General features: G+C 40.7%; 1 protein-coding gene across 7 annotated transcripts; it reads left to right on the forward strand.

Moving 5' to 3' along the window:
* Positions 1 to 2,274: 2,274 nt before the first annotated feature.
* fbxo38 (F-box protein 38) lies at positions 2,275 to 58,607 on the forward strand. Of its 7 annotated transcripts, none has more exons than XM_078231070.1 (23): positions 2,292 to 2,392; positions 2,920 to 3,202; positions 5,054 to 5,225; positions 6,180 to 6,313; positions 13,954 to 14,117; positions 15,754 to 15,919; positions 16,043 to 16,180; positions 16,411 to 16,548; positions 17,475 to 17,568; positions 27,702 to 27,832; positions 28,052 to 28,222; positions 30,263 to 30,405; positions 31,095 to 31,281; positions 32,102 to 32,215; positions 36,456 to 36,638; positions 37,688 to 38,452; positions 43,928 to 44,028; positions 44,704 to 44,806; positions 46,894 to 47,060; positions 49,203 to 49,348; positions 54,379 to 54,482; positions 56,407 to 56,520; positions 57,663 to 58,607. In XM_078231070.1, the coding sequence occupies exons 3-23, from the start codon at positions 5,098 to 5,100 to the stop codon at positions 57,839 to 57,841; spliced, it is 3,570 nt and encodes a 1,189-aa protein (XP_078087196.1). In that variant the 5' UTR covers positions 2,292 to 2,392; positions 2,920 to 3,202; positions 5,054 to 5,097; the 3' UTR covers positions 57,842 to 58,607. The 7 variants fall into 7 exon arrangements, with proteins under 7 accessions (XP_078087200.1, XP_078087195.1, XP_078087194.1 ...); XM_078231071.1 differs by having other exon boundaries at positions 5,057 to 5,225; XM_078231073.1 differs by having other exon boundaries at positions 2,295 to 2,388.
* Positions 58,608 to 72,089: the final 13,482 nt, after the last annotated feature.

Raw genomic sequence — 72,089 nt, forward strand, 5'->3', positions numbered from 1 at the left:
ACATAGGTACAGTAAAGGTCCAAGCTAGAAGCTGACTCCATGCTTGCTTCTACACACTGACTAAAACCACACTAGGTGCAGGTCAGGTATTCTCTTGCATCACCGTGTGGGTGGTACTATACCCAGTCCCATCTTAACACTTTATGTAGTATAAGGGTCTGACACTTAACCAAGCTCTTAGGGCCATTAGGCAGATGCATTTTAGTTTGTGGCCCCTTTTCAGTTGGTTCCTTCTGACCGTTGGGAATTTCCACAAGAGGGACATGGTGGCACAGTGTTTAGCACTGCTGCCTCAAACCAACAGGAACTCGGGTTTGATTCTGGGCTTGGGGACTGCCTGTGTGCAGTTTGCACATTCTCCCCGTGTCTGCGTGGGTTTCCTCTGGGTGCTCCAGGTTCCTCCCACAGTCCAAAGCCATGCAAGTTAGGTGGATTGGCCATGTAAAATTGTCCCTTAGTGTCCCAAGATGTGAAGGTCAGATGGATAATGAATGTTGATGTTCGGGAGATTTGGTTATGTTTGTACAAGGAACTCAAAAAGTTAGAACAAAGGTACAGCAAACAATTAGGAAGGCAAATGGCATGTTCATCTTTATTGCAAGGGGATCGGAGTACAGGATATAGAAGTCTTGTTACAATTCTACATAGCTTTGTTGAGACTACAGCTGGAATACTATGTGCAGTTTTGGTCTCCATATTTAAGAAAGCATATACTCACATTGGAGGTAGTACAGCAAAGGTTAACTCAGTTGGCCCTGGGATGGCAGGATTGTCCCTGGGGTGAGAGAGTTATCCTGTGATGAGAAGCTGAGTAAATTAGGCCTAAAGTCTTTGGAGTTTAGAAGAATGAGAGGTGATCGCATTGAAATTTTCAAGGCATCACATAAAAATTTACTGCAGAAGGTATATGGGGCAGAATTTTACAGTCCCTTGCAGGCAGGTGGACCATAGATTTTCCCCAATTTTAGCATGGCTAAAGCAATATGCTCACCCTCGCCACTTAAAGACTGTTGGAGTTCAGGGACAGGGGAAAGACTCTGGTAAATCAATCACACTGTTCAGGTTTCAGGGAAGTGTAGGGAAAGTGCCTGCTATTGGGTGTTTCCTCCTGAGTCTGCTCCTGTTGGTGGTCTCCATCCGGGCCTCCCCCTAGGTCACCAGGGACCTGGGTTCAATTCCCGACTTGGGTCACTGTCAGTGCGGATTCTGCATGTTCCACCTGCGTTTGCCTGGGTTTCCTCCGGATGCTCCAGTTTCCTCCTACACTCCAAAAGATGTGTTGTTTAGGTGCACTGACCATGCTAAATTCTCCCTCAGTGTAGCCAAACAGGCACCAGAGTTTAGAATCATAGAATAGTGCAGAAGGAGGCCATTTGCCCATTAAGTCTGCACCAACCACAATCCCACCCAGGCCCTATCCCAATAACCCCACTATATACCCTATAAATTTGGCAACTAGGGGATTTTCACAGTAACTTTATTGCAGTGTTAATGTAAACCAACTTGTGACTAATAAATAAAAAATAAACAGTGGCAAAGTGGTCAGCACTACTGCCTCATACCGCCAGGGACCCGGGTTTGATTCCCAGCTTGGGTCACTGTCTGTGTGCAGTTAGCACGTTCTCCCCGTGTCTGCATGGGTTTCTTCTGGTTTCCTCCCAAACTCCAAAGATGCGAAGTTAGGTTGATTGGCCATGATATATTGACCCTAGTTTTGGGGGGGGGGGCGGATTAGCAGGGTAAATATGTGGGGTTACAGGGATATGATGTGATTGTTGTCCGTGAAGGCTTTTTGGGCTGAATAGCCTCTGTACTCTCCTGTACATTTACCTGGTCCTGGACTCCAAAACGGAGAATCTAGGAACTGCTTGCAGTCCCAGTCTTGGCCACCGCTGGCGCTGCTGAGACTCCAGCCAATCAGACGGGTATGATTCCACAGGGAAGGCCTGATGTTGCTGGGACACACTGAGGGGGATTTATCCCGATCAGTACACCTGTCCAAAAAGAAAGGGCACCATTAACAACAATAATGATAGACATCACCCACCTACCTTGCATTGAATGAGGCTGATGTATACTTTGATATGAAGTGAATTACGACTGAGTCCTGCGCTGGAAGGCGAGGAATGAATCTGAGGAAAAAATACACGCCACAATCACAGTGCGGCACCGCTTTTGAACCTCGGCGGAAGCTTTCGTGGCCACTGCGCAAGCGCGCGGGAGGCGGCCCGGGGGGATTGTGGGTAAGGTGGCGGCCCGGGGGATTGTGGGTCCGGTGGCGGCCCGGGGGATTGTGGGTAAGGTGGCGGATGTTGATGTTGCCGGGCTCGAGCTCCCCCGGTCCAGCGGCGGTGGCGACGACGACCAACAGGAACACCGACTGTCCGCGTAGGTGAGGGAGGCCCCCAACTGCCCTCAGCCTGGGATGCAGACCGCACGGTGTTCACTGTCTCACTCTCACTTTCTCCTCACCGGCAGCGAAGGCCGGATCCTGGCTCCTGCTGAGAAATTCCAGCCTGATTGTTATCCCTTTCCCGGGGACCGGAGCCGCCGCCGGGGCCTTGTCACCGAGGCCTCTCTCCTTACAGCCCGAGAGCCCTCCAGGAGGAGCCGCCGTCTTTCAAACCGGCCGCTGAAACTGTCCTGGGGGGGTGTTTGGATCTGAATCACCTCTCTCTCTCTCTCTCTCTGGAGAGGGTGAATAGCCACCCCAGGGCCTTTTATTGTGGGTTTTGTTAAGGAGCCTCCTCCATTTCCAAAGAGTTTTACTGAGGTGAAATGTAGAGCAGCAGAAAATATAGGCTCGACAGGCTGGTTTGCAATTTAAAATAGTCTCTCCTCCCATGATTTCCTAAAAATGAATAAATACTCCCTGCAATTTTATTTAAACCGAATTTCTCTCGTGCCATCCCTTTTCAGATCTGCATTTGCAACTGCTTATTCATCTGAAGCTACTCTGCTATGGGCGAGTAATCTGGACATCAGCATTTTAAACTGTCCTGGGTGTGACTAGAGATATGAGATACTGGATTCGTGACTTACTGCCAGAGTCGGTTGGCATCTGATGTGGCTGAAGTTGTTGAGTTCTGGGTTACACTATCCGATTTGGCTCCTAGGCTAACTTGTTGGAATGGTCCCCTGTATAAGAAGAGATGGGTCTCATTGGGGGTGAACTTCAACACTGATTGTTACCTCCTGGAAGGTAGATAATCTTTTTAAATATAATTTTTGACCAGTTTAAAGGGTAACTTGCTGAGCTTGCTTTCATTTCCTCCTGCTAATTTCCAAGTGCCTTAGCGTGTTATTGTTTCCAAGGGATTTCCTGTTACTATTGATCTGCTTGCTATTGTCTGAAGTTGGTGGCTGTTCTGTTGATTGACAATGCGTTATAAACTACTATAGTCTTGGGTTCAGGGATGCTAAACTGGTGGTCAGGATAACTTTACTGAAGTCATGTCTTCCTAGCCATCAGCTTTTATTATGCTATGTTTATTCTGAGCTTTGATCCTGAGCATTCCCTGCTACCTCATCCTCACACCCCATCAATCCAACATAAAAGCAGTAATAGAATTACAAGACCAGCCAGGTAACAATATTAAAATGAATAATGATAAACAATAGAACAAGAATGATGCGTCAATAGTTATATTTGTCAGAATATAGGAAATTAAGATGGAATCAGTTGGACATATGCAGGAATCATGGTGAGAAACTTCAAAATGAGTAATTTGTGAAGTTGTGGAAACAGGTCAAAGGTTAACCTGGTTATGAACAAAATACATTGCAAACACATACTGCAATTACTGGACAGTAATTGTCAATTCCCAATTGTTCTTGGATCCAGCAACAGTTGCGCTTTTCATAATAGGAGGCCATTTGGCCCTTCGAGCCTGCTCTGCCATTCATCACGATCATGGCTGATCGTCCAACTCAGTAGCCTAATCCTGCTCTCTCCCCATAACCTTTGATCCCGTTCACCTCAAATGCTATATCTAGCCGCCTCTTGAATACGTTATGTTTTGGCATCAACTACTTCCTGTGGTAATGAATTCCACAGGCTCAACACATTTTGGGTGAAGAAATGTCTTGTCATCTCCATCCTAAATGGTCTACCCTGTATCCTCAGACTGTGACCCCTGGTTCTGGGCGCCCCCATCATTGCGAACATCTTTCCTGCATTTACCCTGTCTCGTCCTGTTAGAATTTTATAAGTCTCTATGAGATCCCCCTTCATTCGTCTGAACTCCAGCAAAAACAATCCTAACCTATTCGATCTCTCCTCAGACGTCAGTCTTGCCATCCACGGAGTAAACCCTTCCCGAATGGTTGCACATTGTGTTCATCTTTTAAACACACATTGTAATACAGATGAAGAATTATATAGAGAATAATGATATTGCCTACTCAAGAAAGGTGCACATCTCTCTGATGTCCCAAAGCGTACAGTGACCTGTTGGGCATTTGCTATTAGGGAGGTAAAAACAATCCTTATGTGATGACTGAAACTAACCAAATAACCTTTAGTTTACTTTGGGGTTCTTGATTATTGATATAAACACTGTCAATTACTCAACCATTGTGTAAGTTGCTTCATTTATTTTTTCAACACTTTTGGTTGATATTAGCAGAAAATATTCTCAGGTCAACAAATGCATTTGGATACAGAATGAAGCTCCATCCACTTTGCCCAACAACTGGAAACCTCAAAACCTATTGCATCATTGTGAAATATTTCAATTTCTTCAAAGGTTGCACCATGGCCTACTGACAGATTGCTAGTTGGTGCTGAATTGCTGATTGCTCTGTGCTGTCAACTTCTGCCGATAAGAAACGATCTGTCCGACTTTATTTCAAATAGGATACTTGGAGTCGGGCAACAAAAAGTAGTTTTATCAAGCTCAGTAGGATTTGAGTTCACATCCCAAGCACAACAGACCAATGACTAATTCACTGTACTACCTAATTAACTGGGGACAGTTTGACAAAAAAATGGAATTCTTGTGGGAACCAGCTGATCGCTTACTGAAAATGTAATTTGATATGTTTGGACTAGTAGTGACTTCAGAAAGGAGTGCACTTCGGAGACACTTGCTGAAGATGGGACCTCGACGGAAAAGCATCAAAAGGTGCTCAAATGTGAATGAAGGAGGGGAAGCTGCAAAGCAAGATGAGCCGAGGGACTATATGAATCAGTTTTCACATGAAGTGCTCTGTCATATATTCAGGTATGTGCAGATTTGAAGTTTTTTTTAACCTTTCGTTATTGTGGGGGAACCAACTTGTGTGTGTTTGGCTTGGTGTCTCTCTTTCCCAATGGAACACATGAATTAGGGGCACAAGTTCCTCGACCCTGCTGTGCCATTCGATCTGATAGTGGCCACTTTCCTGTCAACCCCCTTATACAATTTGACTTTCTTATCTACCTCTGCCTGAAAAATATTCAATTAAACTGCCTCTGTCCCTTTTTGTGTTTCTTGTCCCTTTTTGTGTTTCTTGTCCCTTTTTGTGTTTCTTGTCCCTTTTTGTGTTTCTTGTCCCTTTTTGTGTTTCTTGTCCCTTTTTGTGTTTCTTGTCCCTTTTTGTGTTTCTTGTCCCTTTTTGTGTTTCTTGTCCCTTTTTGTGTTTCTTGTCCCTTTTTGTGTTTCTTGTCCCTTTTTGTGTTTCTTGTCCCTTTTTGTGTTTCTTGTCCCTTTTTGTGTTTCTTGTCCCTTTTTGTGTTTCTTGTCCCTTTCTACATCTTTTAGCAACTTTCACTGCATCTTTCTTTGCCTTCGAAAATCTAAGATCCTGAGCTTTCATCTCAAGATCCCTTCTTTCATTCCCACCTAGGCTTGGTATTCACGAACCTACCAAGTTTCTCTAAATTCTGAGACTTGTTACTTCTTATCAGTGCTATGGAAAGTTTACCACTGAGATGATCATCTGGTCACTTAATTCATTTTCCACACGAGCTATCTTGCTTGTCTGCCTTAAACCCTTCCACCATCAGGTAATCTTCTACACTTTATTCCCAATATTCCAAGTCATCCATCAATATACTTTATGAACTTTCAGCTACTAGAGGTAGTAATATTACTATTAACGTGTAATGCAAACCATTGTCTAATTTTTCTAGAAATTAGTTCTGTTATTATTAATTATGTATACATTAGCTGAATGTCCCAGTATCCTGTTTGCAGGTATCTTCCCCTGCAGGACATCATGTGTATGGAATGTTTGTCCCGGAAGTTGAAGGAGGCTGTCACTGTATATATGCGAGTAGTGAAGGTTGTTGACCTGTGTGCTGGTTGCTGGTGGGAGTACATGCCATCAGGTGGGTAAAACATGAAAATTATAGCTAAGTTCACACATTGTAGCAATAGTCTTACTAATTGTGCTTTGTTCCACAAAGTGCTGGTGTATTTTTGTAACCAACTAAAATATATATTCAACTTTCAGACTGTCTGTTAAATCTATGGGGCTTTCATGCACAGGTTCTAGAATCATAGAATCCCTACAGTGCAGAAGGAGGCCATTTGGCCCATCGACCCTGAATCAACAACAATCCAACCAAGGCCCTATCCCTGTAACCCCATGTATTTACCCTGCTAATCCCAGAAGCGTCAATTCAGCATGGCCAATCGACCTAACCCGCACATCTTTGGACTGAGAGGAAACCGGAACACACAGACAAGGGGCGAACATACAATCTCCACACACATAGTGACCCAAGGCTGGAATCGAACTCAGGTCCCTGGCATTGTGAGGCAGCTGTGCTAACCACCATGCTGCCCTTCAATCATTGAAATCTGAACTTTAAATTCTAAACTTCATGTAAAATGTACTTGTGCAGGTTAAATGCTGGCTGCTACAGTTGTTGACTATGGCTTACATAGAATCAAGTTTCAATTTCAAGAAAAATTTCCATAAGCTCTTTAACTGTGTCTGTCATACAGCACAAGTAGCTGTGTCTCAGCTCTTTGGTAGATTTATCCAATTAGTCCCATTCCCCTGCTCTTTCCCCATAGTCCTGTAGAGTTTCTCGCTTCAAATATTTTGGGCAGTGCAATATAAGATTCAGATCATCATAACTCACTGCATTAAAAATATCCATATTTTGGCCCTGGTTCTTTTGCCAATCAATGTTAAATCTGTGATCTCTTTATCAGCCTTTGTGTCATTGGAAGAAATTACTCCTTATATGCTCTATCCAAATACTTCAATGAATTTAGAACCCCTACAGTGCAAAAAGAGGCCATTCGGCCCATCGAGTCTGCACTGACTCTCTGAAAGAGCATGTTACCTAGACCATGCCCGCCGCATTCCCGTAACTTGCATTTACCATCCACCCTAACCTACTTGTCTTTGAACTGGAAACCGGTGCACCTGGAGGAAAACCGCAGGCATTGGGAGAATGTGCAAACCCCTCGCAGACAGTCACTCAAGGCTGGAATGGAGCAAAGACTGTGGTCCATATCTGTACGAATAATATAGGTAGAAAGAGGGATAAGGTCCTCCAGGCAGATTTTAGGGAACTAAGAAAGAAAATAACAAATGACAGCAAAAGTGGTGTTTTTAAAATCATTTATGGGATGTAGGCATCACTGGCTAAGCCAGTGTTTATTGCCCATCCTAATTGCCCTCGAGGAGGTAGTGGTGAGCTGTCTCCTTGAACCCGCTGCAGTCCCTCTGGTGTAGGTACACCCACAATGCTGTTAGGGAGGGCGCTCCAGGATTTTGACCCAGCAATAGTGAAGGAGTGGCAATATGTTTCCAATTCAGGATGGGGAATGGCTTGGAGGGAAACCTGCAGGTAGTTCCCATGTATCTGCTGCTCCTGACCTTCTAGATGGTTGTGGTCTTGTATTTGGAAGGTGCTACCTATGGAATCTTGGTGAGTTTCTGCAGTGCATCTTGTAGATGGTACACACAGTTGCCACTGTGTGTCAGTGGTTGAGGGAGTGAATGGTACCACTTCCACAAACAATCATGCAGGCTGCTTTGTCCTGGATGGTGTGCTTCTTGCGTGTTGTTAAAGCTGCACTCATCCAAACAAGTGGAGAGTATGCCATCGTATTCCTGACTTATGCTTGTAAATGGTGGGCAGATTTTGGGGAGTGAGGAGGTGGGTTACTTGCCGCAGGGTTCCTCATCTCTGACCTGCTGTGGTAGCCACAGTATTTATATGGCTAGTCCAGTTCAGTTTCTGGTCAGTGGTAACCCCCAGGATGATGTTAGTGGCAGATTCAGGAACGGTAATGCCATTGAATGTCTGAATCTCTGAATTACTCTTGAGTGCAATGTGCTAGTGAATATGGAAATAGGTAGAGCAGATGAATGTATGGCTGGATAGGTGGTGCAAGAAGGGGAGCTTTATATTCCTGGGATATTGAGACCAGTTCAAAGGCATATGGAACTGATAAAGGCTGGACAGGTTGCATCTGAAAAGAGCCAGTAGCAACATCTGAATGGTTTTCAATTGCAATTAGAGAAGGTTTTAACGAAAGTGGAAGGGGAACCAGGATGTAACATTGGAGAGGAAAACCAAGAATTGAGAGAGATGGATGACCCTAGAACAAGAAATGGTAGGATATTCAGTGGAGTCAGAGTGAGAAGAGAAGCACCAGGTCTAAATTAGATTAGCAGTGCATGTATGTGAACACATGAAGTGTGGTAGATAAAGATGATGATGATCTGCAGGCACAGATAACCAAGTGGGAATATGTAGTGATAATGAGACCTGGCTCAAAAAAGGGCAGGACTGGGTAGTAAATATTCCTGAATACAAGGTGTTCAGGGAAGACGGGAGGAGGATTGACCATATTGATTAAGGAAAATTTTCTGCTGCTAGGAGGAGAGGGTATGACCGAGATGGGTCAAGAAGTTAGTCTATTTGGTTAGACTAAGAAGCAATAGAGACGCCATGACACTACTGGATATATTCTCTGGATTATAGACCTCCGAAAAGTTCCAGAGATGTAGAGGAAAGGATTGCAAAGATGATTCTGGATAGGAGCGAAAGTAACAGGGTAGTTGTTATGGGGGACAATAACTTTACAAATATTGACTGGAAAAGCTATAGTTCGAGTACTTTAGAGGGGTCAGTTTTTGTCCAATGTGTGCAGGAAGGCTTCCTGACACAGTATGCAGATAGACCAACAAGAGGCGAGGCCACATTGGATTTGGTACTGGGTAATGAACCAGGCCAGGTGTTAGATTTGGAGGTAGGTGAGCACTTTGGTGATAGTGACCACAATTCAATTACGTTTACCTTAGCAATGGAAAAGGATAGGTATATACCGAAGGGCAAGAGTTATAGCTGGGGGAAAGGAAATTATGATGCGATTAGGCGAGATTTAGGTGGCATAGGTTGGGGAAGGAAACTGCAGAGGGTGGGCACAATTGTAATGTGGAGCTTGTTCAAGGAACAGCTACTACGCGTCCTCGATAAATATGTACCTGTCAGACAGGGAGGAAGTAGTCGTGTGAGGGAACCGTGGTTTACTAAAGAGGTTGAATCTCTTGTGAAGAGGAAGAAGGAGACTTGTGTTAAGATGAGACGTGAAGGCTCAGTTAGGGCACTTGAGAGTTACAAGTTAGCCAGGAAGGACCTAAAGAAAGAGTTAAGAAGAGTCAGGAGGGGACATGAGAAGTCTTTGGTAGGATCAAGGAAAACCCTAAAGCTTTCTATAGGTATGTCAGGAGTAAAAGAATGACTAGGGTAAGATTAGGGCCAGTCAAGGACAGTAGTGGGAAGTTGTGCGTGGAGTCTGAAGAGATAGGAGAGGCACTAAATGAATATTTTTCGTCGGTATTCACACTGGAGAGGGACAGTGTTGTCGAGGGGAGTAATGAGATGCAGGCTGTTGGACTGTATGGTATTGAGGTTCATAAGGAGGAGGTGTTAGCAATTCTGGAAAGGGTAAAAATAGATAAGTCCCCTGGGCTGGATGGGATTTATCCTAGGATTCTCTGGGAGGCTAGAGAGGAGATTGCAGAGCCTTTGGCTTTGATCTTTGTGTCGTCATTGTCTACAGGAACAGTGCCAGAAGACTGGAGGATAGCAAATGTCCCCTTGTTCAAGAAAGGGAGTAGGGACAACCCTGGTAATTATAGACCAGTGAGCCTTACTTCTGTTGTGGGCAAAGTTTTGGAAAGGATTATAAGAGATAGGATTTATAATCACGTAGAAAGGAATCATTTGATTAGGGATAGTCAGCACAGTTTTGTGAAGGGTAGGTCGTGCCTCACAAACCTTATTGAGTTCTTTGAGAAGGTGACCAAAGAGGTGGATGAGGGTAAAGCGGTTGATGTGGTGTATATGGATTTCAGTAAAGCGTTTGATAAGGTTCCCCATGGGCTAATGGTAAGATACTTGGTAGTGTGGATGAACAGAGGGACCTGGGTGTCCATGTGCATAGATCCCTGAAAGTTGGCACCCAGGTTGATAGGATTGTTAAGAAGGCATACCGTGTGTTAGCTTTTATTGGTGGAGGGATTGAGTTTTGGAGCCATGAGGTCATGCTGCAACTGTACTTGCAGAAGATACGGAGGCATGGGATTGAGGGTGATTTAGTGGTTTGGATCAGGAATTGGCAAGCTGTAAGAAAACAGAGGGTGGTAGTTGATGGGAAATATTCATCCTGGAGTCCAGTTACTAGTGGTGTACCGCAAGGATCTGTTTTGGGGCCACTGCTGTTTGTCAATTTTATAAATGACCTGGATGAGGGCGTAGAAGGATGGATTAGTAAATTTGCGGATGACACTAAAGTTGGTGGAGTTGTAGACAGTGCGGAGGGAAGTGGCAGGTTACAGAAGGACATAGATAAGCTGCAGAGCTGGGCTGAGAGGTGGCAAATGGAGTTTAATGCGGAAAAGTGTGAGGTGATTCACTTTGGAAGGAGTAACAGGAATACAGAGTACTGGGCTAATGGTAAGATACTTGGTAGTGTGGATGAACAGAGGGACCTGGGTGTCCATGTGCATAGATCCCTGAAAGTTGGTTGATAGGGTTGTTAAGAAGGCGTACGGTGTGTTAGCTTTTATTGGTAGAGGGATTGAGTTTTGGAGCCAGGAGGTCATGCTGCAACTGTACAAAACTCTGGTGCTCTTGGAGTATTGCGTACAGCTCTGGTCGTCTCATAGGAAAGATGTGGAAGCGTTGGAAAGGGTGCAGAGGAGATTTACCAGATGTTGCCTGGTATGGTGGGAAGATCGTATGAGGAAAGGCTGAGGGACTTGAGGTTGTTTTCGTTAGAGAGAAGAAGGTTAAGAGGTGACTTAATAGAGGCATACAAGATGATCAGAGGATTAGATAGGGTGGATAGTGAGAGCCTTTTTCCTCGGATGGTGATGGCTAACACGAGGGGACATAGCTTTAAATTGAGGGGTGAGAGATATAGGACAGATGTTAGAGGTAGGTTCTTTACTCCGAGAGTAGTAAGGGCGTGGAATGCCCTGCCTGCAACAGTAGTGGACTCGTCAACATTAAGAGCATTCAAATGGTTATTGGATAAACATATGGATGATATTGGAATAGCGTAGATTAGAGGGGCTTTAGATTGGTTTCACTGGTCGATGCAACATCGAGGGCCGAAGGGCCTGTACTGCGCTGTAATGTTCTATGTTCTATATTCTGTAGACGACCAACTAATGGGAAAGATGCAGAGGAGTACCTTTGCAAGAAGATTAGGTAAAATTACCCTAATGTAGGCTGGGATAGTAATAATGATGGGTGGAGGGAGGACTTTTTTTGAATTGTGTTCAGGAGAATTTTCTAGATTTGTGTGTTTCTGGGTCAAGGAGGAGGGAAGTATTGCTCAATCTCGTTCTGGAGGTGGGTCAAGTCAGTTGGGCAATGTGAGAGCTAAACTGAATATAGGAAGTTCTGAGGGAAAGGGAGAAAAAGCAAAGCGAAGAAACTGGCAGCTAACATAAAAAGGAATCAAAAAGTCTTCTATATGCATATGAATAGTAAAAAGAGGAGTGGGGCTGATTAGGAACCAAAAAGGGAATGCATGCAGGCAGAGGACATGGCTAAGTTATTCAATGAGTATCTTGTCTGATTTTGCAAAGAAAGAAGATGCTACTAAAGTCAGTAAAAGTGATCATGGTTGAGATATTATTTGGGCTAAAAGTTAATAAAGAGGATATGCTGGAAAGACTGGCTGTACTTAAAGTTAAGTTACCAGGGTTGGGTGGGATGCGTTCAGGAAAATTCTGAAAGATGTAAGGTTGGAGAATGTGACACTGGCCATAACATTCCAATTGATGCTGCCAAAGGACTGGAAAATTGCGAATGTTATACCCTTGTTCAAAAACACAGTGTAAAGATAAGACCAGCAACTACAGACTAGTCATTTCAAATGCAGTGGCAGGAAAGGTTTTTCAAATGGTAATCGGAAAAATTTATTTGTCACTTGAACAAATGTGGATTAACTAAGCAACATCAACAAGAATTTGTTGAAGGCAAAACATGGATTTGTTGAAGGCAAAATGTATTTAATTACATTTTTGATGAGGTAAGAAAGGGGGATTGTTGAAGGTAATGCAGTTAATTTGGTGTAGATGGACTTCCAAAAGACAGTTGATGAAGTGCCACATAACAGGGCTGTTGGCAAAGTTATATTGGGATTCCTGAGGGGGAATATTAGTACTACTGGTTTTCTTGATCTACATTAATGACCTTGGCTTGGATGTGCAGGGCATGATTTCAAAATTTGCAGATGACACAAAACATGGAATTATTTTGAACTCTGAGGATGAGAGTGATATAGACTTCCAAGAATAGTAAAAAGAGGAGTGGGGCTGATTAGGAACCAAAAAGGGAATGCATGCAGGCAGAGGACATGGCTAAGTTATTCAATGAGTATTTTGTCTGATTTTGCAAAGAGAGAGGTGGAATGTGCTGACACGTGACAGATGACAATTAATGCAAAGAAGTGTAAAGTGATTTTTTTGGTAGGAAGAATGCAAAAATAGAGGATACAATTCTAGATTGTGTGCAGGAGCAGAGGTACCGGGGAGGAAGGTATATGTTCATAAATTGTTGAAAGACAGATGGAGAAAGTGGTTAAAAGGGCATGCTGAATCCTAGGGCTTTATAACTAGAGGCACAGAATACAAAAACAAAGAAGAAATGGGCAGTTTTTATAAAACACTGGTGTGGCTTCAACTGGAAGATTGTGACCAATTGTCCAACCCTGAGCACCACACTTTACGATGGGTGTGAAGTCTGTAGAAAGGGTGCAAGAAAGATTGACAACAATGGAATCATAGAACAGTTACAGCACAGTACAAGATGATTCTGGGGGCAAGACATTTCTGTTACCAGGATAGATTGGAGATGCTGGGCTTGTTATCCTTGGGGAAGAGTTGGTTGGAGGTGATGTGATAGGAACGTTCAACATCGTGAGAGGTCTGGACAAAATAAATAGGGTGCCACTGCTCCCATTTGCAGAACAATCGATTACCAGAAGGCATCAATTTAAAGTTGACCAGCAAAAGAGCCAAAGATTACCAGAGGAAATATCTTTCTGTGCACCAAGCCATTACGATCTGGGATGCATTGCTGGTGACTGTGTTGGAGGCAGATTTAATCATGGGTTTCAAAAGGGAACTGGATAATTACCTGAAGAAAAAAATGTGTAGGATAGTGAAGTAAAAATGCATGAATGGGACTAACTGAATTGCTCTTGCCGACAGCTGACATAGACACGATTAGCCAAATGGCCACCTCCTGTCCTGTAACCATTCTATGATTCTATATCTTTGTGTCAGTATATTAACATACAAGTGTATTATAACCATAAATTGCAGGCATCTCTTAATTAGATGTATATTGTAGGTTGCAATGTCCTTGAAAAATGTTTGCTGATTAAAATTGTGCTGTAATTAAACTGCGGTATTTTAAGTGTGTATATTGGCTAATTACTCTATAATGAAATATAGCTGTTTTCGTGTATTTAATACCAGGTTTCATCGATGCCAGTTTTTTAATATTATTAAAGAAAATGCCTGATTTGGAACAACTGTATGGGTTGCATCCTCGATACTTAGAACGACGGCGAGTAAGAGGGCATGTTGCATTCAGCATTCCTGGTGTACTTGAAGCTTTGCAAGCCTGCCCAAATCTATTGGCAAGTAAAATAAGCTTTTAACAAGTGGTATAGTTTAGCTAGTTAATGACTAATTGCATATGACACAAGGAAATGACAGAATTTTATTTTAAACTTGGTATGCAGAGTACAAAAATTGGATTTAGTAATAAATTGATATATATTATCTAAGTGAAATACAGACAAATGACACAGAATATTGATGTTTGCAGTTACTAACTATGGGTAATGTGGCCTGTTGAAATATAGTCTTAATTATTGGACTTTTCATAATGCTGCAGTGAATTTTATTCTTGATCAGCTTTCTTTTTTCGAGACTTGGTAAATATCGCAAAATGCTAGAGTCTTGCCCTTCCCTCCAATTTAACTATGCAATGTCTAGGTGTATTTGTGTTGTTGACTGATTTCCATAAAGTACTCTGTATACCTCCTCTGTGCTCTCTCGTTTGGGAGGAAACTAAGGTTGCTGTCACAATTGTGAAGTGCAAAATTACGGGTTGAATTGATATATTTGAGTTGAGCCAAGAGCTGATATAAACTGCATGGTGAAACTAGTGTTTTCTGATAGGTTAATCACATGCACATCTCTTAACAGAATTGACAAGTGAAGACCAATACCTGTAGAAAAGTAATGATTAAACTTAATGCAATGGAACAATCACAACATTGCACCATACAGCTAGTATTTATCTGCCTTTTCTGCACTAGTTAATGGTACTATAGCTAACACTTAATCAGAGTTTCATCTTCTTGAAAATAATGCATTTCTAGCCTTGATTGCAATGGCAGTCATTCTAGCATTGGAAACAATATGACAAGTTCCTGAGCCAAGATTGTATAATATCTGCAGATTTCATTACTCTAGAAATATAAACATAAAATTCTGGAAAGCAAGTCATGCAGCAGCTGATAAAAGGTCACTGACCTAAAACATTATTATCCCTGTTTCTCTTTTCACAGATACTGCTTGATGTGCTAAGTATTTTCAGCATTTTTTGCTTGAGGATTCTACCATTTACTGCATTTTGCTTTTGTTTTATTATTCAAAGATATATTCCAACTGATTTTGATTTTAGGAGACAGCTCCCAATTTATGCTGATAAGCCTTTTTTACACGATAGTAGACTTAAATAAAGTTGTCAGAATTCAGATTAAATAATGGCAATCTAAAATCAGTTTATTATGATTCTTCTCTGTTTTAGTTTGTGCTGCTGTTGTAGTAGCAGCTATTTTGAGAAACCGTGTGAAGGTTAATCTCAAAAATAGATGCTGAAGGTTGTTCTGAGATTTCAATAGTAAATAGGTGAGGGAGTAATTTACCAAACCCAAATAAATTATTCTCTGACATTAGTGAGGGAGTAATTGTTAGGTTCAAAATAATCCCTGGTAGATTAGTTGGAATAAAAAAAGTACTGGAAGGAACTCCGTTTCCCCACTGTAGAAAGTTCTGAATGAATTTTCCAGAAATTTGCTGAAAATTGCATATATAAATTTACTTCAGCTGAATTATATAATTTACCATCAAATATTCTAGATTTGGTATAGTTCAGAACCGCAAATTAAGTGAATTTATTGTGGTGGGTTCTTTGGCTGTTAATTATATTATGAAATTCTTGTTTCCTCAGTACCTTTTATAATTTTTTTTTGACTTTGGTAGGGTGTAGAAACTTCCCATTTAGAATTAGTAGAAGCCATCTGGAATTACATGCCACAGGTCCACATCTTGGGAAAGTTTCGAAATCGTAATGGTGCTTTCCCAATCCCTCCAGAAAACAAATTAACAATTCCAGTAGGAGTCAAGATACAAACACTTCATCTAGTTGGTAAGCAGATTTTTATGCATGTGGTTTGCAGTGAGGAAAAGGGGAATTTTGTTTTTAAAATCTGTTGCCTGAAACATTGTTGTAAATTTGAATTAATTTATTTTAAATTTCTTTCACTTTTAGGAGTAAATGTCCCTGAAATTCCTTGTGTCCCAATGTTGAGACACTTGTATTTGCAATGGGTCCGACTAACCAAACCTCAGCCTTTTAAAGACTTTCTCTGTGTCAGTTTACGCACTTTTGTAATGCGGAATTGTGCAGGTAAGAAGGAAGAATAATTTCAACATACATGTGGTACAGAAAATTATTATTTCTTTAGAATAATTTTCAAGTTGCATAAATGTACTGTTATTGCAAGTTAATTACAACATTGTCAGGTTGTAATTAATTACTAATTGATTAATCATAATTAGCAATTAAGCATAATTTGTGTTTACAATATAAACGTTTTTGAAATTTTAAAACTCCATTTGCTGTGTTGCATTTTGTAGGTCCCACCAATTCCTTAAAGTATGTTCCACTGGTGACTGGATTAGCTTCAGCCAGGAACTTAGAACATCTGGAACTAGTTCGAGTACCTTTTCTTGGAGGACTGATTCAACATGTAGTTGAGGATAGCTCAAGATCAGGTAAGTGACTTGTCATTATGCCTAAGAATAGGTTAATGTGACAAACGTTTTGATTTGGTGGCTGCTTTTACTAAAAAAAATAATAAGTCATTGTGCTTTGGTTGTTTATCAGCTAGTTAAAACTAAAGTTTTGCACAGAATCTTACAGGTTTGTTATAGTTTCCCTGCTAACGGAAAGTGAGGGGAACAGGGCGATTCTGTTCATGTGAATAGTTAGGCAATCTCATGACATTGTCAGGTTGTAATTTGTGAATAAATGGGTTGATATTTCTGAGAAACATGAGAGACTCTGTAGGCCCAAAATTCAGCTTCAGTAGTAATGCAAAATGGGTGGAAGTAAATTAGCTGCCTGTTTTACACCTTGCCATTTTTCTTTCAGTTAAAGTAGAATGTATAATGAATGGTTGACTTGTTACTCAATCCTTTTGCATCTTTGCTGAAGTTGAATTCTACTTTTTTAGTTAAAAAAATCCAAAGGATTTATTTTAGGTTCTTTAAAGTTGCAATCTTGTATTTTTCTTCACTTATAAGTTAGTTAAGACCATTACAAATAGACATCATATTAATGGTAGATTATCTTTCATTTTCTAATAAATTTACTGTGTAGTGTAATTAATTTTAAATGAAGTCTGATGTCTGATAATCTTCAGGAGCTGCAGAGTGAAATGAGATTTTGTGCAAGTATAATATACTCCAGTACCTAAAAGTAATTACTCAGCAGGATTTGCTGTCCATTTACTCAGGTGCATTATCAAAATAACTTGTGTAGATCACAGGTTAAGGATAGGCAATCTTGAAAGGTACGAGCTGAAGAAGTTTCCCCAGACAATGATTTAAGAGCTGGAATGACCTGGGGTAAAATGGTTAGAAAATGCTTATGTTGCTTCAGAAATGTGCTGATTTTTAAAAAACATTTCTTGATCTAGGTGGTTTCAGAAATCTACATACTATTGTATTTGGAGCATGCAAAAATGCACTAGAAGTGGACCTTGGCTACCTCATTATCACTGCTGCACGTAGGTGAGTTTATGCAACATATGCCATGAACACCTTGAGGTGTTTTGAATGACTTAGTGGGAATAAGATGCACCTGTCCTATGAAGAGCGGAGCCATAGCATTCAAGATCATAACAAAATGTAAATTACCTCTGGGATTAAACATGTGGTCTACATCTTGGATTTTAAGAGAAAGGAAAAAAATCCAGTGTTGGTTGTGTAAAATATGGCTCTTTTGAGCTGTGTTCCCAATTTATTTTTATTTCATTGCTATTCTGACGTTTGTTCTATATGTGGTGATTTTTAATAGATGTTATTTACTATAGCATAATGAGTTAATTAGCACATTATTCCACCAAATTGTAGGATTTCTGGAGTTGCATAAAATTTGTTTATTCTGTAATTTGAATACAGTTTCATAAGTTAATTTCCTGTACAATATTGTAAAAATAACCTTTTAAGGTAGGCAACATTGACAGTACAGAACAGAAAGATCCTTGGGTAGTAAATGGGCAAAGGAAAATGAAAGCTGAAATCCTGTCAAGTGATAGATTAGGACAAAGACATTGAAAAGACTTACAGACTTGGTACAAGAGGAGATAAGTTCTTGTAAATTCATTGTTTCTAATGGTAACACTTGGGAAGTAAAGTTTAGATTGAGCCTCCTTTACTGGAAAATTAATTTTTAGTATAACTTAATAAATTTTAGGAATCAGGCAGTGCTAACTCAATGTAGTATCATAAAATGTTTGGTTGCAGAATGAAACTATTTGACTTGTTATTTCAATGCTGGCAGCTCACTTCGTATTATAATAATTCCTTTTCTTTGCCTGTCACTTTTTAATACTATCTTCAATTGTTTATCCAGTTATACTTATCCACTGTCTTACCATTGCTATTTGGAGTAATTCATTTACATTATAATGATCTACGACATTTGAAAAATTGAAACCTTTTCCAGTACCGATTTAGAATTTATGGCCTGATAGTACTGATTCATCGCTGAGTGGAGACATCTTTCATTATTTGCCTGTGATTTGTCACACTGTTTCAGACATCCATTATTGGATGACTAGAGATAACCCCATATAAATGTTGAAAAGACCAAAGTCATTGGCCAGAATGTTGCGGCCATTCATGCCGGTGGGATTTTCCCATCCTGCTGCAGTGAATGGAGATATGTCTAGTGCCAAAATCTACGACCTCGCTGCAGTGGGAGCATGGCATGACCGGCTGGTAAGATTGCGGTCATTGACCCCACCACAAACTTTGATCCCTGGATATAGATCGGTTGGAGACGTGGGCGGAGAGATGGCAGATGGAGTTTAATCCGGACAAATGTGAGATAATTTTGGAAGGTCTAATACAGATAGGAAATATACAGTAAATGGCAGAACCTTTAAGAGTATTGATAATCAAAGGGATCTGGGTGTACAAGTACACAGGTCGCTGAAAGTGGCAATGCAGGTGGAGAAGGTAGTCAAGAAGACATACGACATGCTTGCCTTCATCGGTCGGGGCATTGAGTTTAAAAATTGGCAAGTCATGTTGCAACTTTATAGAACCTTACTTAGGCCGCACTTGGAATATAGTGTTCAATTTTGGTCACCACACTACCAGAAGGATGTGGAGGCTTTGGAGATTTACCAGGATGTTGCTTGGTATGGAGGGCATTAGCTACGAGGAGAGCTTGGAGAAACTTGGTTTGTTCTCACTGGAACGACAGAGGTTGAGGAGCGACCTGATCGAAATCTACAAGATTATAAGGGGCATGGACAGAGTGGATAGTCAGAAGCTTTTTCTCAGGATGGAAGAGTCAATTACTAGGGGGCACAGGCTTAAGGTGCGAGGGGCAAGGTTTAAAGGAGATGTATGAGGCAGATTTTTTTACACAGGGTGGTGGGTGCCTGGAACTCATTGCCGGGGAAGGTAGTGGAAGCGGATATGGTAGTGACTTTTAAGGGGCGTTTTGACAAATACGTGAATTGGTTGGCAATAGAGGGATATGGTCTCCAGAAGGGTAGGGGGTTTTCGTTAAGTCGGGCAGCATGGTCGGTGCAGGCTTGGAGGGCTGAAGGACCTGTTCCTGCGCTGTAATTTTCTTTGTTCTTCTTTGTTCATTAACTATATCAGCCTCCTTGGCCTCTATATGGGCTGAACCAGAGTGTTTGCAACCTTAATGTCCTGTTTGATCCTGAGCTGAGCTTCTGACCCCATATCATCATGACACCAAAGCTACCTACTCCGCCTGTGTAGTATTTCCCATTTGCACATTTGCCTTAGCCAACGTGTTGTTGAGACCTTCATCCATGCTTTTGTTACTTCCAGACTTCTTCATTCTAATGCTGATGTTAATTGTATATTGATTGTAGGCAGGTGGGCATTCTTATGACCGGGTGAGAAAGGGTGAACCGATTCCCCTCTATTCAACTTCCTCGGTTGATCACAGCTAAGGTTCAAGTTTCTTTTTTATGAGGATATGTTTTTTCCCAATCAGCATGTGTTTAACTATTTAAGCTGTGAGCAATAGGAGCCAGTTAAACAAGATTTTCTTGAGTCAAAAAGCAAATTTATTAACCACTATATCAAAGGAAAATAATAAAAATGCAACATCAAGCATTTAGCCCTCGTACAGTCATTCAGGCACACACACACACACCAAAATATCAGAAATAAGGGGAGTTAGGGTCCAATAAATAAAGGAAAAATAATGTACGGTTAAGTGAGGCATAACGAAACACTGCAGCCGATTTGGGTTAGCTGGCTTCTTGGTGTGGTCAGATATAGAAGATGTTGCTATTATTATGAGATCTCGTTCACTGGTGGGTTTCTAGTAAAGTTGGCTTCTCGAAAAGGGCGATGCTCTAAATCCACAAAGTATAAAAACAACAACATTTCCATTCACCCCCTTGGCCTTGGTCTGGATTATCCCATCAGTTTGACTGGGTCTCTAAGTCCTGGGCAGGGCGTCTGGAATTGCATTCGATTTTCCTGAAGTATGGGTGATTTTCAGGTGATAATATTTGTGAAACAAACTCCAGTGGACTAACCTTGTATTCTGAGTTTTAATTTCTCTCACAGTTCTAAGGGTTGAGGCCATACAGACTGGGCTCTCTGTATCTGTTACGGACATGTATCTCAAAGTGTTTGAGAGCCAGTAATAAGGTTTCTTTTTCTACTGTGGAATAGTTTCTGATGTTTGTTTAGTTTCAGTACCTAATTGGTGTGTCTGTTCTACCTGCAGTAGAACCCCACATCCATAAAAATCTCATGATTTCATGTTTTGTTGCTACTACCTGTATCCTTGCAGCTCTGGGCAGTACTTGTCCTTGATCCAGCATGTATCCTAGGTGAGTCAGCTGAGCCTGAACTAACTCGCTCTTTGCAAGGTTGACCACTAAGTCAGCTGAATGTAATTACTGAAAGAGGTCTTCCAGTTGCTTTACACACAAGGTCATCTAGGTACACTGCACAATTGGATAAGCCCACCATCACCTGGTTCATCTGCCTTTGAAAGGTGGCTAGGGCATTCCTGAGTCCAGGTAGCATGTCTCAACACTGATATAACCCATATGGAATCACAAAGATGGAAATATCCTTTTTTCAAGTAGTCAAGGGAACCTGCCAGTATCCTTTGAATAAATCTACCTTGTAATGTAGGCTGCATTAGATACTCTATTTAATAGAACAGTCTTCCAGGCAGGGAATTGAGTAGGAATCAGCTCTGCACATTGCATTAACCTTTTGGTAGTTAGTGCAGGGCCTTGTGGAGCCATCCGACTTGGGCACAAGCACAACTGGGGAGCTCCAGCTACTGCTGCTAGGCTCTATTAGTTGGTACTCTAGAATGTAGGTAATCTCCTGAACCTGGGCTGACTCTACTGGGCCAAGACAGCAGGGGTGCTGATTTAGGCAATGGCCACTCCCACCTTCATATAATTTGGAGCTGAAGTGGTGTAGCATGGTTTGTCTCTACAGATATTTTAAAATGCAGTGAGCAGCCATGTTAGATCCCCTCATTGTTCTGCATTTAGGTGGGTGAATATGTTGGCCAATTTTGCTAGAATTTGTGTTTGCTAGCCAGGCAGGAAGTTTTATTAGTTGGGCCTCACTCAATTCTCCCTCCATGTCTCTTGTATTTGGACAGACCATTAGCCGCTTGTCCCCTTCTCAGCTGTGATTTTGTTTTATCATGTTGACATGACATAACCTTTGCTTTTTCCAAGGCCTGGGATGTTAGTTGGTTGACCTACCCAAGCTTCTTTGCTACTCTAGGCCACTGAACCAGCCTTCAGGGGTTCATCTGTATTGGTAGGAGTGTAAGCACAATCTCCTCGCTGAAAGGTTCAGGCCCTGGCATGTTTGTCTGCTTGTTTTTTTTTCACAAGATGTCTGGGAGATTTGTCAGTGTTCTCAAGCCACGAGTCATTCATAAAACACTGCTGCATAGTCTAACTTGGGAGACTTCCTCCTGTTCTAAAAGTCTCTCCTTGATTTGTTCCATTGGACCTTTCACTGGTGTCTGTAAACCAATTCAGGGTAAAACCGATGGACTCAATGGGTGAGTCTCTGGTAGCGAAGAGAAGAAATCCTAGTCCTTTATCCCAGTAATGGGGGTAATCGTGGCAATGTGCCCTGATCATTGTTTTCAGGGTACGGTGGTACCATTCTAACGCTCCCAGCGACTGTGGGTGATATGCTGAGGACTTCAGCTTGGTCACACCCAGGTTACCCATGACTTGCCGGAATATTTAGGACATGACATATTTGAGCCCTGATCTGACTGGATCTCGGTGGGCAGTCCATACTGAGTAAAGAATTGTTTTCATTCCTCCACTGCTATTTTGGCAGATATGATTCTTAGGACCAGCCTCTGGGAAGCAAGTAGCTACATCCATAAGGGTAAGGATACACTGGTAGCCCCCTTTTGTTGTGGGCAGGGCCCCCACACAGTCCACTAGCACCTTTCTGAATGATTGCCCGAAAGCCTGAATCATAGATTCAGGTTTTATGCAGGCTGAGGTTTTCCCCTAACCTAGTAGGTGTGGCAGGTTCTACAAAACCGTACTATATCCGTGTGGAAGAATGGCCAGTAGAAATGCTGGCTAATGAATACTTGGATTTTTGTATGAGCTAATTTTCAATGGATCAACTTGCTGAGCTGCAGCCAAAAAAGACCTACTAAAGTCCTCTAGACTCCCAAAAAGGTCTCAGCTAACCAGACAGTCAGGTCATTTCTTTCAGTGCCACTTCAGCCTCCCCTCGAGTTTGTCTGGCAATAAACCAGTTGCCACACAATCTGGGAAAATGGCCGGTACTTTCTCCTGAAGTTGTTCTGCCTCCCTAATCTCGGTCGGGTAGTTTCTCTGCGATTACTGAGGATGCTATCACTTCCGATCCTGCCAGGTTATTACCGAGAAGCAGGTCAATCCTGTCTACTGTTCCAACACAAGGTTACACTCCAGGTGCACCCAATATAAGTTGGGCATGTACTCTCTTTCAATACCCTTCGCCAATACCTTGACACTTACTGCACTCTGGTTGAAAGGTCATGCCTTTTCCCAGCAGTAGGGCATGACTAGCCCTGAATCCCTTAGTATCGCTATAGGTTCACTTGCCTCACTCTGAGGAAATATGGCCATTCATCCTTCTGCTAAAAATCCCTTGTAAATCTCAGGGATTTTTAAAAAGCTCACCTGAACTCTCTACATGTATCTACATGTATATGCTGCTATGGTCAGAGCCATATGCTCAGGTGTCTGCCTGACTCCCATTTTCTGTGTGGGTTTTTTGTTTGCCCCCCTCTTCCTAGCAATGTAAGTTATTTAACATTTTTCATCTGCCACTTTTTACCTGTCCTGAAGTTTGTTACTATCTTCCTCATTACTTATTTACATTTCAATTTTGTGTCAACTTCAAACTTTGATATTCGGTCCTGTATACCCAGGTTCACTACATATCAATTTTGGTTACTCTATTACATGGTACTTTGTTGTAGTGGTTCTCAAATTGTGGTCAGCCAGCCTGCTTGAGTGGAGGCCCATGGTGGGTTGAAAATACAAACCATGGCTCAAGCTATATGAGAAAACAGGCCAGAACCCTTATTCCCTGTGTACAGCAAGAGTTGTCATAAGTGTGAGCAACAACAATTGTAGTTTTATAAACAAAATTTATGTTACTGTTCATTGTGTTTGATTAGTATAGATGCAAGATTAGTTTCTCAGATCATTCTGATATGTTTTAAGAATGTTTCAAATAAATGCGTTCTCTTGTATTAATGTTTAGAAAGTGAAAACGTATGTTTTGTTTCTGGCATAATTTAATTTACTTGTATTTCATTAAAAAAACATTACCATTAATTCTGATTAGATTTTTTTCTGGTGGCAAGTGAAGACAAGTAAGATAGGACAGGTAGTAGGTGATTCGCGAGGTCTTTTGTTCTGCCTAAGTGGTTCATGAGAAACAATGTTTGGGAACTCCTGCTTTTTTGAATATTTTTGAAAGTATTATGTACAACTTAAACTTTCTGGAGCAAATGCTGACCTAGTTTTTAATCCTATTCATATCTATCCATTCATCTCTGGTGTTGTTCCAGTGAATCTACATTATACCAATTCCATAGTGTGATGATACTGTGCTATATTGATACATTTTATGTTTAAGATGGGGTTGCTTTAAGAGGCAGTGTCTTGTTACAAGAGTCAGTTTGTCTGGTAAACATACAGCCGATGCTAAGAATGCAGGCTAATAACTGATTTAAGCTAAGGAATGTGAGACTTTATAGAGTTAATGGACTTTTGTTTACTTAAGTGCCCCTGGGGTTTTAGAGTAGAGTTTTGATGAGGTTGATTGACGGGGACAGAATCATGTGCTTAATGGGAGGAGCTAAACTTTCAGGAAAGAAAGGGTCTCAGCTTCATTTTAAAATCCAAGCAGTTGCTGTCAGAAGAAACAGGCATCTTTCTCTCTCTCTCTCTCTCTCTCCAGAGGTGTTCTGAAAGCTCTAGGACTGTTAACCTAAGACAAGCAAGTATGCCTGTGTTTTACTAACTAAGTTTAAAGAGAAGTTTAAGTCTGCAAGAGGAATAGAACATAGAACAGTACAGCACAGAACAGGCCCTTCGGCCCACGATGTTGTGCCGACCTTCATCTGAAACCAAGATCAAGCTATCCCACTCCCTACCATCCTGGTGTGCTCCATGTGCCTATCCAATAACCGCTTAAATGTTCCTAAAGTGTCTGACTCCACTATCACTGCAGGCAGTCCATTCCACACCCCAACCACTCTCTGCGTGAAGAACCTACCTCTGATATCCTTCCTATATCTCCCACCATGAACCCTATAGTTATGCCCCCTCGTAATAGCTCCATCCACCCGAGGAAATAGTCTTTGAACGTTCACTCGATCTATCCCCTTCATCATTTTATAAACCTCTATTAAGTCTCCCCTCAATCTCCTCCGCTCCAGAGAGAACAGCCCCAGCTCCCTCAACCTTTCCTCATAAGACCGACACTCCAAACCAGGCAGCATCCTGGTAAATCTCCTCTGCACTCTTTCCAGCGCTTCCACATCCTTCTTATAGTGAGGTGACCAGAACTGCACGCAATATTCCAAATGCGGTCTCACCAAGGTCCTGTACAGTTGCAGCATAACCCCACGGCTCTTAAACTCCAACCCCCTGTTAATAAAAGCTAACACACTATATGCCTTCTTCACAGCTCTATCCACTTGAGTGGCAACCTTTAGAGATCTGTGGATATGGACCCCAAGATCTCTCTGTTCCTCCACAGTCTTCAGAACCCTACCTTTGACCCTGTAATCCACATTTAAATTAGTCCTACCAAAATGAATCACCTCACATTTATCAGGGTTAAACTCCATTTGCCATTTTTCAGCCCAGCTTTGCATCCTATCTATGTCTCTTTGCAGCCTACAACACCCCTCCACCTCATCCACTACTCCACCAATCTTGGTGTCATCAGCAAATTTACTGATCCACCCTTCAGCCCCCTCCTCTAAGTCATTAATAAAAATCACAAAGAGCAGAGGACCAAGCACCGATCCCTGCGGCACTCCGCTAGCAACCTGCCTCCAGTCCGAAAATTTTCCATCCACCACCACCCTCTGTCTTCGATCAGACAGCCAGTTACCTATCCAATCGGCCAACTTTCCCTCTATCCCACACCTCCTTACTTTCATCATAAGCCGACCATGGGGGACCTTATCAAACGCCTTACTAAAATCCATGTATATGACATCAACCGCCCTACCTTCATCAACACACCTAGTTACCTCCTCAAAAAATTCTATCAAATTTGTGAGGCACGATTTGCCCTTCACAAATCCGTGCTGACTATCCCGGATTAATCCGCATCTTTCTAAATGGTCGTAAATCCCATCCCTAAGGACCTTTTCCATCAATTTACCAACCACCGAAGTCAGACTAACCGGTCTATAATTACCAGGGTCATTTCTATTCCCTTTCTTAAACAGAGGAACAACATTTGCCACTCTCCAGTCCTCTGGCACCATCCCCGTGGACAGCGAGGACCCAAAGATCAAAGCCAAAGGCTCTGCAATCTCATCCCTCGCCTCCCAAAGAATCCTAGGATACATTTCATCAGGCCCAGGGGACTTATCGACCTTCAGTTTATTCAAAACTGCCAATACATCCTCCCTCCGAACATCTATTTCCTCCAGCCTATTAGCCTGTAACACCTTCTCTTCCTGAAAAACATGGCCCCTCTCCTTGGTGAACACTGAAGAAAAGTATTCATTCATCACCTCGCCTATCTCTACTGATTCCATACACAAGTTCCCACCACTGTCCTTGACCGGCCCTAACCTCACCCTGGTCATTATCGCCTGAATTGGAACTCCTATGATAGGTTAGCAGTTAAGAATTGTATCTTGTCATGCTTATGTATTGTTCATTTGTTAAAAATTAATTCATAACTTATAATTAACTGTTGTTAAATTTTGTTTTGATAAAAGCTTCCCAGTGTGTCAGTAGAATTGGGCATGGAGTGAATCATTTTGCCGTCCCACTAATGACAAAATAGAAAAATTGTTGGGGTCCAATCTGGCTCCATAATATACCTTGGGGTTTCTGCTATGGTACCCAGAGTATAGCTTGGATGTTATTTCTATAACGGGAAGTCTAAAACTACACACACCACCTTAGATTATGGCACAGCTGGTGTCTTGCGCAGATTTAGCAGAGAAACAAGGATGCGATAAATCAATGTTCGATTTCCTTAAATATATTTTTGACTTATCTTTGTGGCTGAATTCTTCTTCAATCCTACTTTTAAAGATCTGAATTTCCAGAGTATGCTCTCTGTTGTTACCTCAAAATACAATTCTTAACTGCTAACCTATCATATGAGTTTATCATTTTGAGTATAATTTTATTGCAAAGAAAATTACCTTTACAATTATATCTATTTTATTTGGTATGCACATATTTCATTTCGTTATCATTGTAGAGTTTATTATTTGGGTGTATATTTAACAGTTGGGTTCAAAATTGTGCTGTCAACTTTGATGCCCAGACTCTGAGAGCATATTTACAAATTGCTGTAAGAGCTTTAGTGCTGATCTATTGAGGTTTGTTTACTATGTATAATTGAGTATTGCAGAAAAAAAGAGATATGCTATCTTGCACCCACCAGGATAGCTTGAAAGAAAATACCAATAGTAAAAGGAATAACAATTTATGCTGTATAAGAGAGTGCTGATTGATTGGCAAGTAGACTCTGGTAGAGGTGTTATCATAGGGAATGCAGCAGGACAAAGTTACTGCCAAGTTTTTGTTCAAAATTCAAACCAGCAACTAATGTGTATGTTATACATATATATAAAATATATACCATTGAATGATTAAGGAAATCACAAAGGAAACTGGCATAATCCAGAGTCCCCATGGTGTAATACGAAAAGAAAACAAGTTCAATTACAATAATATATAATTTTATTTCCCAGGAAATGATGAAAGGTAAATCTCAAAATAAGCTGTACAACAAAACAATGTTTGTGACTTTTGTCCTATAAAAATCTGATGGATCATCAGATTAGTAAAAATGGGAGCATGTCAGGGTGTAAGAGGTCAATAACTTTGCAAGAATTTTAAATTGTTTTGTTTTATTTGCTTTAGGTTACACGAAGTTCGTATTCAACCTTCGCTAACCAAAGATGGCGTTTTCTCGGCACTAAAAATGGCAGAACTGGAATTTCCCCAGTTTGAAACCCTGCACCTTGGATATGTGGATGAATTTCTATTACAGTGTAAGGATCTGACATTGTTTCTTCTCCCTTCATTGGTGTGAGTCAGGACATGATTATGTTCCATCAATGGTAAATAATTCAGCTAAGTTTTAGTTGACTTACTAGCAATGGCAATGGTACTTATATGGATTTTTCTTTATAGATTATTGAAATGATATAATGTACTTGAAAGTAAAAATCTGAACTATGTTGACATGATTTACTTTTCCCTATTTTCAGGTAAGATGACGAATGCTGAATTAGTGAAACATGGTTTGGCAGATGTGGTAGAGAATCCCGGTATCATTACAGACATTGGGATGAAAGCAGTAAATGAAGTATTTCCTTGCATCAAATACCTAGTTATTTATAACTGTCCCCATCTACATAATGCACATAATTGGATAACAGGTACAGCACTGATTTTAAAAGGTATTTTAGTTATGTGTCATATATAAATGTTTCTTTTTGAATATGTTACTCAGATTACAACAGTCTGAACTCATTGCAGGCCGTGTATGTAATAAGGCCAGTATTAATCAGTTCAGTCATTTTAATGCATGTTCACGGTTTTATTTAAAATTGTATATCTCCAGACTAATGTGCAAAGATGTGCGGGTTAGGTTGATTCGCCATGCTAAATTGCCCCTTAGTGTCCTGAGATGTTAAGGTTAGGGGGATTATTGGGTAAATATGTAGGGATATGGAGGTAGGGCCTGGGTGGGATTGTGGTTGGTGCAGACTCGATGGGCTAAATGGCCTCTTTCTGCACTGTAGGGTATCTATGATCTAATTGAATAATCATTTGAAACTATTTTCAAAATTATGGTTTTCAAAGTGTAAGTTGATAAGATTCATAACTAAGGAATACTTGCATTCCTGGTGCACTCTAATATCTCGAATGTTACATTAAAAACATATACTGGATTTTTTTTGAAGTGTGGTGACATGCATTGGCAAATATTTCATGATTGTAAATGAAGAAACATGACTTCTTCCTCAGCTGTGTTGTCTTGTAGGAATTCCTGTTTATGTAATTGTACAATCTGCACACACAGATCGAAATTCAAACTACAGTAAGCAGTAATAAAAATGGTGCATAAATTGAAAGGAATGCCAAAAATAACCATTAAACTCTTGTTTCATCTGTCATCTCAGTCCATCTCTCTCCTGATCAATGATCTTTTCTTAATTCTTTCTTCTGGGTTAAATGTGGCCAATCTGGTTGCTCAATTTATTTGGTACTTTAGCTGGGAGATACAAAGCCAAACAATGTGGCATTACATGTGGCCAGATTCGGGGATGTCATTGTGCTTGTGACATTACGGGGCAGGGACAACAGGGAATATATTGACATCACTAAGAGTATAACACAGATTTGTGAATTTGCTCAGAGGAGTAGCAGCCAGAAAATAACCATCAATAACAGTACATAAGAACATTAGAAGTAGTGGGCTAGATGTCCTGCTCCACCATTCAGTACAATCATTACTGATTGACTTTAACTCTATTTCCCCGCTGGCTCGCTATATCCTTTGATTCAGTGGGACCAAAAATCTGTTTATCTCAGCCTTAAATATATTCAACCAAATCACTAGAGTCGTCAAAGATGAGCTTTCTTTTTGTGCATACGCGCACTCTGGTGCATTTATTTAGTTACCCAAAAGAAGCACACTCCAGTGGATACCAGTAATACCAGAATTTGGAGCTCTTTTCAGATCTTGTCCTAAAATAGTTTATCTCGGTTAAAATGTATCTAATTTTCACTTGTCAATTTGAAGAGAATAGTGTCATTGTACGTTTAGGTTTAAATTATCTCTCAGGAGTGAGAAAGAATCCCACAATGCTGGAGATATCTAGAGTTTTTTCTAATTCAACACAAGTAAACACACCAAACACACACATTTAATATATTGATGGTTATTGATGGTTATTTGCTCACTTGTGAGAGATCTTGTTGCATGCCCCACCACTGATGCATTTCCTGAAGATTGTTTCCTGAATTGCCTGCTGTTTGTAGCAATCAGGCCCTAAGGAGAATTGAAATGCACCAAACTGCTAGTCTGAGAAGAGGAACATATCTTAAATACCAGTGTATCCAATGACGCCCATTAAGGAACGCTCTTTTAAGACATCTCTCACCCTGTTGATAGGACACAAAAAAGCTTGTCATTCACTCCTGATATTGAATTTCCATCCTGTCTCAGTACAGTACTCCCTCTTTACGGTGTTGGAGATTGTGATCAATCTTCCTGTCCTCTTTAAAACAAAATTAATTTTTAATTGTATAACTTTGTATACAGAAGAAACTGGTTTTGATATACCAAGTACCATGGGATTTTTATTATTAGGTGGGAGGGATGCTCCAAGACAAAAAGGACGCTTGCTTTAAATTAAGATGAATTGAAATATATTCTGAATATAATGTGATTTTGTTTCTTTACTTTATAGACCATTCACGGTGGAGTCGCTTGGTGGATCTTACACTCGTTCGTTGTCACGCAATCAAACTGGAGTCATTCAGTCAGTTTGTAGAAATGTTGCCAAGCTTGGAGTTCATTTCGTTGGATCAAATGTTCCGGGAACCTCCAAAGGTGTGCTTTGGATTGCGCAAAAAAATGAAATTTATTGATGACATACAAATTACTGTCATAATTGTTGTTAACGTACATTTTCTTTTATTGTAAGTCCTCTTGTGTGCAAAAAGGAGCTGATTTCCAAGCGAGTATATTGTAAATTTGAGAGTTGGATTTGCCACCGTTCTATCTATCTGACCACCAATAGCTTCATGAAGCCCCAGCATTCGTTTTGGTGGAATACCTATGAAACAATGATCCACTTTAGTGCATTTTTTTTTGCAGGGTAGGGAAAAGAGAGTGAGCGAGAGAGAAGAAATAATCACATCCAACTCCAAGATCATGACTGTCAATAGTTTCTCTCCTAGGTCAGGCTATCTGAGTTCACAGGCATTTTTATTGTCAGGAAAAAGAAAGGAATTTGCCTATGGGTTGAAAGATTTGGACTTTGCTAAGATTATGTTTGCTGTTTTTGATATTGTGAGAGTAATGTTCAACTATTTGTTATATTTTGTGCTACGTTATAGCTACAGCGTGTGTTAGGAGAAAGATATTTTATTTTACAATGAATTATAACCAGTGTATTGCAGTTGCTGGCAGATCTAAATTTTATTGATGCTTCTGCCAACTTCCTTACATTTCTCGTGAAACAAAGAAACTTTAGAATGACACTGGTAAAATCACTCTTTGCTTATCTATCACGTCAGGGATGTGCTCGTGTAGGGCTGAGTGCTGGCACAGGAATTGGTGTTTCTTCTGCTCTCGTTAGCAATCAGAATTCCAACAATGATAATGATAACCAAAATAATCACGCCAATATCAATAATAACAATAACGAGGAAAATGATGCTCGACAAGAGAGAGCAGCAGCTGACCTTCCAAACCCAGTGAATGGTAAGTTTTTAATGTCCTTAAAGACATTCAGAACTCCTGTGTGATGAGATCTCAGTGTCACCCTTTAATTGTCCATCCTGTTGCCTGTTAGATTTGCTTGTGAAATTTACTTTAAAAATTGTTACTTATCAGCGGAAAAAAAAATGTCCTCTTTCTATACAATGTCCAAACTGCTGGAGTCTTTATCTGTTGCTAAATGGAGATTCCACTAAAGATTAACTGGTCAAACATAATTATTTAGAAGAAACTAAATGAAGAGCTTTGGGAGTTGTCTTAGACAAGTGAGCACACTCTCGTAATATGTTTGACAATATTCCAGAAGTTGGCAAGAAATAAAACTGTTTCCCTAATACTGGTAAATTCGTACTGCACTGTGTCCACGCTGATACTTCATTGAAAGTTTTGCAAAGTTTTTCTCCTTTTGTCTTCCTTCCCCTTCATGCCTAGTATTGAAAATTATGTGGAGATGCCGCAAATGACTGGCTTCTGCCACTGTTCCTTCACCTGATTTGTAAAATTGATATGCAACTAGTGCAGTTTTACTTTTCCCTTTTGTTAAGAAAATTTAGATTGTATGAAGGAAGTTTTTTTTGAAATATTATGGAATGAGTACATGCCCTATTGTTTCAGGGATGGCATATTGGCACCATCAGACCAGATTTATTGCAAACTGTCATTTAAATAAACTGCATTTGATTTTCACGGATTTTTAAGTATTATAGTGGAGTTTTATTCATGATGCTTGTGGACCAGTGATGCAAGCTATTAAATCTAGTCTTGCTTTTAGATATAATTTTTTGTGGGCATTTTGCTTTTTCAGAACAAGGGCTCCAGGAGGTAGTTCAAGAAAGTAGACCAAATGGTGCTGAATGCAATTCTGACCAGAGCAGTGGACATTCTGTGACACCTATGGATATAGATGAAGAACAAGCAGGTAAAGCGTGTGTGTGAATAAGATGGTTTTATTTGTGAAAGCTTGTCTTATCACTGTGGTGAGTTGCATCACCATGTCCCTGTAACTGCATTGTCTGTCCCAAGATGTTTCTGAATTTTAAAGTATGATCTTAAACAGTGCTGTTAGACGGAAAGGTTTGTATTTGTAAGGAAACATAGTAGTAAAATAACTTTCTGATGACTCCGTGTTCACTTGAAGGCTTTTTTAAACTAGGTTACTGGTAGTTGGGAAGAAATGGCAATCAATGGATTAGTTCCTTTGTTTTGCTTGTTCTTGGGATGTGAGCGTCACTAGCAAGGTCAATGTTTACTGTCCATTAATTGCCCTTGAGAAGGTAGTGATGGAAAATGCAGTCTGTGTGCTGCAGTTGCTCGGAAGGGAATTCTAAAATTTTGACCCATTGATAATAAAGGAATGTATGTCCAAGTTGGGGTAGTGCATGACTTGGTGGGGGTGTCCCCATGCACCTACTGTCTTTGTCCTAAGTGGTGGAGATTATGAGTTTCAGGTTTGCTGCCAAAAAAGCCTTAGTGATTCCTGTAGTGCATCTGCAGACAGTTACTCTACAGAAATCGTGCAGCCATGGTGCAGAGACTGATTGTTTAAATCAGTGGATGGGGTATCTCTCAAACAGGTCTTTTGTCCTGAATAATGTTGCGCTTCTTGTGGTGATGGAATTTACCCATTTATATTTGCTGCCCTCTGATGACTGAAGATGTAAAAGCAATTAAACATAAATATGCAATTTACTTTGATTATGGCTAATTATTAGATATGCTACACTGTCTCTGCAAGCACAAAGCGAAGTTGTAGATTTCAGATAGAATCATTGAATCCAGCAATGCAGAAGGTGGCCAGTCGGCCCATCGAGATTGCACCAACTACAATCCTACCCAGGCTCTATCCCCATAACTCCATGCATTTACCCTAGCTAGTCCCGCTGACACTAAGGCAATTTAGCATGCCAATCCACCTAACCTGCACATCTTTGGACTGTGGGAGAAAACCGGAGCACCCGGAGGAAATCCACGTAGACACGGGGAGAATGTGCAAACTCCACACAGACAGTGACCCAAGCCGGGAATCAAACCCGGGTCCCTGGCGTTGAGGTGGCCGTGCTAACCACTGTGCCATCATGGTAAGATAGCATAGTGAGGATATCTTGGGATTTCTAACAGCCATTACGTAGTGTTGTGCACTACATGGTGTAACTAACTTTAAAAATATAACTGCTGAGGTTAGCGTAGTTTTAAAACAAAATTCACAATAGAAAGACTGGAAGAATAGGGATTAGAGTTTGAATTGTATGCTTGAAACATATGGAGACAATAAAAGATGATTTTGTTTTGATTGCAATTCAGTTGTTGCCGCTGCGACAGCTCTATTTGTTTTAACTCAGCAGATGTTATTGCCACATTTGGCAGGTGAATTCTGCTCGAGTAGTCATTTTGACTCAAAGTTGACATTGAAGGCTGACCTCAGAAAAACAACTACCAGTGTGGAATAACTTAGTGAGTTGATTACTTTGATAGCTTCACTTCCCCTGAGTGGAATAAATGAATTTTGAGTACATATGAATGTTCACCTTGTTTTGTTAAATGTTTGCTTTTTTCGTCTTTGGCAAAATTGTAAAAAGATTTATGAAAAATGAGAATATGTAATTCATATAACAGGTTATTGTGTTTCTGATGTGCTTTTATGCAGATAGGTATAAGGGAACATGAATTAACTTCTGTAAAAGTAATATGGTCTGTTGGTTATAGAAATGATTGTTGCTGAACCCAACCTATCTACAGCAGACCTGAATTTTTAGCAAAGTGACGGTATAGCTTATAAATATTGTTGAGACTTTTGGAAAAAAATAGTATTTAAAAACCAAAATTGTAGCACTGATTTTGTCAGTTTGATTCCCTGTCTTAACAGTGTCCAAAAAATACTGTAAAATGTGACAATGAGAGAATAAATTGAGTGCTTTTTAAAAATATCCTTAAAGTTGACATTCCCAATGAGTACTAAACAAAGGACTGCCAAACCTATACAAGTTAATAGTTAGGTAGCACTTGAAGCATTTTATATACTTTTGACTTCCTACTTTAGAAAGGATATGAAAAAGGTACAGAAGACATTCACAAGGATTATGCCTGCAATGGCATGAAGTGCTTCAGTTACGAAGGGAGAGTATAGAGTCTGGGACATCTTTATCTGAGCAGTGAAGGATAAATGTTAACCAGGACGCCAGGATAATATCCCTGCTCTTGTAAACTGCCATAGCATCATTTGATCCATCAGAAACAGCAGAGAGAAATATAACTCAATTGGCCTGAATTTGCTGTCAGAATAATGAAACTAATGATGTTCACTGTCATGTATGCATAAATGGTGGAGCAATTTCATGTGAGGAACAGATATGCGCCTACCCAAAAGTTGCTGTCCAAGTTGCCCTGCCCTGCTAGCTTTACCAAAATGGTATTTAATTGTCTGCTTCACAATTGCCACGCACTGAACATTAAAGTCATTCTTTTTTATGGTAGCAATGAACTAAAACCACCTTCTAATTACATTTCTCTCTGACTTTCCTTTGTCATTCTCTCTCTGTGTGTACCTGATTTGACAATTTCTCGCTATTTTTGGTCCTTCTGTGTTTAGTTCTTAATCCTGTAATCTTATTTGTAGGAAGATACCCTGGTGTTCACTTGGGTTCCAAGTGCTCCATTTTTCTTCCCCAGCATCATTATAACTTCGTCCTTCTAGCAACTTCGTGGGCAAAATTTCTTTGAGTTGGAGGATTCAAGGGAAAGGCAAATGCTGTTAGATGCCCTGCTACAGAAAATTCCAGCCCATTATTTCATTCAAGTGATAGAACCTCTGAATTCTCTCATTACTGCATTGAAGTGTCTGTGGAATAGAGCTTAAATCCACAACTTTCTGACTCAGATGAGTTTGCTAAGGGTAAATAGATTGAATTGAACTCAATCGTACTCTAGTGCACTGCACCACTCGCACTTGTTTATATTTAATGAGGATTCTGATCTTCCTGAACCATGTGCAAAATGATACAATGCACTAGCGAGCAATCCATTCCCCAGGCCCCCATCCACATTGCTGCAGTGCAAGCCCCCCAAAAAGTGTATCAGTACATACAGAGCCAAATGTTGCTTTCTCAACTGGTGGTCCTTGAGAAGGTTTAAAGCGATCGATCAAAAATAATCAAAGACATGATGTTTTCCATTTACAAATGAGGATCTATCTTTGTCCCAAAATCAATTGCACCAGGCTAGTCCAACCCATGGCCCACAGGCCACTATCCAGCCTTTGGACGCTCTTTGAACTATGGGTAAGTTTGAAGATTCTACAAGGAGCTGCTTCTCCAATCATAGGCTGTTTCTCTCCCACATTTTCTGCTGATAGGCTTGCTAGTGAGTTTTGTCAGCAGCAAGTTTGGGAGAGAAACAGTCTGATTGGAGGAGCAGATGGCAGTGTGAAGGTGAATGGTTTCACAGCACACAATCTCTCTGCCTTTGGGCAGTACTCTCTTTCTTTTGTCCTCCCGCATAAACTCAAGATGGTGCAACAAGTCAGGAGCCATGAGAATCAGCAACGTCTGCCAAGTTCCCTGCCCACCCAGAAACTTGCACCAAGTCCCATTCACCCATGACTCCTTTAAACCTTAACCTACATTTGCTCCTGGCCCAGCAATGCCTAAAATCTAATTCTAATCCTTGTTTTCAAATACCCCCAAGTTTCTCACCCTTCCCTGTCATTGTAACCAGCTCCTTTATTACAAGTCTCCAATCTCTGCACTTCAATTCTAACTACTTGCGCAGCTGAGTTTTAATCCACTGGTACTGGCTCTGCCTTCAGCTCCTTAAATTCTCAACAATGGAATTCACACCATAAACCTCTGTCTCTCTACCTCACTGCTCTTTTAAGACAAACACTTTTACCAAGCTTTTGGTCACTTATTTTAATATGTGGTTCAGTGTCAAATATAATTTGATAATGCTCGAGATGATTTAGACCCTTTAAAGGTATAATATAAATGCGAGTTTTTGCCCTCCAAAGTGAATTTGTCTGTAAAACACTTTGAGAAGTGTGGTTAAGGTGCTTTCTAAGTGATACGTTTTTTTTGTTCTGAATGCTGATATGTTTGCAGATTTGGGTCTAGAATTTTGCATTTGGTTTGTATTACTTCTGTTGAGAGAAATATGTAATATTTTAGGACCAAGTGGACTTCAGCCAACTGTGAAAGTAAAACCAGTGATGGTACATGATTCAGACAGTGAAGACGAGGATGAATATAATATGGATACTTCTGGGAATCAGAATGGAAATGATCCTGGGGATAATTATTCAGATGGTGAGGAAAAAAAGAAAACTACAGCTATACTTTGTGAAAGTTCTGGTGAGTGCTACAATTCTGCACAATGATGCACAGAGCACTACAGATGCCTGTGTTAAATTTTACTTATTTCCAAAGTATTTGATTTTAAACATCAAGCTGTTAGGCAATTGAAAATTGATAGGACTCTTCAACTTGTGTAACTATGCCAAGCAAAAGCAAGTAGTTTCATTTTGTACACATTCTGGGATAAGTGACAAAATATATTAAAAGGTGGAACCCAATTCTAATCAGAATGTGATTCATTAGTAGCAACTGTATATCGATTCATTTTTTTCATGCATCTGAACGGAATAACTTCTTTGTAATAATGAAAATCCACTAACTTGAAGTGAAAATCTGCTCATTTCTATTGGATCAGTAAAATACATCTTGCAACATAATAGAAAATTGACATTTCCACTTGGCCTTTGTACATTAAACTCCCACCCACAAACGTTTTTTCAATACATTAAAATCCAATCTTAAAACCATAAGACATAGCAGAAGTGAGCCATTCGGCCCATTGACTTTGCTCTGCCATTCAATGAGATCATGACTGACCTGATGTGACAATCCTCAAGTCTTCTCTTTTGCCTAATTATCTGAGAGCGGTCACTCACAGAACATTTCTAGAAATACTCTGCCAGCCACAGAAAAATACGTTTTAGCAAGTTAGAAGATCTTTTTGATTGACAATTGAATTTAACGTGCACTCTAAAAAATCTAGCTAGAGTTTCATTTGTCACAGCTTTTCATCTTGCCTGTAAATCTCATTCATTGTGATACTTTGTTCCTAATTTATTTTCCCACCTTTTTCCCAAAGCATGTTTGGAGGTTTTATATTGCGTTTTGGTGCAAGTCTTTCAGCTGATTTTCTGTAATATAATTTCCATTTATTTTGTTCTTCCCCTCAATTGCATTGGATATCAGCTTGTTTTGGTCTGTAAATGTTATTTTTTCAACATTAATAATCTATATTTTTAATATACATGGTTTGGAACAGTTCTGACATGATGCTCAAGTAATTCAATTGTTTCATAATGTTACACTAATACTATTTTATTTCACAGGTATTTGTGGTAAAGGCAAGGCCCCACTACGGAAGAAGAGCCCAGTTAATCAATCAGGTCTGCTAGCGCCATCGCAAGTGGAGGAAAGCAGTTGTGAGAAAGGCTGTCAGGTGACCAGTGAACAGATAAAGGCTGATATGAAAGCAGCTAGTGATGTCCCAGAGAGGAACAGGAACAAAGATGTTTCTTCTGGAACTGGAACCTGTTCTGCTCCTTCAAGAACAGCCAATTCAAGCACTGTCCCATCTCCTCAGTATATAGAATCTAATAGGACAGCTGCTGTGAACGGAGGGTGCAGACATTGTAATACAGCATATTCATCACATTCTGGTAGTGGAATTCATGCCTGTTCATGTATTTCACATACAATTGGAGACTCTTCAGACAGTAATGAGGGAAACTCGAATAGTTCAGTTCATGCTGGCTGCATATGCAACACCTCTCAGGTAAATGAAAGCAGGACAGGTGAATGTGGTGAGGGAGATAAGCCTTCCACAAGCAGGGCATCTGGTAACTGTGATTTAAATGGACACTGCACCACAGATTCAACTGCATCAGAATTTCCACAAAGGAAATCTTCCACTTATGCACAGGGACAACTAAATGTTGAAAATGGGAGGACTAGCAGCAATGATGCCAGAGATGCAGAGAATTCTGATCATCATTTCGTTTGCTCTAAAGGAGCCCAGCATGAAGGCTATCCACGCAGACCTGTGACAAGAGCGAGTAGCAAATATAGCCAGGTCCCATTAATCACTGAGCCAGGTAAGAAGTACGTGCGAGTGTAAATATTTTGCAATACGTAATACTGAACAATACATACTGTAATGTATTGTATTAAGTGCAAGGAAAATATGAAAGTAAGTTATTAGACATTGGTACATAAAGCAAAATTGCACTCCATCAATGTCCATTACCAAATGGAAAAATATTTGCTTTCACTATTCACAAAGAGTACAAATAATGTAAAGCTAATGCCAGGAAGGCCAATCAACTGTTTTTACATCTTTGATATTTGATAAAAAATCAGAATAGGTTATTTATAAAGCCTTGCAATATTTTGTTAGATGACACTTAGAACATAATGTAGCTCAGCACATCCTGCTTTCAACAGTAAATTATATGTCGGAAAAATACAATAAAAGGAAAACAAAGACTTCATGATTGCAGTTTAAAGTGTTGATGGGAGGCTTACTTTCACTGGAAAAAAATATGGAAATGGGGCATGAATCCGTTGATCAGTAGGTTGCTAGAGGTGGCGGTACATTAATTTAATTGATTGTAGACTATCGAATTAATAAGGCTGAAAAGATGAGAGATTAGAAAAGCATTGCAATACCTCCATTCCAAAATTGTACTCCAGAAACAAGATGAGTATTTGCTTCAGTACATATGATGGTTATATCCATTAATTCATATTCTATATAATTCTTTTATTATAGTCAAGTCCCTACCTGTATTGATATTACTGTGGTAAATTACCATGATAGGTCACAAAACCGCATAAGCATAAACAGGGGAGTCGATTATTGAACGTGTCATTGAACATTGGTTCTTTTGCTGAACTGGACTATGGCAATTACATTTTTGAAATGTAACTGAAATGGTTTGCGTAATGTAGATTGCAATGTTCGATCCATTTCCAAAGTTTTTTGCCCAGTTGCCACTGATTCTTTCGAGATTTTCAAAAATTTTGGAATTATTTAAATTCTCCTCAATTTACAAACCTAATCTATGCAAATTATGCCTGCCTTTTGGAAGGAACAATTTTTGCACATTTGCTTCTTTGTAGAAGCATAGTTATTGACCTATTGTGCCTTTATAGCACGCACAAAACAGTTTAGCCAACATTTAAAAAATTACCCTTTTGTCGCAATTCCTATGATTGAAAGAAGGCGATCCGTGTATTTTTTTTCCTTACTGAATGTGCTTTAATGAAACTATCAATAAGATGACATTGCCTTTAGAATTATAGCATATAATGAGCTAATCTGGGAATTAATTTGCCAATTCTTTGTGCATAACCTCAGTGTTTGCATAAAACTATTCAGTAAAAGGCTCAGAAGGATTCTGGTAACATAACTACTTTGTTTTTTTCAGCTGTCCCATTTCTCATCAAGTGAGAAAGCAATACTAAAACTTGAGTGCAATAGAGTTGATGAGCAGTACTACTGAATGAAAGGAAACATACTTTTGCTCCATTAGTCCTCATTTTAATCCATGCTGTTTTGATGAGGGAAAATTGGATCATTGCCCTGCGAGTAGATTTTGCAAATCTCATGGGTTGGGCGAAGAACAGCATTGACTTTGTTACTTGGCATTTGTCAGGAATGGGGATGATGAAATAAGTAACAACCTCAAAGGGAAAAGACTACCTCTCTGTCATAGACATAGAATGGGGACAGACCTGTGCATTTTTCCTTCCAAAGCTGTTGTATCTATTTCAACCAAGTAATTTACTGCAGAAAATGGGAATTCATTTCATAAATCAACAGTTCCCAAGTATGACGTTTCATCAGCTAAATTTAGCTCCTGACTTCCTTGGACTTTCTGTTGGGCATTTGTGCCAGTGAAAGTGAGGTGAGACAAGCCAAGCAATGCTGTCCGGCCCCAGCTGTACTTTGGCTTGGGCTTGATTGTCATACTGACAGTCTGCTCCTCAGCCCCTCGTTTGAAGGATAATGGTGCACTCCAGAATTTTCAGATCTGTCAAAAAAGGCATTCAAGCAAAGGTTTATGTGGTGTCAAACTGAAACCCTACTTGAATTAAAATGAAAACATAATGTTGGATATATATAGTGGATTGATCATCTGAAAAATAAAGCAAGGTCCATGTTTAACCTTTTTCTGTATCGGTGGCTTGCTTTCCTTTAATTTTAGTTATTTTATTTTCGATATACAGCATTTTGTTTCAGTTTTCACCCACACATACCATGTGGCAGTCCTTCAGCCTGTAGCTAGATCAGTGAATCTTCTAATAAGCTTCGAATCCAGGGTGGCCAGATATTTGGCAAAACTTGTCAAAGCAATTTGGCAAACTGATTAATGAATGTTTCAACTAAGTTTTAGGTTATGGTGTTTTTAAGTTTGAGCATCTATCAATAAATTTAGAAATTGATTTCACACTGCTCCTTGGTAAGATATTGTTGGGAACCAGTTGTGCAATATGCATTTGCAGAGCTCCACTCACTGGCTTCTAAGTGCAGGTTAAATTTTAATGAAGCGTGATTAGGAGTGCCTGTGCTCTGCTGCATTGAAACAATACAGATATGTTTTATATTGCAGTCACTGTTTCTGTATCTTGCTGACGGGGACTGTCACATTTGTGGTGGCCTACAATTGTACCACATATAAGATTCCTATATTGCACTTAATGTTAAGCATTAGGAAAAAGTGTTAGCATAATTTGTACATTGAATGTTTCTTAACTAGCCTGTGGTTTTTATAATACTATATCGTGTTAAGCTTGGTCTTAATCTATAGCACTTAAATGGGTGGCACAGAGTACGTAGGACGTTGCTCTGAAAATCTTTTCCCCCTCAGATCCACTCTGCAATCTTTTTAAACCTGCTTTACCTGAAATTGTTAGAGAGCAGTGATTTCCCCCCTTCCCCTCCACACTCCCAAATCTAAAATGTCTAACTATTGGGAGAGAGTTTTGCAGAGGTTTCATCCAGGGTTGCAAATTTCTTTCCAAAATAGGGCAGGTAATTTACAACCTGGCAGAATCTGAACAACGAAAATGTGATTCTGCCTGGCTGGAATGCAGACTGTAACTACATATCTAAGTGTTGTATAAATGCACGTTTAATTTGGTTCACAGTATACTTACGGCATTAGCTTCCAATTTACAGGAGGCACAAATAGCTGACGTGAAGAATGTGGACATACTTGGCGGAGTTGCGAAAGTTCAAATTAAAATGCATTTAGTGAAGTATTTTTTTTCAGTTTATCGTTAACCTACAAGTACTTCATATTGTTGCGCTTAAAAGTGGAAAATGTGCTCTATTACTCATCGCTAATAATACTGAAATTTAAAAGCCTTGGCATATAACAAAGGACTGGTGTAAAAATAGTAAATGTGCTAATTGCACAGTTGGCAGGTGATTTCTTATGACCCTATATTTCCTATGAAAGTACTAAATGTTGCCAGGTGCAGTCTTCCCTCTGAAGCCTTTTATATCTTATTACCTTAGACCAAAGAGAGTTCTAGTGCTGCTTGTCTCAATGTGTACCCAGATTGTTGAGTGAAGGGCTAAACTCTGATCAATATGCTGTTTTTATTTTGTTTGAATTTCAGTGGATTTCAGTGTTGTTGACAGTCATGTTTTTCAGTCTGAATACTGTTAATGCATGAAAAAATTGGCAGAGATTCAGGGGTCTGAAGCTTGTCTGCATTGTTATAACTGGCTGGGGTGCCAGTCAAGTGAGCTGCTTTGTCCTGGACGGTGATGAGGGTTGTTTGAGCAGCACTGGGGACTGCAGGCGTGAAGAGGAAAGTGGAGACTATTCCATCACACCCCTGACTTGTGCCTTGTAGATAGTGGACAGGCTTTTGGGAGTCAGGATGTGAGTTATTCGCTGTAAAATTCCAGTTGCTGAGCTGCTCCCATAGCCACATCGTTTATATGGCTGGTCCAATTCAGTTTCTGATCAATGTTAATTCAGTAAGAAGTCTCACAACACCAGGTTAAAGTCCAACAGGTTTATTTGGGAGCAAAAGCCACTAGCTTTTGGAGCGCTCGCTGCTCCTTCATCAGGTGAGCGGAAGTTCTGTTCACAAACTCAATTTACAAAATAATGGTTGGAATGCGAGTCTTTACAGGTAATCAAGTCTCAAAGGTACAGACAATGTGAGTGGGGAGAGCGTTAAGCGCAGGTTAAAGAGATGTGTATTGTCTCCAGACAGGACAGTTAGTGAGATTTTGCAAGTCCAGGCAAGTCGTGGGGGTTACAGACATGAACCCAAGAGCAGCGAGCACTCCGAAAGCTAGTGGCTTTTGCTACCAAATAAACTTGTTGGACTTTAACCTGGTGTTGTGAGACTTCTTACTGTGTTTACCCCAGTCCAACGCCGGCATCTCCACATCAATGTTAATTCCCCAGGATGTTGAAAGAAGGCGATTCAGCATTGGTAATGCCATTGATTGGAGAGATGGTAGCTTTGTTCTTGTTGGAGATGGTCATTGCCTGGCACCTATGTGGCCTGAATGTTACTTGCCACCTATTGGCCCAAGTCTGAATGTTGTCCAGGTCTTGCTGCATATAAACATGGACTGCATCAGTATCTGAGGAGTCACAAATGGTGCTGAACATGTGCAAGTATCCACACTTATGATCTTATGATGGAGGGAATTTCATTAATGAAATAACTGAAGATAGTTGGACCTAGTATACTATCCTGAGGACTCCTGCAGTGATGTCCCGGAACTGAGATGATTGCTCTACAACAATTACAGCCAACCTCCTTTGTGTTCAGTATGACTCCAATAAGTGGAGGGCTATTCCCCTGATTCCAGTTCTCTTCAGTTTTGCTGGTGCTCCTTGATACCACACTCGGTGAAATGCTGCCTTGATGTTAAGGGCTGCCACTGTCGCCTCACCTCCGGAGTTCAGCTCTTTGTCCATGTTTGGACCAAGGCTGTAAAGATACCAAGTGTTCTGAGTGGCCTTGGTGAATCTTAAACTGAGCAGGTTATTGCAGAGTTAGTGCCACTGGATAGCACTATTGGCGGCCCCTTCCATTACTGCTGATGATCAAGGTTAGATTAATGGAATGGTAATTGGCCAGGTTGGATTTCTCCTGCTTTTTATGATCAGGACACACTTATGAAATTTTCCACATTGTTAGGTAGATGTCAGTGTTTTCAGCTGTACTGGAATAGTATGGGGCATGTCTAGTTTTGGGGCACATGTGTTCAGTACCATTGCTGGGATGTTGAGATTTGCCGTATCCATGGTACAAAGAATTGAAACCGAACATTTTATTGGTGGAAGCAGATGCTTCCTTGTTTTGATGTATGGAGAAGATCTTTTAAAGATTTAATTCAGAAACTTGAAAATTGGATTGACCGAGTATAGCTTAAGTGATATCATGGTTTGATATCTTTGGTTCGTCTTGATTCTGTTTTTGAAGTTTCTCCAAAATGCAGTATCATTACAATTATCCCGATCCACATTTTAGTTTGGTTTACAAGTGTTCAATTCCTGTTCACTTCTATAATTTAATTTTTTTGCCAGATATTTCCAAACCCAAGCCCAGGCAATCTGTCAAGCGGAAACGCACAGCGGATAAATCGACGAGCACAAGTGATCCTGTCATTGAGGATGACCATGTCCAGGTAAACATCAGATTTCTAAAGCAACTTACTACTTTCAACGTTGCTATTAATTAGGTGGGAAAAATTAAAATTGAAAAATCATTTTCTGCAAGTGCTTCTAAATATAAAGGCTCAGTTCAATAAATCATTGTCATTGGTATTACTCTTTTTGACTGCAATTACAAGAAGAATTCCCAAGTCTTTATTTTTTGTTGTTGCTTTTTTTCCTCTTTATACCATCTTTACAGTTCATCTGCGTGCATTGTCTGCTAGCTGGGTTTCTACAGGTGTCCCCTAGCAATAACGCAATGTGTGCGCCTTAAAATGAGTTTCCGCCGGCTACATAATTGCATAAGACATGGCAATGCTCATCACTTCCTCCTTCAACAGGAGGTACTGGATGATGAATTTTTCTTCCTTTTCTCTCCCTAAGCTCAGGACAATGGAGACAATTTTAGCATCCGTGCCATCGCTTTAGAGGAAATTGGCTGTTGAGGAATCTTACAAGATTGGCTGGTTCAGCTTCTCAAGCTGTTTGGCAAGCTATATATTATCCAACTGACACGTTTTGTATTTTACAGCATGCAAGGACTGCAGAGCCCACAGTAATTGCTTTAGAAAATAGAATGACGTTTTTAATTTTTTTTTAATGTTCAATTATTGCCTCAAATAATTAAGCTGCACTTTGTATTACAGGTTCTTAACCTCAAGTCCAAAAATTTGGTTGGAATTACACTTACAAATTGTGGAATTACAGACTTGGTACTCCGCGATTGTCCCAAAATGATGTTTATTCATGGTAAGTGTTTGAATTATTTTTGACATGTTCATCGTATCAATGCATTGGGAACATTTTATATCTCGTATGCATAAAAGGTATTTTTAACATGGTGAAAAACCTGTTGGGGTATTATTCACCAGCCAGAAATGAGAACGCAACTGAAAATGTGAATGAAAGACATTCAATGAACAAACTTTCGAATAACTGGCAGGCAACTTCAGAATAGTTGACAACATTGTGACTTGGTCAGTAGTAATTCCTACTTAATAGCATTTTGGATTACTCTACTTGGGGTAAGACTTTAATTAATTGAAAGCACCACTCACTTGCACAGACTGCAATACAGGCCCATCGTATTTACAGTACAGAAATAGACCATTCAACACCAGTCTATACGTAACAAACCACCTTCTACATTGCCTTGTTTCATCCTATCAGCATACATTTCTATTTCCTCCTCCCTTGTGTACCTGTTTAAATGTAAAGTCACCATAGTCCCAGATGACCATAGGCTGCTCTCCTCTTTGAGGGGGAGAGCTGACTTTTGGTGATTTAACCTGAGAATCACCACACTTCAGGTGAGGGGCAAGGTTTAAAAGGCAGGGCCTTCATGAATAATCTCAGCTGGTATGGGAATTGAACATGCACTGTTGGCATCGTGTGAATGTGAAGACTGTTTGCAACCTCTGACCCCGAGCTGAGTTTCTCATCCCCATCTTGTCCATCACAAATTGTCTATTTCCATCTATGTAACATCACCTGCCTTCCCCCTTCTCTCCCATTTCTTCATCATTCCTCCCCCACCATCCTCTGCTGCTGAAATGTTCATCTATGCTTAAGTCATTTCCAAATTCAACTATCTGATAAGACAACCTCCCAACTTTCTCCTACTGCAGTTCTCAGTGCATTCAAATCTTTACTGCACATATCCCATTCCATGTCCTTCCCAATCTGCATTGGTTCCCAGATCCCCTAATGTGCACTTAAAAATTCTCATCACCATGTTTCAAATGGGTACAATAGCATAATAGCTTTATTATTATGTTATTCAGGTGTCTGGGAAAATCTGGAGTTGTGTTCAAATCCCACTGTGGCAATGGGTGAATTTAAATTCAATTAATTAATTTTTTTAAAAAAAATTTGGTGTAAAAAAAAATCAAAAAACACTACCTTAAACATCATTCCCTCCAGTATTGGCGCACAGTGGCAGCAATGCATACCATCTACAGGATGCACTACAACAACTTGCCTGAGCTTCTATGCCAACACCTCCCAAACTCGGTGACTTCTGCTACCAAGAAGGACCAGAGGCAGAATACCACTGTCTGCAAGACACTACAAGTGGTATACCATCCTGACTTGAAAATCTACATCCATTACCTCGCAGGGTTGAAATTCTAGAACTCCCTACCTAACAGCATTGAGATATTATGGATAGGCAATAAATGCTGACCTTACTAGTGAGGCCCACTTACCATGAATTAATAAAATCATAAAATTAATTAATGCTTTTGGCCCTCCTTATTTATTTAACCATCTCCAGTCATGTACCCGCTCCATCCACCAACTCCTGAGTTCTTTGTTCATACACAAAAATTATCAGAATTGTATTTCCACCCCACTACTATTGGTTGTGCCTTCAGTCATGTCCCCACACTCATGGATTACTTTGCTAACTTCCTTTGCTTTTCCAGCTCCCTTCTTCCTTTAAGGTTGTCCTTAAGCCCTCCTCTTTCTCAATAGGCCTCAGTGATTTGTCTTGTGCTGTTAAATGCAATTTAATAAAGATTGAAGTTGATAAAAATAAAAGCTTCAAAAATTACTGTTGCTGCAGTTGGATTTGTGAAGAAAGTGTGAAATTGGATTTTTGGAGAAATTACACTTTATATTTGTATGGTTCCTTTGCAGTATTGTTAAATTAATAGTGCCGCATTGCAAGTAAGTTCTATGAACTTAAAAAATGTAATGTATACTGAATTAAGCTGTGCTTTTGAGCTCACTTTCGTATCATCTGGTCTGCATATTTAATTTCATTCTTTTCCATCAATCCTTTAGACAGCAGATGTGATTGAATAAATAAATGTTGGTGTTTATTTACTTTTAAGCTACTCGATGCAGGGTACTAAAGCATCTAAAGGTGAACAATGCACCAATTGTAAACCGATTTGACTACGTACAGTGTCGGAAACTCAATATTGAACAAGTCCTTGACCAGATTTTACAAATGCCCGCTGAAAGGAACCGTATCATTTATCTCCGACCAATGCAACAGGTGAATGAATGTAGCTATTTTAAATGTCATTAACTTTCATTGTAAGGTCCATAAAATGTTATCGTTAATTTTAATGATGTTTCAATAGTTAATTTTATATATGGAATTAATTTGTGTATGTCCCGTTTTTACGGTAATGTATTGCAGATTTTTATTTAGGAATAAAATGTGTTTGATTCTCATTGGGGTGATATGCTCTGTTTGCCAAACCATTGCTTTTCTGGTAATGTTACAACGCAATTTATTTTATGAAATGAGAATTCTCCCATTCGGCGATATTTTAAACCAGTGTACATGTACATATGTGTTTCACAACCGGTCTAGCACAATGCATCCTCTTTATTAGCATTGATGAAGTCTGGAAACTGAAAATAATTTCCTGTCTTGCTTTATTTGCCCCACTTTCAACTGAGGAATGTTGTCATTGAAGCTACAGCATTGAACCAAGCTGAAGCTCCTGTGCCTGTGCCATCCCTTTGGATGAGCTGTTCAGTTAGTTTCAACCCCAGCTCTTTCCTAATTTTTTCCTCATTTTCAATGCTATAGTTATTATATTTATATAAATACTTGTGTTTATTTATTAAAAAAAACAACTGCCAATAAATCCTGGTGACTCACCATTGCCCAGAAACCTAATTGGTCAGTCATATAAATACTGGAGCTGTATATTAAGAGGATGGTATTTTGTGGTGAGTGACTTGCCAGATTTCCGGTTACTCTCTAAACACAAGTCAAGAATATGATGAAATGAGTGAAGCTCCAATAACATCTTGAAGTTTGATATCAGGACTAAACAGCCTACTGGATTGGCACTCCATCCATCTTAAATATTCCATCAGTGGTACATCGTGGCTGCAGCAATACCATCTATAAGATGCAATGCAGCAACTCTTCAAGAGCTAGAATTTTATGCTCCCCCACCAGTTGGTTTTTAGGCGGTGGAGGAGCATGAAATTGCCGGGACGGAATTCCCTCTGGGTTTCTGCCGCGACTGCACAGAAGCCGCCTTCCAACTGGGGCACCTTCCCCCTTAAGATCCTGTGACCTCTGGATGTCCCTCACCCCATCGCATTGCCTCTCCCACATCCTCTTCCTCTGGGATCCCTTGCATTTGTCCACTGGCTCTGGCATTTAAGTAGGCAGGTTGTGTAGTTACTCTTCTGGCCACTGCAGTGCTGTCGCTGCAAGGACTAGTGAACTGCCGGCCAGTGAGATTGGCAAGAAGCTCTTGTAAGACGGGACTTCCCCCTGAGTGAGGAGCGGAAGTCACGCCTACAGCCAATCAAGCTCATTGGCTAGGGTATAGTCGCAGTTGGTGGGGATGTGTTCCCTGTCAACTCTTCAATTAAGGAGGTGAGCTCCCGCCATCCAAAAAATTCAGGCCAAGGTTTCTTCAGCAGCACTTCCCAAACCTACAATCTGCCATCTAAAAGGATGAGAGCATGGAAACACCACCAAGGTATACCCCTTCAAGTTATAAACTACCCTGACTTGGAAATATATTGTCATTCTTTCATCGTTGCTTTTCTGAAACTCAGACCAACAATTTAGTGCTACCTTCACCATACAGATTGCAACAGTTCAAAAAGATGGCTAACCACCACCATCTTGAGATGGGCAATTAATGCTGGCCGTGCAAATTTTGCTTGCATTCTATGAATGAACAAATTCAGAAAGCAAAATACAAAAGCTGCTGGAAATCGGACGCTATTATATTATTGAAAACTCCCTATAGGCCAGGCAGCATCCACTTGACAGTGCTAAATTTTTCCAGCAATTTTTATTTTTGGAGCTTGGTGGACTGAAGATACTTCAGCTAGTAAATTCAATATTTTCATTGTTTTATTACCCTACAAAAATGTAATTGTCAAAATTAATGTTTTAAAAAATGGTTTTCCCCTTTCTCTTCACAGGCTTCAACTGCAGGTATCAGCAGTTGAAGCCTGTGTCAGTGTCCTTTTTAATAGGAGTTGCCCAAGAAATCCTCAGATAATAAACTTACTGAAAAATACAATGTGAAGAAAAACTTTCCTTAAATTGAATGTATCCATTTCATAAGAGAGCGTAAATTTGTGGATTTCCTTTGAACAATTGACAATTGTTGCAGACATACAATTGAAATTACTTTTTATTTCATTGCAGATTGATACTTTAAAATTGGAAAGGAAGATATTCAGTGGACCATACCCCTACCATATCTGTATTATTCATGAGTTTAGCAACCCACCAAATGTGAGAAACAAGGTTCGCATTCGTAGTTGGATGGACACAATAGCAAATATTAATCAGTAAGTATGTTCTATTATACAAAGTTGAAATTATTTCCGTTATTTCAAATAATTTACAATTATAAATAGCGTCCTTATTATTTGTATATTGCTTGAGTTGAGTGAACCGGGAACCGTGTGGGCTTCTTCAAACAGAAATTTGGTGAGTGGAGGAGAAACTTTGGGTCGGCAGTGGGGAAGCAATATATAAATTGTTCATTACATTGAAATTCAATTTTTAGCTTGGGACAATTGTATTCCACTGGCAACTGCGAATACGTCACTGGCCAGATTTGTTTTATTTGTTCATGGGATCTGGGTGACACTGGCTGGGCCAGCATTTATTATCCATTCCCAAATGCCATTGAATTGAGTGGCTTGTTAGGCCATTTGAGAAGGCATTTTCAAGAGTCAACCACATTGCTGTGGGTCTGGAGTCACATATAGGCCTGACCAGGTAAGGATGGCAGATTTCCTTCCCTAAAGGACATTAGTAAATCAGGTGAGTTTTTACAGCAACCACCAATGATTTTATGGTTGTCATTAGACTTTTAATTCCAGATTTTTACTAACTTCAAATTTCACCATCTGCCATGGTGGGATTTTTAAAATTCATTTGTGGGACATGGGCATCACTGGGTGGAAAACATTTATTGCTCATCTCTAGTTGCCCTTGAGAAGGTGGTGGTGAGCTGCCTTTTTGAAACGCTGCAGACCACGTGCTTTGGGTTGACCCACAATGCCAATGAGAGGGAATTCCAGGATTTTGACCCAGCGAAGTGAAGGTCAAACCCAGGCCCCCAGAGCATTAACCTGGGTCTCTGGGTTATTAGTCCAGTAACAGTAGCGTTGTTCCACCACCCCCTCTTCAAGCTTGACCTCACCTTGAAGGCTTACTGATCAATTGAAACTATTTGGGTCCAAAAGAGCATGTCATCTTACTCACTAACTGAGTGAAAATTTAAATACGGAGATTTGGTGAAGTTGGGAATTCAGTGCAGAACATTTAAGAGTTGCTAATTATCCAGCTGAGGAACTAACCTTCCCTCCATCATAACTCAGAAATAGGAATGCTCCCTAATGATTGGTCTGTGTGTAGTTGCACAGTTTTCCATTCTATTCGCTGCTCCTCAGAAACTGAGGTAGTCAGTGTCTATGTGCAACAAAACCTTGATAATACAGTTTGAACTGGTAGATAGAAAGTAACCATTTGTGCCACGCAAATGTCAGGCCATGACCATCTCCAACAAGAGAGAATCTAACCAACTCCTTGACACTCAACAAGACGCCATCACTGGATTCCCACTATCCACACCGTGGGGATTAATGTTGACCCGAAATTTAACTGAATCAGTCTCATAAACACAATGTAAATTATGGAATCAACTAATAAATATGCTGTAGGAGTTACACTGCAAATTGGCTCGAAATGCTTTGGGGACAAATGGAAAGGTGATTGGGGAAGAAAGTATCTGAAGGAGAGGCAGAGACCTGTTGTGAGAGGCTGGAATTCTGCAGCAAAAAGCTTACCTAATTCCCCAAAATCTGTATGCCATCTACAAGGCACAAGTCGGGAGTGTGATAGAATACTCTCCACTTGCCTGGATGGGTGAAGCTTCAACAACATTCAAGCCCCACCCCATCCAGGACAGAGCAGCTTGCTTGATCAGTACCCCAACCACCTCCTTAAATATTCACTCTCTCCGCTGCTTCAACAGTGCTGACAGTGTGCAACATACACAAAATGCACACCAAGCCACCTTCAACAGCACCTCCCAAACCTGTGACTTCTACCACTCAAAGATATAAGCAGCAGATGTACAGGAACACCCTAACATCCCCTGTAGGTGGCATACCAAATCCTGACTTTCCATTCTTTCACTTCCTGTGTCAAAAACATGGAACTCCCTTCCAAACAGCACTGTGGGTGTGACTGAGCGGTGAATCCTAAGTAGGAGTTTTTGGCATGTTGTACCTCTGCCACAAAAGGAGATTTTCAGGGTTCAGTTTGTTTTATGGGCTTTGATGTAGAATGTTAAAGGGCCAATTTGGCGGAAGTCAGCCTCCATCCTTGTAAATTGCATTACTTGGCGAACTATTTGAATTTAAAAGATTAAAAGAAAGAAATGAAGTTCCAAGGGCATTTGTTTTAAGTTATAAGGCACATTGTACGGTGGCACAGTGGTTAGCATGGCTGCCGCACAGTGCCAGGAACCTGGGTTCGATTCCCAGTGTGGGTCATGGTCTGTGCGGCGTCTGCACGTTCTCCCCGTGTCTGTGTGGGTTTCCTCCGTGTGCTCTGGTTTCCCATAGTCTGAAAGACATGTTGGTTAGGTGCATTGGCCATGCTAAATTCTCCTTTAGTGTACTCAAACAGGCGCCGGAGTGTGGCGACTAGGAGATTTCCACAGTAACTTCATTGCAGTGCTAATGTAAGCCTACTTGTGACTAATAAATAAACTTTACTTTATTTTTAAAAAATATTGCTGCTAGCTTTTAAGTGAGTGATATGGGGAAATGTGCTTTCATTAAGAGTACATGGATGCAGGTTATACTATAATACATAATAAAGAAATAACGGACTTACTGGGTATCTTGTATCTGTTTTCACGGTAGGGGAAGAGGACAAAATGCCAGTGGTTAAAGGTTACTCGAGTCATAGGGAAGAACTTACTGGAATTAATGCTTTTTAAATGGCAACAGTGGAAAAATATTTCAGATAGATGGATACCCAGGATCTAATGGCTTCCAGCTCAGGGTATTAAAATAGAGGTGGGAATATTGTGAATATGTTGGTCATAATTTTCCAAGGCTTGTAGATTCAAAAATTGCACCTTTTGATTGGAAATTGGCAAATGTCACTTATTTGGGGGATGGAGGGATAAACCAGAAAACTACAGATCTGTTTTGCATCCATTGCGAGGAAGTTATTGGAATAGAGTCATAAAGGTTTACATCATGGAAACAGACCCTTTGGCCCAACTTGTCCATGCCACCCTTTTTTTTAAACCCATAAGCTATTCCCAATTGCCCACATTTGGCCCATATTCCTCTATACCCATCTTACCCATGTAACTATCTAAATGCTTTTTAAAAGACAAAATTGTACCTGCCTCTACTACTACCTCTGGCAGCTTGTTCCAGACACTCACCACCCTCTGTGTGAAAAAATTGCCCCTCTGGACACTTTTGTGTATCTCCCCTCAAACCTATGTCCTCTAGTTTTAGACTCCCCTACCTTTGGGAAAAGATATTGACTATCTAGCTGATCTGTGCCCCTCATTTTATAGACCTCTATAAGATCACCCCTCAGCCTCCTACACTCCAGAGAAAAAAGTCCCAGTCTACCCAGCCTCTCCTTATAACTCAATCCACCAAGTCCCAGCAGCATCCTAGTAAATATTTTCTGCACTCTTTCTAGTTTAATAATATCCTTTCTATAATAGGGTATCCAATCTCCAATCCATAATTGGAGAATAAATCAACAGCACTTGGACAAGTAAGTAAGTTTAAGCTGATCAAAGACTCATGGATTCGCGATAGGTACAACATTCTAAGTAATCTAGCTGTTTATTTTTTGGAGAGGTCACTAATGTTACGGAAATAGATACTCTCTATATGGATCTTCAAAAGGCATTTTTCTCAAGACTTGAGAGAGAGAAATGGAACTCATGGAATTGTAAGTTGATTCAATTAGCTGGTGAGATGTGGAAAATGGCATTTCCCAGGGATTCATGCTGGGGCTTCAGCTTGTCACCATGTATATTAATGACTGGAAAGAAAAACTAGAAAGTTAAATGTACAAATGTGCACATGACACAAATTATTGAAGCACAGTACATTGCCCAGATGGGAGCAGGATTTGTAAATGGGTGTGGCCAGACTAAATGAGTGGCAAAAGAAATTATGAAGTTAAATGTGGGAATGTGTGAAATCATAGGATCTGGAGCACAGAAGCAACCTTCTGCTCCAAGCAGCTAGTTCCAACTGGCAAATCATCCACTTTGGATCTAGAAAAGGCAAATGAGAGTATTTCTTAATGAAACACGGGGAATTGTGGATGAGCCAAAAGGATTTGGCCGTCTGCGTGCAGCTACCACTTAAGTTGTATCTGGATTGGAGTACAAAACCAAGGAAATTATGCATCAGTTCTTACAGAGCTTTAGCCAGATTTTTATTTTTATTTATTATTGTCACAAGTAGGCTTACATTAACACTGCAATGAAGTTACTGTGAAAATCCCCTAGTCGCCACACTCCAACACCTGTTCGAGTACACTGAGGGAGAATTTAACATGATCAGTGCACCTAACCAAGAAGTCTTTATGACTGTGGGAAGAAACCGGAGCACCCGGAGTAAACCCACACAGATACATGGAGAATGTGCAGACTCCGCACAGACAATGACCCAAGTTGTGAATTGAACCTGGGTCCCTGGAGCTGTGAGGCAGCAGTGCTAACCACTTTGCCACTGTACTGCCCTAGACGCTGTCCGGAGTATCATGTTCGATTTATTGGCTTTAGAAGTGTTGTGCGGATTCACCAGACTGATATTGTGGCTTAAAAAGTTAAAATTATTAGGGCGGGCTGAATGAACTTGGCATGTAGTCCTTTGGGCTTAAGCAGTTGATGGATGATTTAATTAATCCTATTAAAATAATAAAGAAATTCAGTAGTATCAATACAGAAAAGCTATTTATCTGGGCAAATCCAAACATGGTGGTGCAATCTTAAAATTAGAGTTGGGTCATTTGGGAGTGCAATCAGACCATTTACTGAAGTGCAGTGGGAATTTTGAACTTATAGAATGCTGTGGATTTTGGGTCAATTGAATTCTTCAGAACCGGTAAGTGATATTGAGGTACAGATCAACCATGGTCAGATTGAATGATGGGACTGGTTCCATGAGTGAAATCTCCTACTCGTATTTCTATGTTGTGGAAGCTTCATTGGTTTCTTGAACTATGATTTGGAATTTGTTGGGGTAAATTATACTTGGATATTGTTACTGAAAGGCTGTTGATCTTAAACAATTTTTGTATCTTTTTTCAGAGAATTGATCAAGTATGAGTTCTTCCCAGAAGCCACTCGGACTGAAGAAGATGTAAAGAAGTGTCTGAAGTATCCATGGGGGAGGGACATTTATACTTTAGAAGGTAGGTGCAAGTATTGAAGTTTGGTGATCATCAAGCTGGAGTTCTCAAAATTTGAGGTCATGAGCACCAAATCATATTTTGAAAAATAGCAAATATACACTAAAGCCAGTTATCTAAATTTTTATTTAACCATTCTGAACTTTGATCAATAGAATGACAGTGATAGGCAGGCTATTATTATCAATGGAAAACAAGCATCCAGTGCAATGATGTTTGCCCAGCTCTCATCTCAGCAGGATTATCATGATTTGGTTTTGTTCTGATGATCTCCAATTTGCCAATGATTGCTATAGACTCCCTCACCAGCTGTTTATTGCTGTTTCTCGTATCTTAATACTTTTCTAATTTATTTATTATTCACAAGTAAAACTTACATTAACACTGCAATTAAGCTACTGCGGAATTCCCCTAATCGCCACACTCCGGCACCTCGTTAGGTCCATGATCCATTGTTTGGGTCATGGACCTAACCAGCATGTCTTTCAGACTGAGGGAGGAAACCGGAGCACCCGGAGGAAACCCGGGGAGAACATGCAAACTCCACACAGACAGTGACCCAAGCCGGGAATCGAACCCAGGTCCCTGGAGCTGTGAGGCAGCAGTGCTAACCGCTGTGCCATCGTGCCGCCCATAAAAATAGACACCGCCACCACGCTGTCACGGAACTTGGCAGTTCTCTGTCAGGGAGTTGAACCCTGGTCACCCGCTTGACAGGCAGGAATACTAACCTCTATACTAACGAGGAAGCTCTAATGTACCATGCAGTGTTTCGAAAAACGTAACTCCAAAGATCATATTTCCTGCTCAAATACCTCAGATCTCCTGCTGATGGAGAGCCCAGTTTCATGCAGTGCAGAATTTGAGAAAGGTATTATTTGTATTGTGGGCATGCTGGGTGAGAGGAAAATCAACATTTTGTAAAGGATTCACACACACACACCTTTCCGGAAGTAGCTGCCTGTTTTGTACAAAGTTTGCTTTTTTTTTTAAATGTCCTGCGTATCATTCTGTTGGCAGTAGAGAATAAAGGAGACCTCATAAATTGTCTCAACATTTACAGAAGGCCCTTAATAAATAATGAAAATTATTAAGAATGTATTTTGATGTCCCATCTCTGATGATTAACATAGGAGATACTACTGGGAAAATTGGACGGATGTTCATTCTTTTAAACCATGGAGTAGTCCCAAGGCATTCTTTACGTTAGTAAATTCTTTAGGAAAAGTTGTTTGTTTCTTTATTATGGTTTGGTGATTAGGAAGTCAGCATAGCTTTCATTATAGGCACAGTAATTTATACTCAAAAGAAATCTCTGATATCTGAGTTCAAACCTTTCAGCAATAAAATAATTAATATGCGATAAATATGCTGCTTTACTTTGAGGGTGATGAGAATGCTGAACTTGCTGTCACACAATAGTTGGGGCAAAGGGTGCAGATGTGTTTAAGAAAAAGCTAAATAGGCACACTGATAACTAGCAGCAGACTTAACAGGTATTTTTTCCTCCACTGGCTGCAACCCTCACAATCTGGGGATGCTGAAGCCAATAAGACATCCCTAATGTCATTTCCTTTGTGATCAGGTAATTCAGAATGGCTATATTGATGGTGGAGCCTGGCTAATTTTTTTTTTCATCAATTGGCTAATCACAGCTGGGTGCTATGTACTCAACAGCTTTGAGAATCAACTTGGGGTCTTCTAGTTTGTCTGGGATAGCATAAGGGTTTCCAGCTCCTAAACCATTAAGGTGCACCATATTATTTTCAAAATGTGTGTGTATATAATATGTATTGAGATTATGTAATCATTCCACATGTAGCTTGAGGTTTAATATTTTCAATTTTTTTTTTTACATCTTGTACTTGAGGAAAAAATGCCATTTTCTCAAATGTTAGATGTTCTACTCATAATTTTGTTTTGACAGGAACAGTAGATGGAGCTCCCTATTTCATGATCACTGACTTCCCATGGCTTCGTTCACTACGCACTGCAGAACCGAACAGCTATGCAAGATATGACTTTGAAGATGATGAGAGAAGTAAGTATTCTCTCTGTAATCTGATTATGTTTTTATAGTTAATTTTTAGGTTCTTAAGCCATTGTTTTTGAAGCAGAGTTCACTCTCCTTGAGGTTTAATGGAATTACTTTTGGTTTCTTCATTATGAAGCAACACATTTCTTTTCTATCTAATATTTCTTCTTTATCCCTCATTTGCTGGTTCAATGTAACCCATCATATTGATACATTGATGTTCAACAGCAGAATTTAACAGGTATCTTTTCCTCCACTGGCCGCAACCCCCACGCACCCAGGGGATGCTGAAGCCAATAGGACATCCTTAAGGCATTTTTTTTTGTGATTTTAGAACAGAACTGGCCTTTGACTTTATCTTGTCTGTACAAGCAGAAATCAAGAAGATAGGTAGCCTGTTGAAGTTCACCTATTTAATATTTGAGCTCTCTGCCTAGCCTACCCTCTGATGGTAGCCAATAAAGGCTGGTGTTTCTGCTATGCTTCCTGGCAGATATTTCACACACTGGCCACTTCTGGCTGCTTCTGAATGTTTTTGCACCAGTTTATAACATACAGTCCTGTTATCCTTACATTAAAGCAATATTCAGGCTTTACTATATCTAAGACCCAGCTATTGTTTTCTGTAAAATAAGTGGAAGAGGAAGGGCATATGGAGCAAAGAATTATCTTAAACTCCACCAACATTTGGTAAATAGACGATTGGCACTTATTTTGAACTGTAATGGCACCGTGTGAGAGAAAGGACTAAAAGGTAAGTTATAATGTGTCAAACATGTATAGTTGTTCCGTTTTCTTTAATTATAAGAAGGCATAGCACAGAAATTAAGGATGAGATGTTAACTCCTTCAAAACCCATCCACTTTTATGGAGTTGAAATCAGGCTCAAAGGGTCACAACAGAGAATTGATGCAGCCAGAGATTTTTCTCAGCCATCATCTGCAATGAAGGAAAAATTAAACAAGGTTCTTGCTTCATTTCCCAACCATTCTTAGTAGAAAGTGCCTGTTAATTTATGGCAACTTAAAGTATATCAACTTAGAAAAATAACAATTAAGACCTAAAAACAAATTACAATTTTATCAAACTAAATTGAAGAGTCTTGAACGCTTTGATATGTAATTGTCTTGTTTTTTTTTTCTCTCCAGCTACAATCTACGCTCCACGGAGAAAAGGACAGTTGTCAGCTGACATTTGCATGGAAACAATTGGTGAGGAGATCTCTGAACGAAGGCAGATGAGGAGTGGTGTATTTCAGCGAGTTGTAGCCATTTTCATACATTACTGCGATGTCAATGGAGAGCCAGTTCACGATGATTATATCTGACTATGCCTTTCTTGCTTATGACTGTCCAAAAGCCAGAGATTACAGCCGGCAAGATTTAAATTATCAGCACTGTGTAGCTGCACTATGCCCCCAAATACTTTTGGAACAAATTATATAATTGTGAATAAAATATTTGTGTACAAATAATTTCTGTATAGAAATACTCTTAAAATGAATTAGCTTCTGGAAGCAGTATCATTTCATATGTTTATACAATTGATTTCATTCAAATGTTATTAAAAGGGAATATAAATAGGATTTAAAAAGAGGCTATTTATATCCCCAACTTATATAGTTACTAAGATGAACATTTTCTGATATTTTGTTATAATATTGTTAGGTACAAAATATGTATTATAAGTCAAGCCCATATCCTTTGGCACACTTCAAAGCTCAATAAAGATATGACTTAACTCTATCAATTTTCTTTGGTACTATGTGCCTTTTCCCCTTGAATTACACTTTTGAATATGTTGATGAAGAGTTGAGGAAAAACAGGAACTTTGTCTTGTGTTTTTTTAAAATATACAAATATAAATATATATCTAATTTGAGCATTATACTGATGCCTCATTGTGAGGCAGTTAACCCAGGATGTGGGTAATGAACAGAAAATAGTTTTATTACATGATATGTTTTGTTGTGCACTGCTTCCGAGAAACAAAGTGGCAGGGAAATTGTATTATAATAAAATATTTCAATATAAAAAAACTTTCTGAAACACATTTCTTTAGGTTTCTTTTCCCAATAAATTGTTTGATCTCTGGGTTTGATTTCACTCACTAATTTCTGTAGAGTACATGTGAAACTAAGAATAGTTTCTACCTCCTAACCAATGAAAATCTTGTTTTACATTATTTTGTACCATAAGTAACTGATTTTCATATTTAGTGAAACGCATTCAGATTGATTTCAGTTTTATCTTTGATCCTCGCCTTCTTCAGCTAGCCACGACTTGCTACTAGAGATTCCGTTTTCAATGACTATTTCAGCTGTCAGCCCAATAGTTTCAGGACCAGCCTGAAGTAATCATGGTTGCTAGGGAGACTGAGGTAAGTCAGTGCCCCAGTGCTGACTGGCATCACAGTCTTGTGCAACCAGACTAATAGTATGGATACTCACTGAATACAAATTAGAAACCCCAAACTTATTCCTGTCAATAATGATTACATTTATTCCTGTTAACTGACGCAAACTTAAATGGAGTTAAGTTTTGTCATAAAACTAGATCTATCCATATTTGCCAGTGCTTTTATTTATTTCAACATGTTTAGCCAATTACAAGTTAGAACTGATGTGTAACAGTTTACATTTTTGACATGATCGTGGAATGGTAAATGCTGCCACGTAAAGTAGTAGTTCCTTTCCCATCCCCAAATACTAGCTTCCAGGTTTGCACTAAGTTATGGGTCATGCTGCTGCAGAGTTAAGTGATCAGTTTTGTACCATGTAAATTTTATTTGGATACATTCTATAATTAAAGACTTGGGATGTGAATGGCAGGAGGAGAAATGTTCCTTCAAGGTGTGGTCAGGTGACCCATGACCTCCAGATTGTTACAGAAATATTGATATTTCACGAGCATAGATAAAAACTTGTTAAACCTAGCAAAACTCTGCATTGTGTCAATTGCAGAGCTGGAACACAGTTTTCATGCAGCCAGGCCTTGGACAATCAACTTCCTGTTGAAACCAGACAGGCCTGGAACTGCCTGGCCAGATGCTAATGGCCACGTTTAAGAACAAACTATTGTTTCCATCTCCAGTAAACTTGCTTTGTTAGAAGAATGCTAAGCAAACTTGGTGGCATCCAGCTTTGTAGGAGGCCAGAGCCATAATGTGACAAGGACATGCTTGACAGTTGGAAAGTTCACAACCATGTTCTGTGACCTCCAGGTATGGAAAGTAGTCACTATATTGAATTTTCCTGCCTGGTGCTAGTATTGGACACAGGCCACAGAATCTTCAGAAGGGTGTGAAGAGGGCGGATAAAAGGAGAAACCTAGAGCTCCAGATCTCTGCTTTTGCACCATCAATGGCATCTCCAGAGAGCATCTTTGACTGGCAGCCAAGCAACACACCGTCTCCAGCTCCTTGTACCTTGTGGCAAGCATCATCAGACTGACTAGACGCAGAAGACCAGAACCAACCCTAGACGAGGGTGGTAGTCTAAATCGACGACTGCAGACCCTAAAACATCAGCCAATTCTCAAAAGACTGAGGAACAGCCTTACTGAACGCGAATTTGTATTTATCTCTTCAAACAAAGTTAAAATATAGTGATAGGGTGTCTCAAATGCTCACAAGCGTGTGTCAGAAGTGGATAGCTAGTGTAGATTTAAGACTACTGAAAAATTCTGTGAAGAGATTAAATATTGTTTTTCCTTGATAGTTTGTTCAATAAAGTTGTGTTGGCCCTTCACCTGATTCTTGTCCCCTCTGTCTATCTCACTGCATAATGCAGCTGAGTTAAAAAGAGTTACTGCAAACTGGTCAAGGTTAGTCAGGGTACATTTACCCATCTTTCATAGAAACTAGAATTAGGAGTAGGTCATTCAGCCTTTCGAGCCTGCTCTGCCATTCATTTTGATCATGGCTGACCATCGAATTCTGATTCCCGCACCTTGCGCCTCCCCCCCCCCCAACTTTCTCCTCCAGATCCATTTAGCCCCAAGAGCTGTATCTAATTTCTTCTTGAAATCAGACAACGTTTTGGCCTCAACTACTTTCTGTGGTAGTGAATTCCACACATTCACCAGCCTCTAGGTGAAGAAATTTCTCCTCACCTCAGTTCTAAATCCTCAAACTATGACCCCTAGTTCTGGACTCCCCCACCATTGGAAACATTCTTTCTGAATCTACCCTGTCTAACCCTGTTAGAATTTGATACGTTTCTATGAGATCCCCTCTCACTCTTATAAACTCCAGTGATTATAACCCTAACCAACTTAGTCACTCCTCATGACTGACCTGCCATCCCAGGAATCAGCTTGGTGAACCTTCGCTGCGCTCCCACTATAACAAGGACGTCCTTCCTCAAACAAGAACACCAAAACTGCACACTATACTTGAGGTGTGGTCTCACTAGCACCCTATACAATTGCAGTAAAACATCTCTAATCCTATACTCAAATCCTCTCATGAAGGCCAACATGCCATTTGCCTTCTTTACTGGCTGCTGTACGTGCATGTTTACTCTCAGCAACTGATGCACAAAGACACCAAGGTCTTGCTGTGTATCCATCCCTCTCAATTTATATCCATTCAAGTAATAATCTGTCTTCCTATTATTGCTACCAAAGTGAATAACCTAATTTATCCACATTATACTGCATCTGCCATGCAGATGCCCACAAACACACACACAAACACACACTGTCCAAATCACGCTGAAGCATCTCCGCATCCTCCTCACAGCTCACCCTCCCACCCAACTTTGTATCGTCTGCAAATTTGGAGATGATGCATTTAGTTCCCTACATTTAGTTTCACTTTACAACATGGGCATCCTGTGGGTGGGCATAGTAAGAAGTATCCAAAAGGATACTCTGGTAAATTGGACCCCACCAAGATGGAAAGAAATTGGGCAGCACCAGGTACTTACATCATGAGATAGACAAATCGTAGATTTCAAGATAGGACCTCTAGAGGGGAAGATAAAATAATGGCCTGTAGTATGAATTAAGAGGAAACCCTAACAAAATATTTAAAGAAGAAGAAGTCCATGTGGGTAAAATTTTGATAAACTGGCATTGAGTCAGCGATCTGAGGGCCAGAATTGCTGGGAGGAAGCGCATTGTTGTTCAGGGAAGCATGTTTCCAATGTTGTTCACTAGGTTAGAATGAAGAAGAATGAATTTAAAAGCTCCTGAAGCAGCAGCACCACAGCCAACCAAACTTACTACACAAACAAAGAACAAAGAACAATACAGCACAGGAACAGGCCCTTCGGCCCTCCAAGCCCGCGCCGCTCCCCGGTCCAGGATTGAATCCTGAATCCAGGATCCCCGCCCAATTTTCCAGCCTATCTACATCCTAATATCCTATCCACCGAGCTGTCCCTCACAGCTACGATGCTTTGTTCATCACAACCTATTAACTCACCCCCACCCCCCCATTCCAGACCATGTGATCTCCAGGGAGAGGCGAAAACCCAGAGTGAAAACCCCAGGGCCAATATGGGGAAAAAAAATCTGGGAAATTCCTCTCCGACCCCCTGAGGCGATCGAAACGAGTCCAGGAGATCACACTGGCCCTGATCAGAAAATGCTTCCCAACCCTATTCATTTTTACTTCTGCTTTACGAGCACCATCTGAATTCCCTGCCCCCGAGACAGGTTCCCAACTATCCGCAGTCTTGCTCTGTACTGGCACCAGCAAGATGATCATAGAATGAAGCCTTGAAACGAGAAACAAAGAACAATTAGCCCGCGCCGCTCCCTGGTCCAAACTAGACCACTCTTTTGTATCCCTCCATTCCCACTCCGTTCATATAGCTGTCTAGATAAGTCTTAAACGTTCCCAGTGTGTCCGCCTCCACCACCTTGCCCGGCAACACATTCCAGGCCCCCACCACCCTCTGTGTAAAATATGTCCTTCTGATATCTGTGTTAAACCTCCCCCCCTTCACCTTGAACCTATGACCCCTCGTGAACGTCACCACCGACCCGGGGAAAAGCTTCCCACCGTTCACCCTATCTACGCCTTTCATAATTTTATACACCTCTATTAAGTCTCCCCTCATCCTCCGTCTTTCCAAGGAGAACAACCCCAGTTTCCCCAATCTCTCCTCATAACCAAGCCCCTCCATACCAGGCAACATCCTGGTAAACCTCCTCTGTACTCTCTCCAAAGCCTCCACGTCCTTCTGGTAGTGTGGCGACCAGAACTGGACGCAGTACTCCAAATGCGGCCGAACCAACGTTCTATACATCTGCAACATCAGACCCCAACTTTTATACTCTATGCCCCGTCCTATAAAGGCAAGCATGCCATATGCCTTCTTCACCAGCTTCTCCACCTGTGACGTCACCTTCAAAGATCTGTGGACTTGCACACCCAGGTCCCTCTGTGTCTCTACACCCTTTATGGTTCTTCCATTTATCGTGTAGCTCCTCCCTACATTATTCCCACCAAAATGCATCACTTCGCATTTATCAGGATTGAACTCCATCTGCCATTTCCTTGCCCAAATTTCCAGCCTATCTATATCCTTCTGTAGCCTCTGACAATGTTCCTCACTATCTGCAAGTCCTGCCAGTTTTGTGTCGTCCGCAAACTTACTGATCACCCCAGTTACTCCTTCTTCCAGATCATTTATATAAATCACAAACAGCAGAGGTCCCAATACAGAGCCCTGCGGTACACCACTAGTCACAGGCCTCCAGCCGGAAAAAGACCCTTCCACTACCACCCTCTGGCTTATATGACCAAGCCAGTTCTCCACCCATCTAGCCACCTCCCCCTTTATCCCATGAGATCCAACCTTTTTCACTAGCCTACCATGAGGGACTTTGTCAAACATGGGGCAGTTCCAGGCCCAGTTTGAGAGGGCCTACCAGCAGGAGCAGCAGGCGATTAGGGATCGCGATGTTGCCCAGAGAAACACGGCCAAGCTTGCAGAACAGTGTAAAGATCTTCAAGCGGCAGTCAAGGGAAAATGTTACAATTGTAATCTCGTGGGCCGCTTTGTTAGAGATCATAGGGCACCCTGGCAGCAAGTGCCACCTCAGGAACAAGAACAGAAACCCTGATCCTTGCCACTAGAGGGACCGGCAAGGCAAGCTGCAGTACATTTAGTGATGGAAAGTCACACTCCAGCCCTCAATCAGATACACACTCCAGAAGGTGACGGTGCCAAGGCCTCTCTCCACAGTGGGTGTGCAGTGCCAAGTGGGATAGTGTAGGGCAACCCCCTGGTAGAAGGCAAGGTAGGCGGCCACCCCATCATGTTCCTGTGGGACACAGGGATCCAGAACTACCCTTAAAACATCCTGCAATTTAGATAATATATGGTGCACCCACAGGAAGATTGTCCTTCACAGTTTCGTAGAGCATCTACAGGAGGGGGCAGAGATGGACCCTTTAGAATTTAAATTGGGAAATGTGATATGTCAACACGTAGCAGTGCTAGTGAGTCTCCACCCAGAGGCAGAAGACTTGGACCTTATGTGGAGGTGTAATTTGCTGTTCGACCCAGCAAACTGCTGCATTTGGCAGATGCCCAAAACAAATAAGGCTCCAGCAAAAGTTACACAGGCACATATTTAGAAAGAGTTTGTACAGTGGAGGAGCCGTGCATTAAAATCACTGAGATGACAGATGACCCAGCAGCACAGGCAATTCTGGTGAAGCACACAAAAGCATTCTCTAGCCACAACCGACTGCAGTCATATAACTGGTGAGGTAGCGATTAATAGACTGGGTCTTTCCGAAACAGGCAGAGAGTGAAATAGCCAAGGTCATCAACTGCTTATTGCACCAGGGAGTCCTGCACCCTCTGACATCCACTAACAATTCATCAATTTGGCCAATTAGGAAATCGTTGGCTCTTGGCAACTTACTGTTGACTATAGTGAATTAAATAAAACCACTCCGATTACGTCACCTACAGTAGGAATCAGCCTCGAGGCCATGCTGTGACGAGCCCCATGAGCAAAATATTTTACAGTGCTAGACATTAGCAGCAGATTTTGGTCTATACCACTTCACAGGCAATGATAATATAAATACGCTCTTATATTCCAGGGCCAGCAGTATACATGGACCTGCTTGCCCCAAGGTTTCCACAACTCCCACACGGCTCCCACACAGTTGTCTCATCTGTGGAGAGAGAATAGAGCCAACGTTAAATCTGAATGGCCCCAATGCCATTTATACTTCTTCAGTAACAATAAAGGACATGGCTCCAACAAAATCCTAGAGACTGCAGCGAAACATGATTAAAAGGCACAGTATCGTCACACACTTGGTAAAGTAAATTTCCAGTGCTGGGGATCTTATTTGGTAGTAATTAAAACTTATCAAGCTATTAAAAATTACACTTGAATGGACAACATTTTCAGCCTGTTTGCTGCGTAATGGGTAAATACTGCATTTTCACGTTATTTGAATCTCTTGGTAAAGTATTGGTAGGACAAGTCAGCAATGTCTGGATTTCAATATTTAATTGCATGAATTGCAAGCTGCTGTCACATTTACTCATTCATAAGGTTGAGTGCTGAAAGCTTCACTATTATTCCCAATGCAAAACCTGGGTTGTTTCAAATTGATTCCAAATTGTAAATGCATTAAACAAATTGCCATTTCTTGGCTCAATGCTAGACAAAGTCAGAAGATTGGTTAAGGTGGAAGAAGGGAAGATGAAGAGGTGGGTAAGGACATGGGGGAAAATAAACAGAAAGGAGAGTGGATGGAGACATAACTAAATGCAAAGGGAGATGTAGAATGTGAGGTAAAGGACAGTTCCAGTGATTTAGTTGTGGGACGGAGGTCATTGTAAATGGGGACAATTAAGAGATGCAAAGGAATTAAAACATCCACTAATGTTTATATGCTCCTTCCCGCTGGAAAATACTAATTCTGTCCTCTCACGATCCCATTGTTTTTCAATCCAACCCCCTTGTCTTGTGCTTTCCTTTCTGCCAACCCAGTCCTCCTTGCCACCTACCAATTTCTTCAATGTCCCCCGACATCCAGCACCACCATCTCCCCATTCTTTTCTTTCTGCCTGTCCCTCAACCTTCCCTTATGTATCCCATTTTTAATTTGTTATAAGGCCAGGGGACTCAGGCCTCACACTACCTTCATGGCTAATTTCTGCAATTTTGAAATTGGGCAATGACCTTTGAAATTGGCTGAAACTGTCTGTGACCCTGAACAAAAGGGACTGTTTGGTAGTACCAAAGAGGTTTGCACCTCATTATCCCTGCACAGACCAAATTCAAAGGGAACTAAACAAATCTATATTTCAATCTATATTTCATAAGCCAGGCGGCCTGGCTAACAGGAACCAATTTGTCTGCTAGGGCAAAGGATCCCCCAACCTCCCTTTCAGACTCAATCGTTGGAACATTAACAATCTCAGGGGCACCGACAAAGTGAAACACACACTTTGTCAAAGCCTTAGTGGAAAGATGGGAATAATGTACATGACCCCATGGATGGTGGAACCAGTAATATCTCCTTGTGGGGCTGCAAATCTCAGTCTGTCATTCTTCCATCTACCCAGCAGCAATACAGAAAAGGAGTTGTGCTAGGCGGAATACCTGGCTCCATCTACACTTTCTACTAGACCTTTTGTACCATTATAAGCATGGGCGGCACAGTGGTACGGTGATAAGCATTGCTGCCTTAAAACACCTGGGAATCTTTTTCAATTCGGCCTCGGGTGACTGTTTGTGTGAAGTTGCACATTCTCCATGTGTCTCCTCCAGGAGCTCCGGTTTCCTCCCATACTCCGAAGATGTGTGGGTTAGGCTGATTGGCCATGCTAAATTATCCCTTAGTGTCAGGGGGACTAGCAGAATAAATACATAGCATTACGGGAATAGGGCCTTGGTGGGATTGTTGTCAGTGCAGACTTGATGGGTCAAAAGGCCTCCTTCTGTACTGTAGGGATTCTATAACTAAAAAAAGACTGATACATATCTGTGAGCCTATCACATCATGGAATTCAATTCTACCTGGAAAAGTGAATTATCCAACATAAGTTCAGCCTGTTGACATCCGTGAAGGAATACATCATCGGACTTTGATTCTGGACTTTGGACTCACGTGTACCAATAATTATTTTCTCTCTGGTCTTTGCCCTGTAAATCTTTCTTTCTCTATCTTATACTATATGAGTGAAAAGGAGACAACATTGCTACCCTCCTCCCATGTTTGAGTCTATGTAGATGAACTCGGAGGGTAGCAATGTTGTCTCCTTTTCATTCATGCAGTACAAGATAGAGGAAGAAAGATATTAATAGAGTATCACCGGTAATTTCTTCTCTTCCTGCTTCCGCATTATTACATCAGGTGTCCCCCAAGGATCAATCCTTGGCTCCCTCCTATTTCATATCCACATGCTGTCCCTTGGTGACATCATTTGAGTACGCTGCATAAATTCTCACATGTACGCTGATGACACCTCGCTCTACCCCACAACCACCTCTCTTGATTTCGACACTTTTGCTAAATTATCAGACTGGTTATCCAGCATCCAGTACTAGACAAGCAGAAATTTCCTCCAATTAAATATTGGGAAGCCTGAAGTAATTGTTTTTGGTTGTTCCCTAACTACCGACTCCATCCCTCTCCCTTGCATCAGCCTGAAATTGAGCCACTACTAATGGCCGCACCTTCAAGGGATTTTCATAGTAACTTACTGCAGTGTGAATGTAAGGCTACTTGTGACACTAATATAGAAACTTTAAATTGCCTGGGCCCCTGGCTTTGGAATATTCGCCCTGCACCTCACTTTGCTCCCTTGAAACACTTCTTAAAACCTCCCTAAGTGTCTGCAATCTTCAGGTTGACTACTGTGTGTAAACCCAGTGTACACTTTAACAGAAATTGTACTTTTCCAATAAAGTGGAGTCTTTCTAAGTTGATCAAACAATTTTCCAGTTCACTGTTTTCATCTAGTTTTCCATTGTTTTTCCTCTTAGTTTTAACAATGCAAGCTTCAGTTGAGTTAATGCTAAACTGGTTTTAGTTTAGTTTCAGATTAAAATGAACTACTACAATGGCAAAGGCCCTAGGGCCCAGATGCAATTTTCTATAAGTAGGGAAATCATTTATGATGACTTATTTGCATTTGTACCTACTGGTTTACCCTATTTGAACTTCAAGGTTCTGCAAGTTAGATTGGTTCAGCTTGGTGCTGTTGCCTCATAGAGGTTTACATCATGGAAACAGGCCCTTCGGCCCAACTTGTCCATGCCGCCCTTTAGTCCCAATTGCCCGCATTTGGCCCATATCCCTCTATACCCATCGTACCCATGTAACTGTCTAAATGCTTTTTAAAAGACAAAATTGTACCCGCCTCTACTACTACCACTGGCAGCTTGTTCCAGACACTCACCACCCACTGTGTGAAAAAATTGCCCCTTTGGACCCTTTTGTATCTCTCCCCTCTCACCTTAAACCTATGCCCTCTAGTTTTAGACTCCTCTACCTTTGGGAAAAGATATTGACTATCTAGCTGATCTATGCCCCTCATTATTTTATAGACCTCTATAAGATCACCCCTCAGCCTCCTACGCTCCAGAGAAAAAAGTTCCAGTCTATCCAGCCTCTCCTTATAACTCAAACCATCAAGTCCCAGTAGCATCCTAGTAAGTCTTTTCTGCACTCTTTCTAGGTTTAATAATATCCTTTCTATAATAGGGTGACCAGAACTGTGCACAGTATTCCAAGTGAGGCCTTACCAATGCCTTGTACAACTTCAAGGGAATATCGAAGGAATAAAGTCTCAATCAGAATGTCAAAATCTATTAATAATCAGCAACTTGGCATATATGCAATGATGTGCGGGTTAGGTTGATTGGCTATGCTAAATTGACCCTAGTGTCAGGGGGATTAGCAGGGTAAATGTGTGGGGTTACGGGAATAGGGCCTGGGTGGGATTGTGGTCGGCACAGACTCGATGGGCCAAATGGCCTCCTTCTGCACTGTAAGGATTCTAGGATTCTATGAAATGAAATAAAGCATTGATTTAATCTTTAGCTGTGATTTCCAAGGCTTCACTTGCAGGTGTCCAGCCATCGTCACCCTGGTCATAGATTAAAGCATACTTGTTTGCAGCAAAATCCCGTAACTCTTGTGTTCTGTATGGCTGTAGGTTTAGTCAGTGTGTGATCACAATTACATAATGTCTACAATGTTTCCTGTCACACACCCTAATCTACAGTTCTTCTTGTGGTATGTTGCAGAATTGATTGCAACGAAAAGCTTCAAAGCAGAATGGCCAGAAACATTTTCTTCAGATTCTTCAATTATCATGAGGCAACGTGAACTGCAATTCTTTCACTGAGCACTTACATGTTTTTTTTATTAAATATAGAAAGCACAAGACTAACAACATATAGCACTATCTTGTTTAATTGGTTAGCTCAAAGCTCAATCTCAATTCAACAAGACTCTGTGGTATTCAATTATACATTACACTTGTAAATTTTAATAAATGTGAGTTTGTTGAGTTCCCTTCTTTCCACCACTAGTCCGTACATTCCAGTATCAAAACTGCCAATGTCATAACCCTAACCCTCCTTGCCTTACGCCTTTGACATGGTTGGCCACACCATCCTCCTCCTGCACCTTTCCACTTTCATTCAGCTGGGTGGGACTGTCCTCACCAACTTCTATTCTTACTTAGATTATCATAATCAGAAGTAATCTGCAATTGCTCTTCTTTCTGCTGTCATACAGATAGCTCGTGTCCCTTAAAGATCTATTCTTGGCCCACTGTCAGGACCTTGAGTTCCACCATGCCTCCAGACTGGGACCTCTCCCTTTTATGATGTGCTAGTTTGTCCTGCATTAAGATAGATGGAGACATTGTAAGCAGGATGCCTGTTAGACCAGATGAGAAGAATGCCTGGCACGTGTGGTGGTGAATGGGGCTATGGATGGGATGAATGCTCAATCCACAGAAGCGATAAAGGTGTGTGTGAGAGGATGAGTGGTGGTGTCCTTTGAGCTGGTAGTGAGTGACTGAATGTGTGATGGTTCTGTTGAGTGCGAGAGTTCACTCACAGAGTGACTTATCCTGGCGAAATGGATTCTTCATCCTCTTTCAGCACTAGATGGCTGTCTTTTCTGGAAGGTGTTGGCGCTGACCACCACCCCCCATACTGGATTGGTGTCCTTGCTTGGTGGTCTTCACCCAGAGCGTGGTAGAGGATATCGCGGTGGGCATTCATTGCATCTAGTCGGCGCCAGAAGGAGATGCTACTAAATTTAGAGGCAGCATGTTTCTTGGCTTTAGCAGCCGTCAGCTCCCAGCAGCTCCCTATCTCTTGAGGGGTACTAGCTCTGTGCAGTGACGCCCTTTAAATATGGCGCCTGATTACTGAAGCTCTGAGGATATGGCGAAGCAGATGAATCAGAGACCGGCTCACCAGCGATCTGATGTGAAACCTGTGCCTCTGCATTTCTTGAACAAAGTGCCGCATAATATGGTGGGAAAAACTGCCATTGGTGTTGGCGGGTGAAATACTGCATTCCCCACCCAAAATCAGACTTTGCTGATGTCTGGGATGATTCTGCCCATTGCTTTTGTTCCCTACTCCAAACTCTGTTTCCTAATTACAGATCCCCTCCCTCTTCCTGGCATCAGCCTGAGGTTAAGTCAAACAAGATTGTGTTTGTTCACATCCTTGTTGTCTCATGTTATCCTGAGATGAACTTTCGACCTATTCATGCCATCACTAACGCCACCTATTTCCACTTGCGTTACTTTGCCTGACATCGACCCTGTCCCAGCTCATGTGTTGCTGAAACCCTGATTGATGCCTTTGTTACCTCTAGACTTGACTATTCCAACACACTTCTAGCTGGTCTCCAAAATCCTACCATCTGCAGACTTTAGCTCACCTAAAACTCTGCTGCCTATTCACAGCAGGCCCAGTTCACCTACCGTCATGGGCTTACATTCTCTCTTGGTCTAGCAAAATATTGATTTAAAAATTGCAAACCTTGTCTTCAAATCCCTCCATGGTCTCACCTCTCCCTATCTTAGTACCCAGTCCACAACCTTCTGAGACATTTGCACCCATCTAATTCCAGCCTCTTGAGCATCCCCAATTTTAATTACTCCTCCATTGGTGGCTGCACCTTTACTTGCCTAGGCCCCAAACTCTGAAATACCTCCGTACAATCTCTCTGACTCTCTACCTTGCTTTCTTCCTTCAAGACACTCAAGTGAATAACCAGGGGGCATAGATTTAGTGCAATTGGTAGATTAGAGTTGAGGATAATTTTTCTTTATACAGAGGACAGTGGGGTCTGGAACTCATTACCGGAAAGGGCCGGAAAGGCAGAAACCCTCATCACACTTAAAACATATTGGGCTAGGCAGTAACCTACAAAGCTACAGACCAAGTGCAGAAAAGTGGGATTAGATTGGATAGTTAATTTTTGAGCAGGACAGATATGATGACCTGAATGACTTCCTTCTGTGCTGTAAATCTCTGTCCTATAACACGATTAAAGCTTATTCATTAGTGTCACAAGTAGGCTTACATTAACAGTGCAATGAAGTTACTGTTAAAATCCCCTGGCCGCCACACTCCTGCACCTGTTCGGGTACACTGAGGGAGAATTTAGCATGGCCAATGCTCCTAATCAGCACGTCTTTCAGAGGAAACCGGAGCACCCGGAGGAAACCCACACAGACACAGGGAGAACATGCAGGCTCTGCACAGACAGTGACCCAAGCTGGGAATTGAACCCACGTCCCTGGTGTTGTGAGGCAGCAGTGCTAACCACTGTGCCGCCCCATCTCTGGATACAAGATGAATGATATGTGCAGAATTTATTGTGTAATTGCAACTAACTTTATGGAACACGGGCATGTTAATATGGCCAGCACAATACAGTATTTAATATAGTGGAGCATATTAATTTGGAATATTTGTACATAAAACCTTAAAACACTATTAAGGCAGAACAGTGTCTTATGTGAAGTAAGACATTGTCCCAAACTGATTATTTTTGTCAATGAATATTTGTTACAAATTACAAATATTTTCCTCTAATTCACTTGAATACCCCATTTTATCCAGAGAGACATGGTTCAGTTATAGTGAGAAAGACTGACACAAGGTGGCAGCATAAAGCAAATTAGAACTACTTATAAAACTGTTATTGGTGTAGGCGTTTAAGGATCAGGGCAGATACTATTCTTAATCAGTAACGCTATAAATAATATAATGTTCAATTCATGTAAACAATGCCAGGATAATTATGTCTAACTGCTGGTAGACATCTCTATTTTTGGTTGAGCTTTTTAGCAAACTTCTCTGGAATGTTCCATGTTTATTTGTCCGTTCGGGTTGACTTTATGCAGAGTTGTAATGGATAGAGATGGGGAAAATGAAATTTGATATTCAAGTTTATTTCAAGGAAGGTTGGATCACGTCTCTGAGTCTGCAATTCCAAATATAGTCTGTATGGTAGTCAGTGGATTGGTTTTCATGGTTTCTTTTTAACTGACGCATGTGCTGATTTTATGAATTAGAAATTTCCATGAAAAGCATATA

This window comes from Mustelus asterias, chromosome 16, assembly GCF_964213995.1.
Source record: "Mustelus asterias chromosome 16, sMusAst1.hap1.1, whole genome shotgun sequence".
Lineage (NCBI taxonomy): Eukaryota > Metazoa > Chordata > Chondrichthyes > Carcharhiniformes > Triakidae > Mustelus > Mustelus asterias.

Coding starts and splice junctions, on each gene's coding strand:
- fbxo38 (XM_078231068.1), top strand. CDS start 2,310: ATGTTGATGTTGCCGGGCTCGAGCTCCCCCGGTCCAGCGGCGGTGGCG. Junction 32,216..36,455: donor TATAGATGAAGAACAAGCAG/GTAAAGCGTGTG, acceptor GTAATATTTTAG/GACCAAGTGGACTTCAGCCA. Junction 49,349..54,378: donor ACAATAGCAAATATTAATCA/GTAAGTATGTTC, acceptor ATCTTTTTTCAG/AGAATTGATCAAGTATGAGT.